Genomic DNA, 72,089 nt, shown 5'->3' with positions numbered 1-72,089 from the left:
AACATTCCTTTTTATACTTTCCTGAATTAGCTGAAAACTAAGGGATCACTCAAGTAAAATTTAATAAAGTTTAGCAAGCTACATACATACATACATATGTATACACACATACACACACATATATAGGAATGTACATGAATATATATAGGAATAAGTTATAGCTACACTTTAGAACATGTTAAAATCAGTTTCAAATTTCATAGTACTTTTTCTAGATCATCTACAATAGTTTTTCCCCTAGACAAAGCAACTGAGCTGAATTCTTATTTCCTCAACCAAATCTATTCATGCATTGCAAGGATAAATCAAGTGCATTTCTTTTGCACATATGTGTGTATTGGAAAGTATATGAATGATCAGAAAGGTGGATGTAGGAAATGATGACTCCTACCTCAATGCATCATCTCAGGAATGGTTATTGCCTCCGAGATATAACCGGTGTTGTTGGTTACATTATTTGTGCAAGTGTTTACTTCGGCTTTTACTTATAAAACAACAAAGACCCAGTAAATGTTTCACGACGGCACGGATTACTTATGCTCAGAAGACGCCAGAACTAAGATTCATATTGCTTTCCCTTTTCTTTTTTAAACTTCCTGCTACCCAGTCTTGAGAGAAAATTAATTTTGGGGAGATAGTGATGGGGTACACACAGAAGACTTTGAAAAAAATCCAAATTAATTACAACACATTTATATTACCCTAAGCTCTTTTCATTTTCTCTAGTCTCTCTCTTTCCTTTCCCCCTTTTTTTATGATCTTTACTTTTCTTTTTAATTTTCTTATTTTGCCTGACTTCCTAAATAAACAAGACTTGTAACCCAGCAGGTGACTTTTACAAATGATCCATCAAACTAGGCAAACAGATCCCAGGAATTTACATAAAACGTGATGAGAAGAGAGGAGAACCTGACATGTAAACCATGATGGTAGCAAAAATACTATTCCCATTTCACATAAAACAAAGCTTTTAATTGGTTGCTGGTAATATCATTACCACTCACCTGATGTTTAAGTGGTTGGTTTTCTCAGGAATAAAGAGCCTCTGAAATTACTAGTGGATTTGAGGCAGGTCTACTTTTAGAAATAACAAACAAAAATAACCTAAGATCTGCTCTTAGAGTTCTGAAGAAAGATTAAAAATACCCAAGTTTAGTAAAGTGAGAACCAGCTCTGTTTTTCTTATAAGTACTCTTCAAATTAAGAATTTCCCCCCTAATTTAAGAAAATAATTGCCTTTGAAAGAAACTATTCAATGACTTCCATGAAAGCAACTGGCATTTTATAGGTCACAAAACATAAGCTCTTATTCTACTAACTAAAACAAATCAGGTATATGAGAATCTATTTCTGTTATTCTTCTCTAAAATGAAATTCTTTCGTGTCTTTTTTTTTTGGCAAAGATTTAATATACATCTTAAAAATAAAAAAACAATGTTACAAGAAAACCATACAAACAAATTCATGAAAACTCATCTTATTTACTATTAAAAGCAGTGTTGTCCCCCCAAAACTTGAGTATTCAGAGAGTATTATGAGATGAGTAAGCAATCTGCCCTGTGTGAGAAAAATGAGTCAGCAATTCCCCTGGGAGCAAACGGTTTCCTCTTGGTATCTGAACATTTTTTTTGGAATATTCCATTAACATCACATGTAAAGAATTTTTCTCTGACATGGGCTATCACAGTGCATTACAGCAACACATTGCTATACTGAGATGACTTAATAAGTACATTCTTTTCTCTGATTCTTCAGGATTATCACAAATACACTTGCAGAGTTGATCTCACCCATACCTCATTCCCAAAAGAGCAGCGGAATTATTCCTTGTTTCCAGGGAAATCCAAATTAAAGCAAAAGAAACGACTAACTAGACCTGGTGGTAAAATTAGGTTGACAAGTATCTCTCGGTATTTATTCAAAAGGTTCCAATACTACCTTGTCAATTATCAGGAAGATAATTTTATTATTCTCTATATGACCTATGCTTTACACAATACTAGCCACACAATCAATGCTTGAGAATGTTTGGTGAATAAATTAATAATATGCAAGATTCAGCCATCACTTTTTTTTCCATTCAGATATCAGCCTGACATACTCTCGGGGTTAATGGAAAGGTAGAATGAACCTGCACTTAGGAGATACACAAGCTCCTTTGCAGTCTCTTCTAGCCTAATACAGGAGTGGGAGCCAGAGATGACTCAATGGGATTAACCCACCATCTCCCGGATGTTGGCCATTGCTTCAGGCCTTTCCTACACTGTGGTTTATATTCTGACAATAGCACTGCTTTATTATCCCCATTTTAAAGATGCGAAAATAGGCTGAGAACTTCTTGATCTCAAAGTCCTTCTTAAGGAGAACTGGGTTTAGATGAGAATGTAAACAAAAGTTACAACAAATAATAAATTAGCATCATTTGATGATGGCTAAGAAGCCACCACATACTGGGCAATAATTATGTAAATCTTATTCCTCTGTTTAATAATACACACTCACACATACAATAGTTTAGGCAATCTTAGAATTCTGTTTCTGTAGGTCCCAATTCATACCTTCAATTACATTTTTAAGTACTTAGCTTTATTTAAAAAAAATACACTTCCTAGTTTATTACTAACTGCATTTGAAAGAATGTATGCAAGATTTATTTAGGGTGAAGCCCATGAAAGCTTCTTTTACACTTTTAAGTGTTTCTTTTTTTTTTTAACTCATGTTAAATTAAAACAGAAAGTAAACCAGGGTAATAAAACTGTGTACAATAACATTCAAATGGTATGTGTGCAATAAGATAGTGTTTTTAAGATTTGTGTATATTTTATTTAATCACTAAATTAAGTTTCAAATTTTGGGGGGTGAATATTTTTAAGAGTTATAATGAACTAAGAATAAAATTCTTATATTTAAAAGCAGTATACAACATTATCAGAAAATCAGACCACTATTCATAAGAGAAAGATAGCTGGAGTTTACACAACAGGAAATGTGTGGCTTACATTTTTATTTCTAAATCCACAACATCATTAGCAATTAAAAAGAAATAGCAATGCAATTCTATTTTTTTTAAATCAGCATGGTTATTTAATTTTTTTAGAATATATGCCAGTAGAAGAATAAATGTAATCAACCAGTTTTGTAAAACAATTTATAAGTACATATCAAAGAAAATTTAAATATGCTTCTAGGGTTCTACTCGGATGAATAATGCAAATACAAGCAAATATTTATATATGAAAATATTATTTTATCCTCTGGCTTAGCAAGTACAAACTTTATTCATTGATCAAGGAATGGAGATGGGTAAGTTTATGCTCAAAAGACACTTTCTCCCCCAGTAAGAGGATATAGGGTCCTTTGTGAATGAGGAGTTATACATCACAGGCATAGAGAGAAGTTTATGTTCAAGACATTCTTTAAATAAGAAACAGGGGACTCCCTGGTTGCACAAGGGGTTAGGTCACAGCTTTATCAAGTTATCACCAGTACTACAGTCTGAGTTTGATCCATGACCAGAGAGCTGACCCACATGACCCAGCAGACCTCTCCTGTCTCTCCTGCTGCTCCCCTCAGCAGTTTATTTCAGTAGATCTGCCTGTTCTGCTCCCCACTCTATCTGTAGTAAATCCTCTAACCCCCCTCATGTCTGTTCTAGACCCCTGGTCTTGTATGCATAAATAAAAATGTATCTTAAAGTAAGTGAGTGAATAAATGAAAAAATAAATATTAAAAAATAAAAACAGGGCCTAAACATCCTAAAACAAGAAGCATCCTAAAACAAGAAGATGTTGGAAAATAAGTTCTTGTGAATAATAATGGGACAAAAGATTACATTACAGTTTTCTCAAGTGTAGAAAGTGGTATCTCAAGATACAAATAGCATTGATAATAGTCCCTATCTCTGTTTACTAGAACTGTTCTTCTATTTATTTTGCTATAATTTTCTATATTTTACAAATTTACTTTTACAGCTAGAAAAAATATATAAGAAGAAAGAGAATAAAAGCAAAATTTTATAATCATATAGTCTTGAATAAGATGCAGAAAGAGCAATCTGTTCCTGGTATATCTGGGGTCAAAAATCCAACCCAAGTCAGATTCTGGTTTTGCTGGCCACAAGGTCTTTATGATATACCACCATCACATAGTGACTGTGCCAGCAGATGCACTATTCAGATGCATTAGTCCCAAATCCAGGACAAGGGAGACAGTGACCCAGCCTTCTCTTAACTCCCCAGAATCAGACTCCAGTGTGTGGTTGGTGCTATTACCACATCTGAAAAAGAACAATAAGTAACTAAAGTCTGTCCAGAGGGTAGCTACAATGATAAAAGATCTAGATACTCAACTACTCTGCTTAAAATTGCCCCCTCATTTCTTATTATTGTCAGAATAGAGTCCAAATCCTGTAAGGCCCAGCCCCATCCTGTAAAGCCCAGCCTCATCTTGTAAGATTCTCCCCTTTGCTCATGTAATTGCTAGTGACGTGTTTCAGTCCCTCTGGCATATTTGTTCCTCTCCACTTCAGAACTTCATCAAGTTCTGCCTCACCAGTCAAGAATGCCTCTACCATCATTCCACCCTCTACCCCACCTTATCTACTCCATACACATATTTTCTTGCTTGGTCAATTCCTCCATTTCTTCAGGCCTCAGATTAAAATTTTTCTCCCTAGACTGTATCTCTAAATACCCACCTAGGAAACAGATTCTGATCATACACTTTTGTTTTGTCCTATAGCTATCTTTGGTTAATTATTTTGTATCTGTAATTCTTGCTAGATAATAAATACGATGAGGACAGTATTATGTGTCTTAAGTATATTAGTTTAGTGGGGGTACTAAAACAAAATATTATAGATTGGGTAGCTTATAAAGAAAAAAAATTTATTTCTTACGGCTATGGAGACTGGAAAGTCCAAGATCAGGGTACAGGTAAAGTTGGTATCTGATGAGAGCTCTCTTCCAGCTTCATAGGTGACCCCCCTTCTCACCAGGGTTTCACATAGTGAAGGGGAAAGGAGTTCTATGGGGTCTCTTCTCTAAGATCACCAATCCTTATAACTTCATCACTTACCAAAAGTCCCACCTCCCAACACAATCAATATTGGAGGTTAGGATTTCAACATATGAAAGTTGTTGTATACTCAATGTACAGTATTATGGTATCCCAGAATGTAGTACAGTGAGTGGCCTATATTTTGGACTATCTGTTGAATGAAAGAATGAATGAACAAATGAATGAATGCATCCATCTGCAAATTTTTTTGTTATTCTCCATTTTCATCATAATTTCTCCTGATGCTTAGAAAATGGTATTCTTAATCTGAATACAAGTAGGAAAAGAGAAAAAAATGACAGCTTCCTATCACACACTCTGTGCTGCTCCATTCGTTAGAACTAACATTAGTCATATAACTTTCCTTCTAAAGTTATAAGGAAGAGTTTTTAAATTAAATTAAAAAATTAAACTAGCATTCAATGTGGTAATGAACTCCCATTTGTGAAATATATACTTCTGTAAGTTGGAACTATTGTAAAAGATATTCTTCTATTGGGTAGTTGGATTTAATGATCTTCGGATCACTTCAAAGTATATGATTCTATGACATAGCCTTCTCTGACTTCAGAGCACTATATAAAGGAGAGATTTAAGACAAAACAGGGCAGGGAGCTAAACAAAGAAAAGCTGGGCAAAGAAAAGGAAATGTAACACTGTCTCAAAATGTTTGATCTCAATCATTTCCAACCTTCTCTGAGGATGGGGTTGGCAGGCCTCCCAGAGAAGCCAAAACAAAGCAACCTAACAGGGCATCACAAAAGGAAAGACCTAAGCTGGAAGATGTGAAGATGCCTGCATTTAGATTCACTGAGGAAAGAGAGAAGGGGCGTGAAAGGAGGGTTTTCTCTTGGGGTCCTTTTCAAATCACTTAGAAAATAAACATTCTCTACAGAGAGAGGGCAGTTCTCGGAACTCAGAAGACTGGGTGTTAATGAACATGGCTAAAGGAATGGATTAAAATGTCAGTGCAAATCCTTTGTATCTTCCCTATCTTCAACCCAAACTTATGTCATCATTCTGGAATGAGCTTAACAAATCCAGTTTTTATCACCTTTGTATTCACAGTTCAGAAATTGTCCAATGGCATTGTGATTCTTTGATAAAAGGAATCAGTATTGCTATGAGTGAAATATAACTTTCCTTTGGTTTGAAGGAAAGAACCATACAATGTCTCTGTTTGAAACTGAACAATGAAAATTAACTATACTGTGTAGTTTTGCCTTGCTGAGTGGTGATTTTTTCCTACTACAGTATGAAGAGTTCCTCAGGAGACAGATTTCTGACTGCTAAAGATATTTAATGCCTGTTGTGGATGCTCACTATGATTCAGGCAAGGTGCTGAATGATTTGTACACATTTTCCCTTGAATCCAAAAAACAGTTCAGAAGTAAAAACAATTAGAGGTCCCTATATGTGAAAACTGTGTTTTCTATTACTGTAAGAATTAGAAAAGTATATAACAGCATATAAATTAGGAAGCATATTATTATGTTTTTTAAAAAAGATTTATTTTATGTATTTATGCTTACAAGAACTAGGGTGTAGGCCAGAGGTGCAGGAGGTGAAGTATTCACCAGAAACAGAGTGGGGAGCAGAACATGTGGGTCTATTGAAATACACTACTGAAAGGAGCAAAAGGCATGATAGGTATTATGTTTATTTTGACTGTATTATAAAAAAATTCAAATGTAAGACAAAGCAGAGAGGATTTTATGACAGTCCTAATCTCACCTTAATCTCAATCATGTGACCTTAATAAGTGCCTTCATTTTACCATATTTCTTTCATCTATTACTCTTTGCTCAGTTACTTGAAAGTAACATTCAGGTATCATGGCTTGTTAATCTTTAACAAGTGTGCATTGCTAAAAGTTAAAGCTATTTTCTTGTATATTATTATCACTCCTAAGAAATTAACAATTTCTTGAACCCAACTCATCATCCGACTTCTCATATTATCCTAATTTTACCATTGACTTTCATAATAAAGTTCAGCATGATAATAATGAGGGGGATAGAAAAAAAACTTGCTTCTATGGTCCAATAAATATATTTAGAATGCGTTTGGAAATAGAAGTACTTCTTTGGGGTGCCCAGGGTGTACCCCAAACATCTGAGAACTCAGCCTAAGTCAACAATACTATTCTCAGACTCATCTAGAACTGAAATTACCAAAAAAAAAAAAAAAATGAAAGCATACATATTAGGAGCATGGACTCTGGAAACAGATGATACAAATTCATTACCTATTAGCTAGACAACCTTGGACAAGTTCATCTCTCTGTGTGGTCTTTCTTTTCACTTATGTAAAATAGAAATATTAACAGTATCTTCCCCGTAGAATTGTCAGAAGAATTAAAGGAAAATAATATAAGAATTACATAACTGAACATCACCATCACTGCAATTGTCAATAAATGTTAGCCATTGCTGATATCATTAATATCATCACAGTAGTTATCCTAATGAAGGACTGCAGGTCACAATCTGCCCCTGCAGTTGATCAGAATACAAGAATGACAGGAATTGAGAAGTAGGGTAAAGATTGAATGCCAGTGACTTTGTATAACTTTTTTTCCAAATTCCCTTTTTATGTTGTCATATGATCCTTTCCATGAAAATCTATTTTATTTTACTTATTCATTTATTTACTCAAAATATTATTTTAAGTTCACCTACTTAAGGTTGGTAAAAACAACCACCAAAACATAAAACAGCCTACCACATGGTAGGCACTATGATCAGCATTGAGGATAGTGAAAGGAATAACATCTCTGCCCCAAGAAGTGCAGGAGCTAACAAATCTAGAGAAATCTTCTCACGAATGGCCAACTTGCCATAATATACTGCCTGTGTGCTACCTTCTGGACAGCCACTTGCCTGATCTGTCATTGATTTATAGGTGTCACAGAGAGACAACAAGTTATGAGCATCTATGCTATTGCTCGGGATTAGAGGAGCTACATTGTACAATTGAGTATATTCAGTTACCTATTTAAAAAATATTTCTATTCATTTCACTTATATTTATGACTGTCATCAAATAATTTTTGACAGGTTATATTATGAGGAAAACCAAGCTCAGTGTGGTAGACTATTAAGCTGAAATGAAGGAGTAATAAAGATTTCTAAATTAGAACAGGTTCATGCCTGGCAGTCAAAAAGTAAGGGAAGTATTCCAATTATAGATATTGTCTCCAATTCTGCAGAATTCCTGCAAGAATCAATTGCTGTTTTTCCTTCCCAATACCTATTTCTAAACTTTCCTTGGTTGTGCAATTATAAAAGCACTTTGCCAAATTGGTCTACTGTCTATATTTTCAGCAAATGCAAAATTGAAAGCAATTCAAGATAATTCAAAAAAAAAAGGGGAGGGGGAAATAGAGACATTTCACCTGTTGTGTCAGCATCAAAGAAGACTCCCCGGCAATATGCAAGCCAGTTCTTCTGACAAAACTGGTCCCCTCAATTCCCAAATGCAGAGATTTAAATCTGCAGTCCATCTTCCCCCTTTTCCAGGTTATGAAGTTGGTTCAATTTACCTATACTAGACACTCTTTTTTTTTTTTAATATTTGAGAGTTACATATGAAACATATTGATTGACAATGTATATAAAAAATCATAGCCAGTCATTTTTTGGAGATACAAGCCTCAATAGAATGGATGATTCAGAGTCATTAAGCAGAGATCCAACTTTTATTATCACTTGTGACAGATACGTCTGGGGACACAGCCAACTGGAAAGCTAACCTGCTCCTGCCCAGTTTTATTTGATTATTCATGCCACCAGAGGTACCAACAACAAAAGAGAAAACAAGTGTAGACCCTACGGGCCTGACAGTGGAGCAGACAGAGGTGCAGGCAACAGGAGGCAAACCATGTACAAGTAGCTGTCCTTTAACCATGGGGCTAAAAAGTCCACACTGAGAAAGGTGAGTAAAAGAGGAAGTCTTGATTTGCTGATTTGAGACCTTGAGCCCAGTTATTCTGAAACCTGCTCCAACCTCTTTCCATGCAACTTGCCTACATGAAAAATACGTTCTTCCTTTTCCCTTAAGCTACCTTTAAAAGATTCTGTAAATTGCAGTCAAATAATTCTGATTTATAAAACCCACCTTGTGACAGGCACAGGGCTAGATCGAGAATTCTGAAGTGAGTCCATTCTAGGCAGGGAAACCCCCACTCAGCTCTCTGCTCCACTGCCACCCAATTAGAAAGGCAGCATTGGCATGTTACCTCAGGTACGTGGACAGGTTACGCTACTGAGTTACAAGTCTGATTCTAGTACTAGATGGATCAACTTGGATAGCTACTTGGCCCCTACAAACTTTCATTACCCTATCTGTAAAAGAGGGATATTAATGGAACCAGCATCAGAGTATCAAGTGAGGCTTTAATGACACTTACCTGTAAAGTGCTCAGCACACAACAAGAACTCATAGTATTATCAGTGACCACCAGTGATCCTTCCTAATATTCTTTGCAAAAACTTTCTATAATTCTCCAACACGCTCTGCCAGTTTTATTATTCTCCTTAGATTTGTCACATTGAACATCATATATTTGTACTATCTGCTGTTACTCCTCCTTAAGTATAATATGAGCTTTTGTTGGCGTTATACCTTGAACACCTAAAAAATGTAGCTGAGCTACATAGTAAGGACCCAACAGCCATTTTGTCAATGTTCTATAGCTAATTATATCTGAGCTGAACAGTAATCTAGTTCAGAGTTTTCTGACTATAAGTTAAGTACTTTATACTACAATAACCTGAGATCTCCAAGGCTGTGTATTATTAATATGTAAACTGCATCATTTTACTTATGAAAATACTGCAACTAGAAATTGTATAGGACAAAAATAAGAACACAAAACCTGGAGACAGGGGTTTTCTTAATTATTAGCTATGTGACTATAGGCAACTCATTGCATCCTACTGGACTTTATTTCCTCAACTGTAAGATAAGAAGATTAAATAAAGTTATTCTTATGATTCCTCAGTTCATTTTTTTCTGATTCTATTGCAAAGAATTAAGAAAACCAAGTTCATTAGCAAATACATTTGTACCACAGTATATATATTTCCAAGCAAAACTTTTCCTTCTACAGCAAATAAAGAGGAAATGGCTAAAAAAAAAAATGATAAAGGGAAGTTTGTAACAGCTAGCAATCTAATTATGCTGTAAGCTACATTGATTTTTTTCTCTGTGAAGTCACCCTCTAAAATCTAAGTTATTTCTGAGAAATCAATTTTTTCATATTTACCTATGATGGCAGCTACCAAATAGCACATTATTTGTATTATCACTTGTGACAGAAGTGTCTGGAGACAAAGCCAAGCAGAAAGCTAACTATCCTTCCCGAGCTTATTTGTTCACTCCACTAGACTATTGCAACTCTTAAGATCTGTAACAGAAAGCACTGTTAGCCACTGTCTACCTGGGGTGAGTGTGCCTATCCAGGAGAGAGGCCGTGGAGGGACCCTGCTTACATTTCTACCTCTTGACTCACATCTAGTACAGGGCAAGCTTCTTATCAGATGCATGAGAAATTAATTACTAGTTGATAATTTACATCTCAGGGATTCCTTTTGGCCTCTCTAAGTCAGGCTCCCTTCCCTATTCTCTATTCTGTTTCCCATGACAATTCATTCCATTTCCTTCTTCTTAGCATTTCCATGCAGAACACTAAGTAACGTTGGCTCCTGCAGTCCTAAGGACTCTGTTTTATGTTCATAGGGAATAACCTCACCTATAATGATACCAGCATTGTGTGCTAGTCTTGCCTTTTTAATCCTGGCTTTCTGAAGAAAAGCATCTGAAGTTCCAGAGGTTGGAGAAAGGGGTGGTTTGAATATTGGTGGTGGTGAAGAGGCTAATACTTGTAGAGAAGGACAAGAAAGCCCAGTGGACTACGGTAAAGGATTATCACAGCTTTGGTGGTGGGCATCTTGTGGTAATGTACATCTATATAGGTCTGAACCTAAACTAAATTGCATATAGTGTTGCAAACCAAAGTTACTTCTGTAAAAATAGTCACAAATAAAAATAACTAAAAGTGGGGAAATAATAAAGCGGTAAACACTGAACAACATATGTTAACACAATACTATTTAAACAAAATTGTTTTTAAATCCCATTTCCCTACCTATTGCTCATATTTTCTTCCATTATCTTACTTTGTCATTGAAAAGCTAGGCAGCTCTCTCATTTTCTCATTTCATCTCAGCAAAAGGACTATTTCTCAAAAAAAAAAAAAAAAAGGGAGAATATATGCACATCATATAATGTGGAGTGATATTTTTATTATATATAATAGAAGTTACAACTGAAGAGCAGAAAAGAAAATGCGAAACATCCTAATCTTGAGAACTGTTAGAATCTGGGATGATTTCTAAATATTTAAATGCTCAAGAAAATAGAAGCAAATGATACTCTACATAGAGAAATCCCATTTGGTAAGGGTTTGGCATGAGATAGCCTGCTTGGCTCCTTCCATCTCCAATTTTCTATGATTATATGATTAGAGCTCTTTAACACTGAGATTGTACTGTAAATGTATCTTAAAATATTTTAGTTAAAATAAGCTGACAAGATAAAGTGTGAGATATTTCTGAGAAGGCGCTTAGCTTAGAAAGCCAGAGATTGTATACCAGTAGAGAAAAAGAATGATGTCATATTAATTTAGTAGGCTATACTTTTACAAAATGCCAAGAACAGCAATATCTTAACAAGTAAGGAATGTTTTAGAGGTGGTAACTAATATCAAGTCTGTGATTTAATCTACTCTGAATAAAGCTTAACATATGCATTCCATGATATTGGAGGAAAAGTCTTTAAAAATTAGTATACACTACATATTGATAATTTTCATCTTTTTATTGTTCAGATGCCCTTAAATGAGAAAATTAGAATTAAAATTTGATTGGGCAAATTTCATTAGAAAAATTCTCCACCTTTTTCTTTGTTGTTGTTTTTTAACTCCAATAATGTTTATTGAATTAAAGTTGGTTTACATCATTGCATTTTCCTTAGGGGTTATAGGTTCAAACTTCTACCATGTGCACCCCTGTGTCTCTTTACAAGTTTTAACTATAGCCAAGACACAAAATTATCCCTTTTGAAAATGTGTATAATTTAATTAATGTATATTCAGTTTTCTCCTTAAATTCTTTTGGAAGTATGATGGGCATTTACATACACTAGTGGATACTTGCAGTCTAGTGCTTTGCCATTCTTGGTGGTGTCTCTGTATTCTTACAGCTAGAAATTGCCACCAACTATCTCTAGGTTTCATTCTGGCCCAGTTTACATTTATGGATCCAATTAAGTCACATTTGAATCTACCTCATTTTTCTGGCTTCCCTGCTGAATATTTTAAGTGTTCTAAAGTTTACAGCTTTATATATATATAAAGTATATTTTCCATCTTACAAATGACAGTAAAAACCAACACACCACCAATAGTATTCAGTTAACGTCCATTTATTTACCATTCTGTTACTTAGAACTCATTCATAGGTACTCATGACCCAGCAAAATAAATGGTCAAAATGATACTTGTAGAGCTTTTAGTATTTGAGATAATGAATTATGATAAATATAAATAAATCATGTGATTTCTTTAAAAATGGGTGAATTTTAGATACATGATCATTATTATTATCACACGTCTATACTCATTCCTGACTGTGTCCACAAATAACTTTTTGTTCTTTCTCAAATTTCATAAGAACAAGTTCATACCTGTTATTGCTTCTCTGATTGTTCCCTTCCTTTATCTCCTTAGATCTATCTTATTAATGTTCATACATATCATAACTTTGCACACACACAAATGCACACATGTGCATTTTTATCTAGATTTTTCCACTTCCATAAAGGTTTTCATTTTTCCTATCTATCCTGCTTTTATTTCTTTTTTTTTGTTTCTGTTTTCTATTCTGTTTAAGGAAATAGTCTAAAGTGACTTGCAGAGAGAAAAAGATAAAAAACACTCTGTTGGAGGGAAAAAGAAAAAGTATCCCTGCCCTGCAAGGGGTTACATTACTTTTTAATGTAAGAGTTATTATTTCCATTATGTATTATGTAGTTATTACATGTATAAATTTAAAACTAGCTCTTAAGAAAGAGTAAAAGCAGGTGTATGTGGTGGAATCTTATGTTGAGGATATACATATCTCTTTTTGGGAGTGTATTATTTTGGATGAAATAGCCTAGATTGCTTTGAATTCAAATGAGACAATAACCACTTATTCTCATTTTAGAGGTACTACATACAACAAACCATACTTGTCTTCCAAAGAAGTTTGTTGCAAACATAGTAGGACCTATTTCAACTTGAAAATCAATTCAGGCAAACAATGTCTAGTAATAATTATACAATGAATTGTTTACATGTATTCACATGTCAATTTTTTCTTGTGGTGTTTTGTTCAATTAGTGGTCATTTTAATGGTACTGAATATTGACTTGTTACTTTAAGGAAACAATATTAATTTGTTAGCAACAGTGGATGTATATTAGTTCCTTGAATTTGGAGTCATTAGCACTCAAATACTAACTTTGCCACTTCCCTTGTGTTATCTTAGTCAACCACCTAACCTCATTAGTCCCAATTTCCCCATTAAGGTGGGGTTGTGATTCTCTCACATAGCATTGCTGTGATGGTTGCTTGTTAATGGATCTTGACTAGTGCCTTGAAGAAGAAATGCAGTGACTAGCTTTCCCTTTTCAAATCAGCTAGAGAGATCATGGAATAAATGTTCGATGTCCTTTTCAGATAATAAAAACAGTCATTTAAGAGATAATGTTTTATGTAATCAATAAATATTTTCGTAACTTCAGAGCAATGTGGATACAATTAATTGATTTAAACTAGAATTAGAAAAACACACATTATTTTTCCTATTTAAATTGAAGACATGTTCAAGAAATATCTTTCCACAATTTCCATAGCTGTATAAATTGAATATTCAGTGGAAAGTTGCAAAGGAAAGATTTTATAACGAATAATTTCAAAAATGTCTCCAAACACAAAGAGAACCTATGATATACTAGCACTGCTGCTTATCCTTTTAAGCAGTTTTTACCTCACACTCTCAAATGTAGCCTCCTTTTCTCTTATTTTTTCTCCATTGTCCAAAACCTAACTATAAATGGGGGTTGATGTTTAAGTTTGATAAGTAAAACTAGTCACGTCTTCATTTTAATTTTTTTTTGCCTCCATTTTTTTATGTTAGATAAGTTAAGGAGTTTGATAATAAAGTGAAAACCTATTTCAGCAAAATGCCTGGCACATAGTAGGCACTCAGGACAGTGACTGAATAAAGGGCTGACATATATCTGGCACACACCAGTATGACCTGGTTTGTAAACATTGATACAGTTCTACTCTCCTATGGTCCTTCAGGTAGCCCCCCTAAGTCTCCATTCTTCTATCTGAAGACATCCTCCTCCCCCCCCCCCTTTACTCAGCAGATAATGGGTTAAAGACAGAAAAGGGCCTTTCTCCACAGAACTCTCTTCATAATCCTGACTACCTTCAGCTTTGGCTGGCCAGTGCCCCAGTCATCCTAATTGTCATTGATTTTTTTAGAAGATTGTTTTATTTATTTTATGCATTCATAAGAGTTGGGCTGTAGGCCAGAAGTGCCAGGGTTGGGAAGTGAGAGGATTCATTAGAAACAGAGTAGAGAGCAGAACAGGCAGATCTACTGAAATGCACTGCTGAGGGGAGCAGCAGGTAAGACAGGAGAGCTCTGCTGTGCCATGTGAGTTAGCTGCAGTGACTGCTGATAGCTTCATAGTACTGAGCCTTAATCCCCTGTGCCACTAAGGAGGCCCTGTGATTATTTTTAATATTATCTTTGATTAAATCAATAGCCTATGTGTTGATTTAGCAATAGATAACAATCTCATGCAACAAAAGGTGGAGAAAGTACAGTGTTCTCAAGAGCACAGACAAGTATAAAGGAGCGATTAAAACAGGGAAAGGTAGAAAAGGTGTAGAAGTGGAAAAGAAGCAGGAGGAAAAAACTAGTTAAGAAGATCAGCACCTGCAGGTATTTCTTTCCCACAAATACCTTTCTCAAGCGCATTCCAACAATTCAAACTGTCTTCCCAGGATGGTTAGTGAAAGCGCTTTGAAAAGTATACAGTACATGTCTAGAACCAGGGCTGTAATTACTGTGTTTGTTACGCTGACACCATTGTCTGACAAAATATTGTGCCAAACATTTCCCTGCTTTTGCCCTTCGTGCTGGCTTACTCAGAGTAAAATAACATTAGTCAGATTCATGTCCAACAGGTGAAATCCTTTTACAATGCATTCTAAGGGGTTGTCTAAATTGTTTCATTGTGCTGGGGTGGGATTCAATTGTATTAAATATTATTGAAAATTTGGTACTTGTGGATCTTTTCATAACACGGAAATCTTTGTTGCCCTGTGTTTTGTTGAAAGGGCATTACACACTGTAATTTAGGAAGCATTAAGGAACCATTACTGGATGTGTGAATTGCTCTTGTTTGGATTACAGTGAAGTTTTGCAGACTGTGCTCTGCTGAAAAGTGGGTTCCGTGGTAAAAAAAAAAAAAAATTTGGAAAATACAACAGTTGGAATATTAAGGGCTCTGAGAAGTTTTGTATTATTTTAAATTGCTTAACTTTTAAAACCCAAGTTTCTTCAAACTTATTTGACTCTTTCACTCTACTTATTTCATGGAACACCTATTGTGGGATGCCAAGTTGGAGAAATGCAGATGCTGGCCATTCCTTCCTGAATTTAGAGAGAAACTGCCATATGTTTGGAAATGGGCCAGGCTGGCAAGCAAAGACAAATAAGGCATAGTACTTGTCCCTGAGAGGCTAACAGAGAAGTTGCAATGCAAATGATACTAGAGTTGTTTTGTTTTATTTTTAAATTGTGGGAAAACAGGAGACAAAGCCTCTGAGCAGGAAAGAAGGGAGGTAGAACTGTGTCTTAGCAAGATGCCCTGGGGATAAAGTTCCACTGAATATAAAGAGTATATTCAATCAAGTGTCAGGTATTGGTGATAATACCTGTAGAAGGGAAAAAGGCCTTTTTACACAACCTCTTTTAAAACCATTTAAGATATATCCTGCACATAAGTGCCTTCTACATCAGCATAGAGGGTGCATCAACATGTCTCCTTTAAGAAAGCTCTCGTGGACGGTGAGTGGTGGCCATCAAGATAATCTGCATTCCTTTTTAGCCTCACAATGTTATTATTAAATTGTGAACATGCTTGTGTGTTCATGATTTGGGTCTCAGTTGGACATGTGCTAAGATGCTAGGTCTCTTCCTATAACTGGACGTGGATTTAAAGAATGTGCCAGGTTTCCCTGACTGTGAACTTGTTTTTTCTTGTATCCAACATGCTTACTGGCATGACCTTTATTAACTAGTCATTCATTGCATGGGGAGTGGGAATGGATTGGAATCCTTGATGTAGTTCCAAATATTGCTGGCTTTTTCAGCCTTAAAACTGACGGCCCAAAGACATCTGAAGGGCTTTGATGTATTTCATATAGTATGTAACACATGAGCTGAACAGCAGCACCACTAGGAGTGGGAGAGAAATGGAACTAGTGTTCTTCTCTCTCTCAAATTATATACATTATTTTCTAATTTTTACAATGGCTATATGAGATAGATACTACTATGCTTCACTGCTTTTACTGCCATGCCAACTGAAGAACAGAGTTGTTGGTAATTTATCCAAGAATAACTTTGTCAAGAGGCAAAGTCAGAAGTAAACCAGGAGAGCCACTTCATTCCAAAGCTGAAATACATTTTTCACTGCACCCACCACAACGCCAGAATAAGGAATGACTAAACATATTTTGTACCATTCTAAAATAATTCTAAATGAATGTGCCAGCTTGATGACAAGCATTCTATACTTTAGACAGTATATTCTAGAGCTTTCCTTTCCTGATGGAAGCAGTTCACTATTACTTAACTGGTTCAAAACAGAGTCCATCATTCTTTGCTTTTCCCACTTTATTCCTTGAGGGATCAGTTCAATTCCTTTTGTATAAGGAAAGTCTGGATACAATTTGGGTGGTACTTGGGAATCTCACTAACTACCCTATCACTATTTTCTTTTACATATATATTTATTGAAATTGCATTACATTGTAACATTATGATTCATGTGTATGTGTCATTATCAATCAGTATCTGTATTTACTACTTTAAGTTCACCACTAAAAGTCTGGGCATGCACACATACATAGATACCCACCCATCCCCAAACACACACAGTAACGGGCCTCCAGAATCTTTAAAGTTATTAAAAGTATTCTAGTACTTTAGAAGTAGCTCTCAGAATAAGGGTTAATCAAAAGGCAAGTAGTTGATTCTAAGTTTTTTTTTTAAGGGCACCAACAACACACTGCAGATAATTATCAAAATTTAAATTAAAATAGGCAATGTTTTCAATGGATATTAAAAAAATTTTTGACATCTGAGTAATGACACTATGACATGGCATTTAAAGGGAAGTAAACGCCTATGGTTTTCAAATAGGGGCTGAAGAACTTTGGAGAATTTGATAAACACTAAGAACTCTTTTTGGAATAATATATACAGCCACATTATATTCAATGAGTTTGTGAGTCCCTTAAATTCACCTTACCCACAGACTGCTCTAAGAAGCTTTGATGTGGTCCCAAGGAACTTGAAAAAAAAAATTAAAAACTGTTCAGAATGAAGAAGGGCAAAGACCATATGATTTCTCAAGGTTCCCTTGTCTCTACTTATCTGTGGTTCTCAAAACCCAGTTTTTTTTTTTTTTTTTTTTGTTTTTTAAAGATTTATTTATTTATTCATACAGAACTGGGGTACAGGCCAGAGTTGCAGAGGGTGAGAGGATTCACCAGAGACGGAGTAGGGAGCAGAACAGGCAGATCATGGAAGTACACTGCTGAGGGGAGCAGTGGGCGGGTCAGGAGAGGTCTGCCACGCCATGTGGTCACCTCCGGGGCAGGTGGGAATCAAACTCATGCGGAATTTGCTTTAGCTTCTCAGTGATGTGCTTTAACCCGCTGCGCCAGGGAGGGCCCTCAAAACCCAGTTTTTAAATGTTGCTCTAAAATCCTTGCCCTCAAAAACTTGCTTCCTCTCTGAGGCTTTCAAAAACATACCAGGAGTATTAGTGGCCCAAAGAGTTCTGCCTTTCTCCAAGGCAACCAAAACCACAGGATAGGTAATATTTCTAACAGCGCTGACCTGTCTAGAGCGGTGATTCTCAAAAGTTAACATGCACACATGATCTAGGGAGCTACCTAAAATGTAGCTTCCGACTCAGTAGATATGGCACCCAAGATTCTGCACTGTTTGCAACTCCCAGGCAGTGTTGATACTATTAGTCTGGGAGCACTTTACCAGGAGGAAGACCCCAGGAGTGGGTCCCGCCCGGTTTACATTACAAAGCACTGTAGTCTTTCTCTCAACGACCTACTTCATCTCACCATTTAGCTAAAGGTGTGTTTGGTAAATGAGAATAAACTAACTTTTTCCTTTAGAATAAGACAGACAATAATCAGAATTTTATACCAAATAGGACTCTATTTCAGTGGTACTTAACATTTGCATATATTGCTCTATGTTCTTAGGTAGATTACCAAAGGTGCACAGGAATTATGTATATCTGTATATTAGAGCACATGTAAGATCATCCCTTGAAATTCTTCCCTTCACTTACTTTCAAGAGAGAACGAAGAAATGGAATCTGATTAGCAGGTACTAAAATTTACCCCATCAAGACCAAAGAATCAACACCAAGTCCCTGTAGATGTATCCTTATTCACGTTTATGTTGGCACTGAGAACTGCTGTTCTCCCTTATAATTCCTATGATTCTTTAAAATATGAGTAACTCACAGATGAAAAGGCCACCAATCAAGTTAATTTCTGACCCAAAGTTAGCCACTTGTGATTTTTTTTTTTTTTTTAGTAACTGGCATTGTGTACTATATTTAATTAAGATATGTTAATAGCAGTTCTTAAAATGGAGGTGGAGTGGACAACACTGAAAAAGAAATCTGGAAACTGATTTAGCATTTAATAACAATATATATACCTAATGACAACTATAGAATTTAAGAATATGTCATTTCATGTTAAGGGAATGAAAATCATGGCTTCCTACTGAAGGCGTTATAAACAATATATAGGAACAAAATTGAATATAACTCTTTTTTTTATATTCAGCTTATTTCAGTAATACATCTTACTCACTATCTTTACATCTTGGAAGTTAGGTGGAAATTTTATGTATTTAACTAAATTAAAAAAAAAAACACCAACATGCAAAATAATATTCCAAACTCAGTGGAATAAAAAGTAATCTTATATAACATTGTCAGTTTGTTCATTTTGCATATGGTATTTGAAAAAAGCATGATGTTGTGTCTTTTAGAAATATTTATTTTTATACTTCTATATGTAGCAAAATGATAACTTCCTACCTTTCCCAACAGTTGGAACTTTATTATTCAGAAAGTAGAAGGCATGAAGTTGTGGCCACCACAATGTCTATAAAGAAAGAAAACTGAAATGTTAAAGGCTGTTAGTACATAGGACAAACAAATAACTGTAAAATCATTTCACTGCTTTATCTGTTATTTTATATTTTCTTTTTTGTTTCAATTTTTATTCTTAATTATGAAACATTTCAAAATGTCAAATATTCTTTTATTTACTATCTAGTTTCAAAATTTTGCATAGATAGCAGCTCTGCTGTCTTTTCAGCAAGATTTTTTTCACTAAAAAGAAAATAGTAAAAATATTTGTCATTTTTTAAAGGTAAATCATGTAGACTGAAATTATCTGCTAACTTCCATATAAAAGTTCATCAGAACTTTAAAGGATGACAGAAAGACCTCTAAGAAATTCTTTCGCATGCCTCTTGTGCTACTTCAATGTTCAAAAATAATGCTGACAAAAATAACCAGAATTTGGATTTGCTTATGAAGGAAAATCTTTTTAAATAAATAAATTAAAAATGGAATAGAAAGCACATTTTGTAGGCTTTCTGTTAATGGTTTCATAGATACAATATTTATTTTCAAAAAAGGTATTTTAGTTCTACTTTCCTTTGTCCTGTAACCATTTTGTGTGTGTGAATTAGATCTAGATATGTCTCTACACATATGTACCTATATGTAAATTTCAAATAATGATTCTCTTCCACTCTTCTCTGAAAGCCCTTGGCTGTAGTGGGTGTATAAAGATGTAATAAATAATGAAAGAGTTTTAAGGTAGGTAAGTTATTAATAACTGAAATAGTAAGTTAGTCTTTATAAGTAATATATTTAAAGATGATTTAGCTGCCAAGAGAAAATTTGACTGGTTGGTTTACTTTTAGTTACAGCTACAAAGTAAACAGTAATTCATCTTTCTTCAGAGGTAAAGACTGAGGAGGAAATTCTCAAATTTAGACAGGGCAGTTGTTGCTCTGGAGCAAATGTGAACAAAGTGTGGGGAAGGACCCCAGATAGCTCCTGTGACAGCTCTAACTGCGGCACATGTGGCTTTTGGGGTGGGCACTTTGCTCTGTTCACAGTGGCTTCACTATAACATATGTATATTTTTCTTGGGGCAAGCAACTTTTTTTGTCTCAAACTCAAATCTAAAATATTTTTCTTTCTTTGAATTTAAAAAAATTTTAGGTTGATATTAGAAGTGAATTAATTATTCTTTCCTTGCCTCTTTACTAGTCATGAGGTATATAGTTCTATTTCTCTTGCTGTATGTGTAGATATATATATACTTTTTTCTAGGTGCAGTATATAATTTTATTTAAGCAATTATATGATCTTTTCCGTAATATTATTGTGGACTTCTGTATAAAGTCTATAAACTTATTCTGCAGATGAAATATTATGCTTATTCACTATGTTTTGTCGTTTGGACATAATGCCTAATGGAACTCAATTATAATGAAATCTCTTTTTTTTTCTCATAGATTTATTATGTTTAAAATAGTTTTCTGGCTTGATGACCATGTTTCCTATGAGAGCTATAGTTTTTTCATTCAAATGATTTTTTAAATTTTATTTCTATAATCAGTTTTCACAAATTGTCTATATTTATTTTTAAATACATTTAAAAGTGCTTAGCTCTACGGTTCATAGTCTTTTATATCTCAAGGCATGGTCTTCATATTTGTCAAACATTTGCTTTTTCCATTATAGTATAACTATAGATTTTGAAAATCCATTTTTCAAAGGTATCAGAATTATTTCAGTAGAAGTTTGTCAAATTTTGTTACTTATTTCCTGACCAGGATAATCAAGATGGCTTGAGATTTCTGACTTGTTTGTATCATTCATGAATTCAAACTGAGTTAGGCTGAAGTTTTAATATGTTTTTGTTTTTTTTTTTTTTTTTTGATTCCTAGCTGTTATTTGCTTCATTCTACTAACCATTAAACACTACTGATCTCTCAACTCAGAACATAAGCCAAGTGTATGCCATGAGAAATGGTACAAATTTATTCAACCAATTTTACACAGAAGTTTCTAAACTTAAATTTTTCAAATAGTACTTGAACTCATGTCCATGAAAATGCATTTGATTATTATATTTGACTTATCTTTTCTGGAGTTGGTTAAGAAAAGGAGATTTTAAGAGGTACCAACTCATGAGAGAACATCTGCTGAATGTTTTTCATTGTGTTGAATAAATTTACACATGAAGATACAGCCCATCAGCAATAAAATACCACTAGGAACCTTGCGTGAGGCTACCCCCACCTGTGGAAGTTTCGTTTGTGGGTTGGTCTTTGCCAAAGTTTGATTACATTCACACAAAGAAATACAATTTTCTGCTCCTACATCCCAGGAGCCAGGTGCCATGCAGGCCTTTCAGAGGATATATATTTAAGTAAGACAGAAATTCCGGCGAGGTACAACCACCTTGTACCACTTAGTATTTACTTAAAAATTGCCAGAGATGACAACTTACTGTACCGCGCCTGACTTCAAAGATTTTAAATCTAAGTGGAAAAATTTAGAAAGCATAAATCTTGACTATAGCTCCACGTAGTATAATAAAAGTGACGTGTTTAAAGAAGGCCCACTGCATTTCATAAAACATTGTCAAAGTTAGGACAGCAGAGTAGTTCCGTGAGCCCCGGGCCAAAACTGGACAAAATCAACTCAGGGAGCAGGTGGGCATGTGAAAAACTTCCTGGTGGTGATGGCTTCTGAGATAGGCCTGGAATCGCCAAAGCACCCAGAGTTGCGAGTACATAAGAGGCCACTCCACATGGAAGGACACCCCCGCACCCCTCCCCTCCTTTGCCAAATGCCAATTGCACCACCCGGCCCAAGCTACCCGCCACGTCTTCAGAACACCCCTACAAATGCTGGGGTGCGACCTAGCAGACGCTTCCATGGTGCAACGTCTTCCTAAGTTTGGATTCCGCGAGTGCACCCAATTGCTCTGGCTCACTCAGGTGGGCACCCTCTCGTTTCCTTAGTTCTGACTCACACTAGCAAAAAGCTGCAGCAGCCGTGGCGACTGTACTCAGAATTACCTCCACCAAATTCCCGCGCTCTCGAGCGGCGCTGCAGTGGAGAGACTCGGGTCCCGCCCCGGCCTGAGGGAGAAGGCGCAGCGCCGCAACTCTTGCTCCCAGGCCTGGACGCCTCCGCCCTGCCCCTCCTTCCCTCGGCGGCGGCAGCCCGGCCCGGGTGGGGGTGCGGGGGAGAAGCGGGGGGCGGGAACTGGGCGGAGCCACGGCCCTGGCCGCCCGGCGGCTGCAGGTGTGGATGGGGTGGAGGTGCGGGGCAGTCCACTCCCGACCGTGCCTGCCTGAATCGGGTCTCTGGGGCCGAGACGGCCTCCGCGGAGAAGCTCCGCTGGCGGCTTCGACCTGCGCATAACTTGGGGCGCGGCCCGGGGCGCGCAGGTTTCACGTCCGTAGCCTGGAGGAGAAAGACGCGCGTCCCCGACCTCAGCGCCCGCGCGGACCCGGGCTGCGAGCGGGCAGCGAGAGAGAGGCCAGGGCTGGGGAGGGTGGGCGGGATGTGACCCCTACCTGGGCTCCGGGGAGAAGCCGGGCGGCGCCTCCGCTCTCCGATCGGGACCCGCAGGTAAGCTGGGAGGGCGCGGGAAGTGGAGCGGGGGCGCGTCCTCGCCGAGTTGAGAAGGGGGATTGGGGCCTGGGCACACGTCTGAGTCGGAGGGCAGCCAGCCGCGCGGGCATCGAAAGGATGCCGCGGCGAGGCCGGCGCATCCCGGGCACCGGGCACGGCGGGCCCTGGTTCTGCACTGTCCCTCCTCCTCCTCCTCCTCCTCTAGCCCAAATCGCAGGTTGTTTCCCTGGCACGAGCTCCAAAGACACTCGTCCTCTCTGCCGCTAATCCGCGGAGAAGGAACTGTGTATCCGGGAGCGAGAGGGGGAGAGCTTCCAATCAGAGACGTTAGAGGCGAGCCCGTTTAGTATTTAAAATTACTGTCACTTTACAACTTACTCTGCTTTCCCCTCTTAGAGTGAAGTTAGGCGTGTGCTTAAATCCTCATCTAGTAGGACTCGAGTTTTTTTTTTTTTTTTTTTCCGTCATATACAGGTAGGGTGTGATGCTTTGAGGAGAGCTTGGATTTTCCAACAGAACTTCCAGCAGCTTCCGATTCTACAATGAGATAATGGCAGTCGAGAAAAATAGCAGAGAAATGGTCACTTAGCGCCGCTTTGGCAGGGCAGAGTTAAGGAAAACTTAAGCATAAGTGACCCTTTGAATCGACTTCATGCGGCACCAGTTTTGTCCCTGCACGGTGCTGTTGGGACTAAGAATGACCGCTCAGGACCTACCCCTGGGCACAAGGCCGTGGCCCAGGGACCCTCTGCTTTTTGGAAGTGGCCCTTTCAGTTACTTGCACCGAAATCGTGGCTGTTTTGAAGGGAAATTAGAAAATCTTATTTTATTTGCACTATTTCTTATTCTCTCACCATTAAAATGCTTCTCTCGTGGACAGAAGTTTAAACAATAGTCGACGTTATTTTTTGTTTTAAAGAAATTTTGTTAAAATTAGTTAAAAAAATGACAGCCAAGTTTACGTTAAGTTATTATGGAGTTTTGTGTTTGATTAGGGGAGGGACTGGTGATTTTAAATTATCTTTCAGGTTTAATCCTGATTATTTTTCCTTGTTTTTTAGATATGATTACTTAAATGAAGGCCTTCACCTTGACTTTAAAGCACAAATGTTTGGGTTAATTCCACCCATAAGAACTATAGCCCACTCTCTCTTTTTTTCTTGTGATACACCCTTTATGGGTGACTTCCTTTATCTTTGGATGTAAAAAACATAAATTGAATTTTAGGCACTCAAATGAAAACTTTTATATGTGTTTATCTTCATAGAATGATTAGACTAAATGGAATTACTAGTTTGCAAGATTTATTTTTTGTTTATTCCCTTAACACTTTTTTGTGCATGTAGATATTGCTTACATGATTGGTAAATGTGGAGAAGTCAGAAGGCTTGTTTAAAAAGAATAGAGTTATTCTCTGGGTGAAATATTTATAGTTTCACAGAGTCATACATTCTGAAACGTGTGTCAGAACCAAAGCTCTTGACTGATGACAGAGGCTGTTAGCTATTTTTTTAAGTTTAAGAAGGTATAAAATGCTAAAGATTTCAGTGGCTTTCTTTAAAGTGCATGTGAATTGAAAAATGAGGAATATCATTTTTTGCACAATGTAATAACTACATAGTTCTTTTGCACAATGTAATAACTACATAGTAATAACTACATAGCTAGAGGGTGCTTGTGGAAATAAAATTAAAGACATAAAGTTAGTATTGTATGTTTAGAATTTTAAGGAAAATGCACACTTACAAATACCAAATCCTCAAGTGAACTGCATTAAACTGGATGAAATAAAATTGTTCTGAATATTTTTTCATTTTTGCTTAAAAATATTCTTAGTTTGTCTTAAAATTGGAGTTATAGTTATATTTTGTTGGTAGCTATATTTTAAATCATTACTTTCTCAATTGGTTTATAAGAAGTTTTTTGCTTAAGACACAGTGACAATAGGTGTCATTAATTTTTTATTTAATTGCTACAATTTTTTATCTTGTATATTTGGGCAGTTTTAATATATAAATGCCATGGGGGGGGTCTCTTGACAAGTTTAAACTGTTTTTAAAAAGCTAGAGTTCCCAATTATTAGCAATTCAGTAATGAAATGTAGATTTGGGATATGACTTTTGAAGTCATTTTACAGTACTTAGAATGTTATGGTTCTTACAGAACAGTGTTTTTTGATAGCTCTTTTCCTATCCTTGAAATTCTAAAGTAAATTAACAAAAGAATCAACAATAATACTTTAACAGTTTCCTGATGAATTTAATGGACTGTTTCCATAGGAGTAATCTCCCAGGTATTTCAACAATTTTTATAGAAGAAAGTTTATTTTCTCTTAAAACATATTTTTGCAATATAGAAAAGAGAACTTGTTGAACCTAGAGTAGTCAGTCTTAAAAACAATGAAATCTGATCTTGTATTGTAAAATATATTTGCACTGAGGACTTTTAAGTGTGTGCTTCTTAAAAATATGTACATGTATAGAAAGTAAATCAATTATTTCATAGATACAGTGTAAGAAGCTAATAAGCTTGCTGTGTTCAGGGTTTTGAGATTTTCCTTCTCTATATCTTATGTGAGGAAAATAGTCCAGGAAATAAAATAACTTTGAGGAGGGTTAAGATGAAGTGAGAAAATTCTAAGATGATTATGGTGTACATATGTGTATTTTACATCAGAGGAAGGATGATAATGAAAAGTTTAGAATCAAAATTTGTTCTGTCCACATTGATCTGGACCCCTAACATATTTTATGCCATTCTCAACTTATTAGACAGACAGTTTTGGGGTATGTTAAAATACAGGAGACCCCAGAAAAGTTAAATTTCATTTGAAAATCTTCAATCCTGGCTTTGTCACATGTACAGTCTATGCTATAGTATCTAATACTGTCTGACATTTAAGACCAATTTATAAATGAATGTCTTATAAAAGTTAATTAAATGAGTAATTTCCATTTTAAGAGAAATGTGCCTTTTGAAGGGACCATTTTTAACATTACAAAAAGCACCAATCTTTTGTGTAAAATAGGAACGGTTATATTAATTACAAATTATACTTTTAGCAAAGAGCAAATGCAATTTTTATTGGCCTGGGGGGCATTTATGCTAAGTAGTTTGTGGCCCAGTTTCCATTTCTGTAACTGGCAAAGGATCAGTTACTGAGAAATGAAAGACTGAGGAGAAAATTAATAAAACAAGTTATACAGATTGATCATAGTTCTACCCAGTGAGCCTATATCCAAGTGCATTCAGAATTAGAAGAGAAATTCTGAGGGTCTAATTCCCAACAGCCCTTTTATTCTGATTCTTGTGAGTTAGCGGTACTGAGAAAGAGAGTAGTTGTCTTTACCATTTGCAAAGCTGACTTCATGATACACAACAAATCAAACCCACGAAATCTTTTAGTCTTGTCCAATTCAGCTCTACTTCCTTGCCAGGGGCATAACAGCTGAAGTTAAAAGACTTATACCCAAATGGGAAAATTAGTGCCATTTGTGTATAGGCAGTAGCCTTATTCAAAATGCTTTCAACCTAATTGAGAAAAAAAGACAGAATATGATTTGATTATAAACCCTCCAGAGTGGGTAGCATGTAGGAGACTGGCTCAAGAATACACTCAGGTTTTTCACTTATTTTGAATTACTTATAGTGGTGTGTGTGTGTGTGTGCGTATGTGTGTGAGAGAGAGAGAGAGAGAGACAGGGAAGGAGAGGGGAGAGAGAGATCTACTTAAGCCTCCACAATTTGGAAAAGGCAAAAAATACAATAAAATGATTAATTTTAAAATGGTATAGTATTGGCCACATCAAAGTTCTTCCATTGTTGCTGAGGTATTTCTCTGTTGGATTTTCTTCCTTGTATTATAAATCTAAGTTTTTAGACTTAGGTTCTAAGAAGAGCAGCAGAAAAGGAAAAGAACTACACCTAAACAACTGTACCTTCTGACAATAGTCATCTTAAATTATCTCTGTCAAAGTTCAGGTAGACTTTGGCTTCATTAATGAATTGGGTATGTATAAAATTAGATAAAGAAATCAGCTCAGTAAGGCCTACACCAGTGGTATATGTGATTTTCTGAGCTTACATCACAAGTTATGATCAGCAAGGCCAAGATTATTATACATTTGAAGTAAAATCTTTTGGAATCTGAGGGTTGAATGTAAGCAAAGGATTTATTCCCCAAAAGCCAAGCAGATAAGGTCTTACTAAATTAACCAGAGGTGTTTAAATTGTAGTGTATGCTTAAGCGGAAATTCAAGACGTTAAGTCACCAATGAATAACCCTTTGGGGTTCTAATAGTTTTTTTCCATGTTAAGGTCTAACCTCTTACCTATTATTTCAATTCCTTAACTTAATTTTTTAAAGACTCACTTAAGAAACAATAGACAGAAAAAAGAAGAAAAGAAATAAAGAAAAAGAAACAATAGACACAAGCAAGGAAAGTGTGAGTTCTCCATGGTAAAATCTATATATAGTTAGTGAAACCTTTTAAATTTGAATTTAACTGCTTTTTAACCTGAATGGGCTTTAAGGCCACTAACTGGTACTATTGTCACTTGACTTTTCCTTTTCATATTCTGTGCCATGACTCAAAACTTAACTTCCTCTTTATAGGTAAGGCAAAAAGTGTGCTTTTTCTCGGTAAGAATAGGTAATCTATTAAAATCTAACTTTAATAGACTTACAGCACTGTAGCCTCTGTGTCAGCACCCCTATAGTAATGAAGTTCTATTACTTATTTTTGTTTGGGGACTGGAGATTAGTATCATTTAAAAAAATCAAAAATGAAAAGTTAATTGCCTTTTTAAATGTGTATCTACATACTAACTGACTGACGGTAATGGAAACAAATGAAATTACTTTAAATTGTAATTTGAAGTGAAAAAATTACAAAGTTGTATCAGGACTGGTGTATGGTATCATTCTAATTACTTCTAATAATCAAACAATTGGAATTTTATCATTGTTTTTTGACATCTGGAAATAAATTTCTTCTTTCATATGAAAGAGGAAAATATGACATCGTAATCTTATTAAGTATTAAATCAAATTAGCCAGAGATATTTTCTTGCATTGACTTGTGGTTTTTCAACAGAAGTTCTAAAAATAGTTTTATAAACAAACGAAGAATAGAGGAGAAGTTATTGAAAAGAAGTATAGTATAAAAAATTGAATTGGAGGGAAAGAGCTCAATTTTAAGTATAATTTTTGTGCTAGGTGCTTATAGTTTTTCAAATTCTGGAGAAATGTCATTAAATCAAAGGTAATGACAAAGTTAATCAAAATCTTTAAGAAGATTCAGTTTCCTTTTAAAAGAATTGTGTCTAGTAATTAGTCAAAGCTAATGTTCTATATTATTTCCATTTTAAAATTAACGTTGCCCAAAAAAAACAAAGAAATTTAAAAATAATCAGAAATCATTTAGAGTAATTCAAAAAACAGATGTTTGAAAAGTTAAATTTTCCTTTTAATGGTCAAGTTTGTTATACTAATGGTTGGTAGAATGTCTATGCAAAATTTATTAGAGTTGGAATGCTAAGGCAACTCCTTATTTCAAAATAATAGATAAATTTCTCTATGTGTTAGGAAGCTCTATTAGCTAACCTAAAAACATAATTTATACTGGGAATATTAAAATTTAAGTAGAACAGCATAACTTTCCCTCCTACTTTTATCTCAGAACACACATTCAAATTATTATATAGATATAACACAAAACTGATTTCAAAAATTGCTGGGATATCAACTTTATTTAGTTCTTTTTTCAGAAGCAAATATCAAAATAAAATATGTCCAACTTTTCTAATTGCCGGCAAAATAATAATAGTGACTATCACAGTGCTCTCGTGATCTTTTTCCATGGGCCATGCCTTGCTCCAAGTGACTTATCTCTCCACACCCTCCGGTTGTCTGCATAGCAGCACTGCAGTCTGGAGCGGGCTTGTCCCAGTTTCTCAGATGAGAAACCTGGGCTGGCCTGTACCCCAGCTCTGTATGCATAAATGATAAATCTTAAAAAAGAGAGAGAGAAACCTGGGAACCTGAGCTGGCGAGATTAAAGGAGCCCGATAGCTAGTGAATAAATGGTGTGACTCCAGGATTCAAATCCCTGTTCTTCCTATTCCTACGTCTCTGTCTTGATTGCCTTGCTGTATTTCACAGTAACTAAGCAGGATACTTGTGGAATTTTACTAAAAAAAAAAAAAAAGAAAGAAAAGCTTTGTAGGGTTATTTGTATAACATTTCGAATGTCTTTGATTATTGCACTTTTTTTCTTTCTTGGATTTTTAAAACAAGCTCAATGTCTTTCTTGTTCGTGCCAGGTAATGTTTGTGACAAAAGAGATATGTAATGTCTTTAAAGTATCACTAAGCCTGTTATTTCAGATAAATGGTAAGTTTTTTCCTGAAGATTATTCCCAAAGAATCACATAGATAATAATTTGGGTTTTTATTACCATAGCCCTGGAATTGAAATACCATGCAACCTTTGGGATACCTGAACCATGATAGGTGTTCAGTGAATGAGGCCAGGAGGGAATGGATCATATGATAGCCTTTCTTTGCCTATGAAATTTGTAATGCAAGCCCTCCCTGGTGGCAGAGTTGGTTAAAGCGCAGCTCTACAAAGCAATCCGCACCAACAACACTAGTTCGATCCCCAGCCATAGAGGTGACCCACATGGCACAGCAGACCTCTCCTGTCTCCTCTGCTGCTCCCCTCAGCAGTACATCTGCCTGTTCTGCTTTCTACTCTGTCTCTGGTGAATCCTCTCACCCCCGCATCTCTGGCCTGTACCCCAGTTCTCGTATGTGTAAATAAATAAATCTTTAACAACAAAAAAAGAAAGTTGTAATGCTCATTTGTGAGTTGACATGTGGCTAGCTTACCACTAATTGGGCAACCTTGGGAAAGTTACTATACTTTCTTAAGCCTTGTTTTCCACTTTTGTGAAGTAGGAATGATTTTATCTTCCTTAGTTGTTGTGCAGGTTAGATAAATGACAATTCCCTTCTCTTTATCATCACACCTGACCTTTGTCATGGGAAATCAAACCAGTTAGAGTTGTGGAGACTGAGGAAAAAATTGTCAATGCTAGCCATAAAGAAGACATGAGTTGAGACCAGAGTTTATGGAACTGAATCCACTCAGAAGAATAAGTCAAGGAATATGTTGAAATGGTATGTGTGTGTGAGATCCCTGAGCGACAATAATAGACAAAGGGGTCTATGTTCTAGTGTTGAGCCATCTTGTGGACACTTCTCCTGGGCTGTTCATGTAAATTGAAGGTACACTTGGGGCTACCTAAGCACCTCTCAGGAGTGGTGCCCCTTAAAGCTCTGCCTGTGAAATTTCCATTCCTCCTATCACTGTACCTCTTCTTGGGGACATCAAGGAACCTAGTGGGAGGATAAGAAATTCTTTTTCTCTCTTACACTTCTTCCCTCCCCTTCCACTTCCCTATTTCATCTCCAAATGAACACTCTGGAACCTAAATATTCCCTTAGCACTGTCCTCCCTTCCCCCTGACCACATCTACTCTCTGCTATGATGACTAGGAAGTGGGAACTAGTTCATTTTATTTTTTAGAGTTTAAAGACTGTAGTCATGAGCAGGATATTGCAAAGGTTTCCCTTTTGGGAACTGATATTTCGCTATGTCTGAAATTACTCACAGGGACATAGTAAAAGAGCAAAAGCCAAGGCCTAGAGTAGACTGAGGCAGCTTGCAAGTTCAATAAAACAAGGATTAAAGTGCAGAGAGACAAAAGGAACTGTAATAGCAAAAGGAATTATCAAAATGAATTCAAAGGAATATGCAAAAATGTTATAGGCAGGGCCCTCCTTGGTGGCTCAGTGAGTTAAGGCTCGGCACTGTGAAGCTGTCTGCAGTCACTGCAATGCAGTTTGACCCCCACCTACAGAGGTGACCCACATGGCGTGGCAGACCTCTCCTGTCTTGCCCGCTGCTCCCCTCAGCAGTGTATCTTGGTACATCTGCCTGTCCTGCTCCCTACTCTCTCTTGGGTGGGTCCTCTCTCCTGTACCCCAGTTCTTGTATGCATAAATAAATAAGTCTTTTTTTAAAAAATTTACAAAATGATGTAAAAATAAACTTTTGTAATAAATAAATAAATAAATAATGGGTGGTCCTCTCTCCTCTACCCCAGTTCTTGTATGCATAAATAAATAAGTCTTTTTTAAAAATGTTACAGGCAAAACAGATTTATATAACAAGAAAGTAAAAATGTAAGGAACATATTTCATAGCAGGAAAAAACTTTTAAATAGTAAAAGCAGTGACAACTTTAGTTGTTTTTTTAAATCAGCATTCCTCTTTTTGAGACCCATTGGGGCAGAGTAGTTATATTCTAGGAAAGCAAAACTTTTATGAAAATATGGAAAAAGGGATTAATAAGAATGATATAAAACAACATTCCAGGATACCACAAATCAAAATGCAAACATTTTGAAAGAACTGTCCTAAAGTAGTTTGAAAATAGGAAGTCATGCTCTCTTTTAGGGTCTGAAATGGAAAACAGGAACTAAGATTGAAAATCACCAGAAATGTAAAGCATGTAAACAAAGAAGTCCAAATAGACAGGTTTGTCATTAAGAACATTTTTTAATTGGTAGAATAAAAAAGCTAATAAAATAAAAACATCATAGACACATACACAAAAAAAAATTTTAGAAATAATAGCAAATGCTCATTCTGTTTAAGTCAGAGGAACCTGATATAGTTGCTCCAACCAGAACATTCTAGAAAATGACATTCACTTCAGTGCATTGTGTATGAAAGTGAGTGACTGGAAAGTGCTTGTTAGTTGCCAGGACCTGCTCAGCCTAAGCAGTGCATGATTAAGTAGATGTCTGTGGCTGGAAGAGGCTTAACATTCACTTTTGTTGTCTTTCTTCCACCTCAATGTTACAGCTACCTCAAAGGACTTCCAAACTGGTGTGCACTTGTTCTTGGAAGCTCTGTATTGGAGTTTCACTTCAACACTTAACTTCCAGCTGAGACTGGGACAGGTCTAAGAACTTCCTACCTTACTTTCCTCATTTATCAAATGTGGTTAATGTTAATTCAGTACCTTCCTCACAAAAATGTTGTGAGAATCCAGTGACCTCATGGGGCAGAAGTATTTTTTAAGTGTACCTGGACATCTACAATGTAACATAGATTGGTCTTTTGGAAATTATTTCTACTGAAAAGAAAACAAACCATGTGATAAATTTATTTTTTGCTTTTTTTTTCAATCCTCACAGAATTTGAGCCTTTAGGACATCGACTAAATTTAGGGTTCCCTAACTTAGTAGTTGTAGATCAATGTAGGAGGTTATGAGCTTAAAGACAAAAAATTTTTTGGGACTGATCTCTAATTGGAATTTAGCATTTTCTTCAATTTTGAATGGAAACAATTTGCAGTAGTGTTTTAAAAGGGCTCTCAAACTGGGACTTTGTCACCAGTAGAAATCACAGATGCCTTCATATCACATTGTGGTCATTGCTGGCATCTAGCAATATTGTCACCCAGTTTTGGCATGTGACAATTATTATACATATGTTAAAAATCACATACATTACTATATCAACCTGTGCTGTGGTACTTAGATTTAGGTATTTCAGTATAACTGGTTTTCTTTATAATCTGATAAATACAATTTTAGTGTCTCATCTGGGAAAGGATTCATGAATATTTTTAAAAAGGGTGTTTTGGAAGTTATTACTCTGAGTGGGGTCCTCTGGGTTTCACCCAGATACTGGCATTAAGTAGATTACCCTCTTGTATACTGGTTATTCAGGTAACACAGCTGATAGTGCATTCCAGAGTAAGAAATTCCAGCTAATGCAAAGGAAAATAGCTTCAAATTGTAATACAGTAAAACATGACCTGGACAATACAGGAGGGACAAACCTCTCCCCCAGTGCCATCTCTGTCATGCGTGGTAGGTTCAGGCCAGGCTATGCCAGTGTGCTCAGAGTGGTGACAGTCACAGTAAATGACAAGCCACATACTTGCCAGCTTAGTTACCTTCCTGATACCTATAGGTGATGCCCGAAGAACCAGTAATAGGAATATTCATCTGGAAACCTGCAAACAATAGATAATTACATATCATTTTATGTTCAATTTTGTGCTTTTGCCACTGTGCATTAACTTACAAGAAAATAGTGACTAAGATGACTTGGTTCTCATGAGTCTTTGTTTGAAAATCTGCATGTCAAGTATCTATGCATCTTTCTACCCAAATAGAGTTTAGTTCTTGTGGTGGCATCTTGTCTTCTTCTCTTGCTGATTTTATTTAGTACCTCACAAAAAAATTGAGCAGACTAGACTGGTGTGCACTTGACTATTTGAGACTTCTCTGTATTGCTTTCTCCTTTGTTAGCCCCACTTTCTTTATAAAAATTGGACTTCAGGGCCCTCCGTGGCAGCTCAGTGGGTAAGGATGCAGCACTGCAAGCTGGTTGCAGCCGCTTCTGTGCAAGTTCGATCCCCAGCCCCAGAGGTGACCCACATGGTGCAGCAGACCTCTCCTGACCCGCCCACTGCTCCCTTCAGCAGTGCACTTCGTCGATCTGTCTGTCCTGCTCCCCACTCTGTCTCTGGTGAATGCTCTCAACGCCTCTACACCTCTGGCTTGTACCCCAGTTCTGTATGAAATAAATAAATCTTAAAAAAAAAGTCTCATGCTGTAAATCAGGGTATCTCGGTCTCACACTGTTGACATTCTGGCCATCTACTTGTAGTCCATGGGTCCTGTGCATTATAGAATATTTAACAGCATACTTGACTGTTAGCCAATTGTGTCAACCAAAGATATCTGGACATTGCCAAATATCCTCTAAATTATTCGTGGTTGAAAACCATTGTTGTAAACTTAGAGCAAAAATACCCTCTCACACAACCTTCTTAATACTTGCACAGTGACTCATGATGATGATTGGGCAAATTATGCATTGTAGGTTCTGTGACAACATCAAGCTGTGAATACATATGGGGAAGTGGGTATGAGTTACACTTGGTCCATGCTTCTCTCTTCCATTCCATTTCTTTACACTACCCTGTTTCTAGTGAGAGCACAAAAGTCAATATTGTCAATTCTGCCTGCAGTTTTGTGTAACTGCCCTCCACACACCCACAATTTATATATTGTTTCCATTTTATACTTTCCTTTGGACTTGAACCCCCCCCACACACACACACACACATACACGAGAGTCTTGTTTTTCCTCTGTAATAGAAGACTTAACACATCTGAGTTACTTTACAGTAAGAGCTTATGTCAGAGCCAAGATTAACAGCTGCCAAGAAAAACATACCCAGCAATGAATAACTCACAAAGATTTGGCGAAGAAAAACTAAAGTTTTATGATGAAGCATATTCCTACAGTATTGGGTTTTATTTTTCCAGTGTGATAACCTATTAAATTCGCACACTTCAAACAGATTCAAGGCTTCTGGCCATTGTCTCTTTGTAATTTAATATGCCATTTTCAGGAGCAGCTGAGCTATAATAAAAAGAGCAGTGAAATGCCTACTTTAAATCCTAGATCTGCCAAACATTTACGAACTGTATGACCTCACCTCTTTTTTCTGAATCTTTGGTTCTCCCCCAATAAAATGGGGTAATGATATGAAACTGATCTTACTGTTGAAAGGTTAAGGAGAGAAAATATCTGCACCAATACCCAACCTAGGCCCTGGCATGTTAGTTTCCCTCTTTCATTCCAGGACCATTTTATCAAGGAACTCCACTGTAGTTTTCAACTTCATAATCCTAGTCAGTAATTCCTTAAGTGTCAACCAATTATCCTTGAAAGGAACAGAGATAGCATCAAGCACAAACAATTCTTATTACAAAGTGGGGTGTGGAAAGGAAAGGAGTGACAATACCCAAAATCACTGAATCTTGAAAGTTTTATATTTAAGGACAGCAAGCTAAGGGAGGGATGAAGAGAACACACCTAACTTTCCCTCTAATCTTTGTGGTCAACTTTTCAATGGATATTTGAGCATCTGCTGTGTGCCAGGAGAGCTAGCAATTGAGACCAAAGACAGCAAATAACAAAAATGGCTATCCTACCCCTTGGAATTTAGAGAGAAATCGTGTCTTGTCCCTATTCCAGCTCTGATTGATATTTGCTGCCTAGAACACTAGTTTGAAAAGAGTCCTGAAGCTTGGCTATACCCACTGGAAATCATGCTGTGTTCTGTTAGTATTATCTAACTTGGAACAAGAGATAAAAACAGTGGTAGCATGAAATTTGATAATCCACTGTTGGAGGGATTTCCAAAGTGTGTGTTTGACTCATTAGTGTATCAGGAAATCAGTTTCGTGAATAACCATACTAGGTATTTAAAAAAGGAAATCAGGAAATGACAAAGTGCATTGCACAAAGTATTGATAAGTATTGTGTTGTAACAATACTTTTTTGTCTTAGTTATATATTGTGTAACTGGTTATGATATAAAATGAATTTCCTACCATGTGTCCCAGAAAAATGTGAATTTAGTGTTACATGAATTTCTCTCCATGTCCATACTGCTTTTTTTCCCCTGAAATTACATGATTTTTGATCATTTGTGCCTGCTTTATCAAAAACAAGAACAACTCAGATATTCTAGGAGTTGTTCTTTATACATTGAATTTACTTTCACTAGAGTTGTCTCATTTTGTCTAAGATGTCTAGTAATTTCAATTATAGTTCTTGTGGGAGGAAAATAATAGCCACAAAAATAGTTAGAAACACAAGCAGATAAACGAAACTGGCTTTTCCATGTGGACCATCTCTCTTTCAAGTCATGTGACCTGGAGAAGCTACTAAAGCCTTGGATTTTGTGACCACCACACCTCATATTTATTTCTAGACAGGTGCACATACACACACACAGAAAAGATACTGTTTAGAATTCTTTACTTACTAATTAAAGCCACATAGATATATGCTCTCCTACTGCAGGGTCAGATCATCCTATTACCTGGTAGGAATTTTTGAAACAGCATTGAAGTGAAATGTGGGAAGTAAAAGCTGTGCTCCATAGCACATGATGGAAATATGTACACTTAGAATGAATAAGAGCTCATTCATTCTAAGGCACATTCCAATCCTGGATCCAGCCTCTGCTGGTTCTTTTTAATTCGAAAGGTATCGGGAAAGAAATAAAACTGATAAGAAATAAAGGGCTAAAACGAAGGGAGATATTTGGCAAACAGGAGGAAAAGCGGATTGGGAATAAGAGGGTAAGAAGAATCTGAAAAGACCACATGTTAGTTGCCTCTATTCCAATGCTGATTTCAGGTACAAAAATGGTCACTTTGAAGTCCCACAGTGATGTTTTATAATTAGGAAAACTCTGCTTCCTGTCTTACCTGCTGTTCCTTAGAGAAGATTAGATAGTTTTATCTTAAATTTGGAGCAAGACTGAAGTGGGCCTGAATTCCTTTTGTACCACTTCTCAGCTCTCTGGCCCTGCACAAATCATCTGGAACCCCAGTTCTCTTACATATGAAATGGATACCATGACATATTTCACAGGATGAATATCAAGACTATATGTGAAATGCCTCGTATGTGGTAAGTGGCCAAAAGAAGTTCTCCCCATGTGCCTACCCGGTCAGAGAAGATTGGACTTTGCTATTTAAAATTAAGCAATTTCCACATGAACACAAATGGAAACATTATGGACAAGATCAAAGTATGAGAACATAAAGCAAAACTTTCCAAAAGGAACTTTTAATTGCAAAGTAATTAAATCTCTCACCCGGGTACCTGTGGCTGCCTGCTTTATATCTTCATGCCAGGAACAAAGAGGAAAGAGCTCACCAAGGTCATTCCTTCCACTACCTGGATTTCTTCACTGCCTTGCATACCACATGCCGGCGAGCAAACTTATAGCATGCACCTTAATGTAGATTTTTATTTCTTGTAGGCTTAGCAATCTCGTAGAAAATTATTATTTCTGTGAATTGGTTTTAAAAAGTCAATTGAAAGATTCCATCCAAGATTTCACCTCCTAGACTTCTATGCCTCTTACTTCCATTGAATTATAATATAAAATATCTCTGTTTATATTTTTTCCAGATTGTTATCTTGAGAACTTTTCAGCTTCTGATTGGCTTGGGTGATAACTTTTTATTTTTGAAGATTTATTTATTTGTGCATACAGAACTGGAATACAGGCCAGAGGTGCAGAGGCAATGAGAGGATTTACCAGAGATAGAGTGGGGAGCAGAACAGGAAGACTGACGAAGTACACTGCTGGAGGGAATCAGTGAGTAGGTCAGGAGAAGTCTGCCACGCCATGTGGGTCATCTCCAAGGTGGGGATTGAACTCATGCTGAAGTGGCTTTAGCTTCTTAGTGCTGTGCTTTAACCCGCTGCGCCACCAGGGAGGGCCAGGGTGATAACTTTTACCTTTGACTAAAATTAGCAAAAACAGCTCTGACTCTTCCAATCTCCTCTTCTTCAAAGCCCATCGTTTGTATATCTCAATTGCTGAACGATGGGCTTCCTTTTGAAAATGTAATCCACAGATTGCCAAGTGACAGCCCATACATCATGTGAGCACAACGAGATGGCATCTGTGCTGGAACAGGCCCCTATTATGCATTCACCATATGAAAATTCACAGAAATACTCACTCCATGAATGGGTACTTTAACGAGCAAGAAGATGGGCTTGGTGTGGTCATACTTTCTGCTCACACCTCAAAGCATTTTTCAACAATTCCATCTATCTCACCTTCTGGGAATCTGAGCACACATATAACCCAATCCACAGTTTGAACACAGTAACTTTTAAGTTCTGGTGATGAAGCAGTATTTTAAACTGTTGATTTTTTAAATTTTTGTTAAAATATAGGAATAATCCTCAAAAATAAAAAAATAATTAAATAAAAAGTGAACATTCATTTGACTTCATGGAGACCAACACAGACCTTGCTTGTCCAGGCAAAATATGCCACACCATGATTCCTCTCACTCACCCAAGGATTTTCCTGCCCTCTGTCCATGAATGACTTTGTGTGTGTTTTCTTTTCTGCTGGCTCCTCTGTAGATTGGCATTAATGTGTTCAACCAGTCGTAGCTGTTCTGGACTTTTTATATGAAAATGTGCTGCTTGGTTAGTTACGAGTTTGAGACATCAGAATACTGACATCCGGGAAAGGTTTTGAAATTGCCACCCTGGATATTGAAGAACACTTTATCACAGTTAAATTCTAGTAGCTACTGATTGAGAAGAATACAAATGTTATTTCAGTAGCAGGGAAGACAGCTACATTATCATATTCTTGGACTTGGGGATATTTTTATTCTTTTCAAATCTGCAGTGTTCTAACTTCTTGAAATTTGTGAATTGTTTTAACTTTATTTTTTTAAGAATCACTAATGATCTTTAATACATATAACAGGAAATTCTTACAAATTTACTGGCAAAATACTGCAATTGTGCTTTTTAAATATTTTTCATTTTTCACTCATTTATCAAGTTCTTTTCTGAATTGTACTATTAATATTATTTCAGAGCATTACAAGCAATGTGCTTGTCATTGAATTTTTGAACCTGTGGTTGTAAATTAAGGAGATGCCTACCAGATGTAAGCAAAGGTTAAATAATGCTAATATGCAAAAACCAGGATTACTTTTCAGAGTCCTAAGAATAAAAGATGTTTTAACTAACTTTAAAACTAATGGCCATCTGGCCCTCCCTGGTAGCGCAGAGGGTTAAAGCACAGCATTAAGAAGCTAAAGCCGGCCCTCCCTGGTGGCACAGCAGGTTAAAGCACAGCACTGAGAAGCTGAAGCCACTTCCGCATGAGTTGGATTCCCACCTGCCCCGGAGGTGACCACATGGTGTGGCAGACCTCTCCGGACCCGCCCGCTGCTCCTGTCAGCAGTGTACTTCGTAGATCTGCCTGTTCTGCTCCCCACTCTGTCTCTGGTGGAGCCTCTCGCCGCCCCTGAGCCTCTGGCCTGTACCCCAGTTCTGTATGGATAAATAAATAAAAATCTTTAAAAAAAAAAAAAAAAAGAAGCTAAAGCCACTTCTGCTTGAGTTAGATCCCCACCTGCCCCGAAGGTGACCACATGGTGTGGCAGACCTCTCCTGACCCGCCCTCTGCTCCCCTCAGCAGTGTACTTCGAGGATCTGCCTGTTCTGCTCCCCACTCTGTCTCTGATGAATCCTATCATCCTCCACATCTCTGGCCTGTACCCCAGTTCTGTATGAATAAATAAATAAATCTTTAAAAAAAAAAAAACTAATGGCCATCCTTTAAATTCTTGTTTAAAAATTGACACTCGTCAAAGTGGAAAAAATTTAAACAATTCAATTTGTACTATTACCAGTAAACATTTTATGCTAATCAAGTCAGTAAGTTGGAAAGTTGTCAAGGATTTGACAAACTGAACATGGCCATTTTTTCCAGAAACCAAGTCTCCTAAGTTGTTGTCTGGAAACAAGAGCTTTCCGACATGCTATGTCTCACAGAGCTTCTCATTCCCCGTGCAAGAACCCTTGACCTCCTCGACAATCACCCAAGTAATCACTTAATAAATATAAAATATACATGCTGTATATGGAAGGTCACACGGCCTGGGGAGGAGGGACATCTAGCCTCAGCCTCACCACAGTTTATAATTTCCTACAAGAAAATCATTAGGCTCACCTAGTCCTCAGAATTATATTCTTACTACTAGATGTACTCAGAGTGTGTCTTTTGAGAGATGATCTTTTTAAAAGGCTTTTAAATTGTTAAGAAGTTAATTATATAATTGACCAAATTTTCAGTCAATCTGAATCATGGTGTATGACGATTCCCTATATGGAATAAGTAGGCTGATTTCCAAGGCTTGGTTATTGGGGCTGGTGAGACGCAAGGCTGAGGCTTAGTGGAGGGCACAATCCAGGCCTCCTAGTTTGGTGAGAACACTGGCCACACCGCCCTTGACAATCAGTCTCAGGACCTAAGTTGGTCAGTTTCTTTATAGTGCTTTTTCATGCAGTGCTTCCTCTATGCTCAGACTAATGTTTTAAATATGCTAAAAATTGTGGCGCACAATTTGGTGTGAAATGTGCATTTTTTGTTGTTGACTCTGCATTTATTTGAAAGAAAATACACACTATATTCTTTTGTCTGCACTGCCTCTTAGCTTTGGTGGATATTGTAGCATGGATTAACATAATAATAATAATAATAATAATAAAGATGCACAAGAGATTATAGATTGGTAGCTCCCTGTGATTTTTATTTTAAAAAATAATTATTACTCTTGACACAATTTATCTTCAAAGTGCCTGGCAAATGTTAATTAACTTTTTAAAACTTTAAAGGAATTCAAGTCAGCTTGCTTTTTCATAGGGAATATCCTATTGAAGCCGGGTGGTATAGGATTGAACTATAATTGAGCTATAATGGAATTATTAAAAGATTCTTAATAGGATGCCTGGGCTTCAAAGAATTGAGATTTGAGTGGTGTAAAGCAACATTCATCTAAGAAAGTAATTTAGTTTGTGCTGAAGGCACATAAATTGGTCAAATAAATATATACCCAAATAAAGTAAGAAATGAACTGGGTTTAACTTGGTTTCTGCACTATTCAGGAAGCTGTAAAATGACACTTGACCTGATATCAGTATTAAACACTTATAGAGCTTAAGCCCTGTAGGCACATTATTAAATAATTTTTTTGTACTTGAGAGGGAGCAAAAAATTAACAAGCCTAAAATTAACTCATTCCAATAAAAATAAGTGACTTAAAGTAGTTAGCATTGAAAGCTATTTTCAAAACAATGAATACAATTATATATCAATGGTTATTACAAATTCTACTAGATCCAGAGTTCTGATCATACTATAATTTTAAAGTATATTAAACTAAAACTTTATGTTAAACTACTTAAACTTTTCTTTCATTGAATAGCTCACATTTAAGATGATTATTCCAATATGGCAAACATTAGTTTCCAATTACATACTCTTGAAACTGCTTACATTTATGACATGTTCCATTCCTACCAGCACCCCCTACGCAAACTCTACAGCAAGCAGGTAGTCAAGAAAATTAATATTTTACTTTTGTGGTGAGGAGGGAATTCTCCCATAGGTAAATTCAAAACCTTAGATGCCAGAAATTTACATACTCCTTTCATTGTAGTGAGAACAACTGATAGGAGACAGCATTTTTAAAAACTGCATGTAAACATAAAAATTATATAGACAAAATAATTAGCTACCCGTGAAGTTGCAATTTGGGGATGTTTAAAGAGGCTCTAGAGAGCCTCAGTTTTCTCATTTGTAATTTGGTCTCACTTTAAAAAGAAAAAATAACTAATTCAATCCTTCTCACATAGTATGTTTTCCTTAAATGCCTACTCCCTGCCCTCAGAGTTAAGAACCTTGCAAATTTCTATTTTGGGAGAAAAAGCAGAGCTAATTCTGTTTAGTTCCTGGCTATTTCATGCCTGAGATCATTTGCATGGACTGTTTCTCGCCTACAAAAGTTTCATCCTGCCTTATCTGGTTTTTAAACTTTTGTTTAGTCTTCAAAAATCTTGCTCACTCACTGGCTCATCTGTGAAGTTCTCCCATGACCTCTTTCCAAAAATAATTAATCCACCATCCTCTCTGTGTTTGAATCTCTAGATACTTGCCTTGTCTGTATCATAGTGATGTATTAAGTTTACATCTTTCCACCTTCTACACTTGCTAGCTCATCAATGCTGACCTAGCTTAGATTCACCTGTTCTTTATTGCCTGGTATATAAAAAGATAAGTAACAAGTCTTTGTTGTGAAAATACTCACCAAAATCATTAAAAAGCCTTTTAAGATTCAGTTGCAGATTCTCTTTTGCATTTTAGAAGGCGGTATTACCTTATTTTTTACATAAATTTAAATCAATTTCTTTGCAGAAATTTTGGAAAATACATTTTTACAGAGAAAACTAAATTATTATTTCATTATTCATAGAAAAACATGATTAATAGGATACATTTACTCAATCTTTTTATCCAAAGATACAAATACACATATCCCTAAATATTTAAACAAAATTGGGATCTAATTGAACAAAGGATCTAATTGATTTGACAGGCTATGCTACTTTGTGACTTATTTGTTTTATGCTAAGTAGTTTGTAACATATATAGTAAATATTCTTCTAAGACAGGGATCTACTGTAATTTATTATTGAAGATATGAAAATTTTCAGTTCCTTTGTTTATTTGCTATGGTAAATCTCAGTCAACAGTCATTTTTTTTTAAGTTTAGTTTATTATTTATGTAGAGAACTGGGAAGTAGGCCAGAAGTGCTGCGGGTGGGAGAGGATTCACCAGAGACAGAGTGGGGAGCAGAACAGGGGGACATACTGAAATACACTGCTGAGGGGAGCAGCTGGGGAGATAGGGGGGGTCTGCTGGGGCTTTTGTGGGTCAGCTCCCTGGTCAGAGATCAAACTCAGGCCACAGGGTGATAACACTGATACTTAATTCCTACACCGCTAGAGAGGTCCCTGAATAGCCATGCTACACAATTCTTCCAGTTTGGCTACACTTGGTGTAATATTCCTTCACTTTTTGGAAGACCTCATCGTCTCAGCCTTCCTGAGTCCTCTCCCTCTTGATGAATCACTAGCTGAAGGGTACCACCTGGCAAAGTGGAAGGCCTCGGACATAGGTGGCATCTTATTCTGACTATAATATCTGTTCAAATAGTGAATGAAATCTGTGAATCTTTACCTATCTCATTTCCTTAAGGATCTAAAATTGTTAGTAGCCTGTCAGGGAATAGTTTGCTCAAATTAGAATAATCCATCTCAGATTTAACAAAGGATCTAATTGAAGTGGCAGAGCAGAATGAAAGCAAGGTTAGTAAGAACAGAGAGTTTGCATCCTGGACACGAAGGAAGGGGTGGGTGTGGTTACTGGAGTACCCAAGGAGAGGCCACCTTGTGACTGCTGTCCAAAGTTAGTTAACCCAACAGAGAGCAAATCCATGGACTATTGCAGTTCCTCTCTTCCTCACCTCAGGTCTTCTATCTAGGTGATTCAGAAATGGCCCATCAGGAAGTCAGAAGTCTGGCTAGTTTGCTTATATAGTCTATTCCAGGTGAGTTCCAAGGATGGAGAGCAGGGTAGAGAGTTAATTTTGAGGGGCAAACCCAGAAGACACTTTGTACATGTATAGCCTCTTTATGATGAAACTGTATCTCCTGAAAAATTATGTTTTAGGGCCTCAACTGTAGGCTATAAACCTGAGTGTGAGTTGATTGAGTTTACTTTCTAGATCATCTGAATTGACTCATGAGAGAGCAAGCCAGGGCAATGGTGGGAGGAACTTACATTCTCCTAACTATCAACTCCATCCTTTTGTTAGTATCTACAGATAGAGCCTTCTTCAGTTATCAGTTTATCATGGAGCTTTCCCCTTTGTTTTCTCTGTTCAACATATTTGTGTTCACCAGCTTGTTGACAAGGTTACCATCCATCTATCTGAAAGCTGCAATTGTAATGTTTCAAAAACACACCAAGCCTTAGGCTTCTAGAGATTCTGATTTATTAGAGGCCCTGATACCAGTAGTTTCTTAACCTTCAAAGAATGCCTGTGGACACAAGAACCAAGAAGCCTGTTCTGCTAGAGAAACAGCAGCTTGAGAATTTCCAGAAAGGAAGAGGGTTTGCTTAGCTCTAACCCCAGAGAGATCTTTGTATACAGCAGATTCACCTTATTTCTCTGATCACTGATCCTAAATTTTGGAGGAAGTGAAAAATACACTGCTTATTTGGAATAAGGTCAAATTTGCTGTTATGGAAACTGGGGATTAAATTGCTCATAATTTTGCAGCTTTGAAGACATTTTGTAAATCAGATATAAACTGCGTAGTAAAACTTTAGTGAAAACAATGTATCTGTGCTACAAAATATAATTGGAGGCAAGGGTTTTATTTCCTCAAGCCTCATCCAGTGATATCACAACATATACTTTATTTATATGGTGATGATTTTTTTTGGCATACATGGTTGTTATACTGAACATGTAAGTTTACTGGGGGAATGTGCATTTTAAGCAGCAGTGGTCATATTTTTAATGTTTCCTACAGGAGGGTGACAGAACTATCAGAATTTACTGAGTAAATTTAGGATTTTGAAGCATGATTTCAAGAGAATAATACTTACGAAAATATCTGTTTCTCCCTTATAATAAATATGGTGAAAGTCTAAGTGTAAAACTACTAAGTTATATGAAGATAATTTCCTTTTTTTGTTATCTAATGTTAGGTGAAGAGCAATGAGCTGTATTTTTTTGGTTTACCTTTTCCTGTTACCACCATACTTCTGAAAGTTGATGTCCTCGACTGTATTCTAACCATCTGATTGTGTTTCAAATGTAGTATGGCCTTTCTGCTTCTTCCAAATAGTCCAACTTGATGCTTTGTTTTGGGTTTTTAAAAAGCTCTCAACTTTGCAGGAGGAGACACCTTGCAATACAATAAATGGAGCAGTTAGTATTTTCCTTGGTATCTCAAACATAATAGAACCCAAACTAAAATTACCTTATTAAAACATTCTCCATTATTTTAAGTAATTTTCTCTTAAAGTTTAATGCAAATCATATCTCTAGAAAAGAGAAGAGAAAACAAATTGAAATTAATAAGGAATACAGTCTGTCAATATTTCCGTCTTCAAAATATGACATGTATTTGCATTCGAATACCAGGTACTGATTAAATCCACTAATGGTTATCATTAATGAAATTATTTTAATTTTGTGCCTCTTGAATTTCAGAGTGAACACTCTCAGACTAACATGAGTCATCAAGACAAAAAACTTTTAGTTAAATATCATTCCTGGCAATGTAAGAAGAAATACAAACAATTAAGAATATATTTGTAATAATGTACAAATCCCAAGAGCAGGGACTTCCTGCCATCTAGTGTATAAATGTTTTGCACTTGTGGTTAGTACAGATCTCCAGGTGCAGGTAATGAGGGGAACACCAAAGGCTGGGTGATGATTTGAGAGCCTTGTTGCCCACCGAGGCCCATGCTATGGGGACTCTTCTCCTCTGCACCCAATTTGGGCTTCTGTCTTTGGTTCTCACCTCTGGTTTTCTGTCTCCCTATTTCCTCTCTTCTGTTTCTTGCATTATTGGAGCAGCTCATGGGTATTTACTGGAAAAATGATTTACTTAGGCTGTATTTCCAGAGCACCTTGAGTTGTTTAGAGAAAACATCTAAAACTAAACACAGTTGTTCTCATTGCTATTTAGCAGGTGTTAATATCTCTCCTTTTTCATTGAGTGTTAAAATTAGTGGTTAGTCCTTGATGGGGAGCTTGAAGGCCTAGTAAAGGGTAGCCTATCTTGGAACAATACAAAGGAAATGCAAAACAGAAGAACATCACTTCATGAGTGGGTTCAAATTATGATGCATCAATTCTTCCTATTTTCTGGAAAGAGAATGAAATGGGGATGGTGATGATTACTTTGCAGTAAATCCTCTTGGGAGAATTAGAAATAACCCAATACCATATATAAAATCTTAGACTAAGCCTTCATGATGGACAAATGACAGCCATTGTTCTTGTCACTACCTTTTTCTCCTTATGTTGCAGGACAACCCCAATGTGAATTGGGGTGCCTGACTGTGTGGCCTCACCTGTGCACTTAAAGGGACCTATAATAAAATTCAGCTGCAGGCACACACAAAAAGGTCAATGGGTTTATTTACAAAAGAAAGGAAAACATATAACTCAGGGGAAAAGAGAGCAATAAGTTTGCTAATGCATCCTACATCCTACCAGTTCCACTGACCTGGTAGCACGCAGAGAGCCAGCAAAAAGCCAAGGCACAAGCCATGAGCCAAGAGGCCAAAAGACCCCCAAAGGTCCATATGTCTGGTTTTATATCAAATGGCTGCTTCACTCAGATCCCAGCAATCTTCCCTTTGGTGATGATGGGACTTGTAGTTATAGTGTCTGGGGTGGGGGTGAAGTCCACAAAACCTGTATCTGTAGAGTTCGTTCAGGACATCCTTTCTCCCTAAGAGACTATCCATCTCTCTACCCTTCACCCCAGTTCCTTGTAGCCAGTTCCCTATGGCTGTCAGTTTACCATGACATAGGCAGGCCGTATCCCTTCCTGAAGCCCCTTGTGGAATCTAGCATTTCTTGGAACCTTAGATCTGAAAATTGCTGTGTCATCAGTGTCTCAGGCTTTAGCATTTTTTAGAGATTTATTTACTTATGCATACAGAACTGGGATACAGGCCAGAGGAGCAGGGGCAGTAAGAGGATTCACCAGAGACAGAGTGGGGAGCAGGATAAGCAGATGTAGGAGCAGTGGGTGAGACAGAAGAGGTCTGCCACACCATGTGGGTCACCTCCCTGGCTGGGGATCTAACTGGTGCTGAGGTGGCTGCAACTGACTAGCTTCAGAGTGCTATGCTTTAACCCATTGCACCATGAGGGAGGGCCAGGCTTTAGCTTTTAATGAGGACAGAGACCTCAGCAAACGCACACAGAGACTGAGCCCAGTTTGCCAGTATGCCTTCAGCAGCACCACCAGAATTACTTGTAAAGGGAAATGGAAAAAAAAAAAAAAAAGCAACAACTCCGCTTGTCATTCCTCAGTCTATTTTCTTGTTAGTATAGGGCTTTTTTTTTTTTTATCATCATCATCAGTGTTGTCATTTTAGTCTGCTCAAGCTACCATAACAAAATACCATACACAGAGTAACTTAAACAACAGAAAATTACTTTCTCACAATTCTAGAAGCTAGAAGGCCAAGATCAAAGTTCCAAGTCATTTCATTTTTGGTACAAGGTCTTTTCCAAGCATGTTGATGGCTGATGGCTGCTTCTCATTATCTTCACAAGACCTTTCCTTGGTACATGCACATGAGGGTGATAGGAAAGAGAGAGAAAGGAGTAAAATGCTCACTCTCTGGTGTCTCATCCTATGAGCACTAATCCTGTTAGATCAAGGTCTCATTCTTGTGACCTCATTTCATCGTACTGTTTTAGAGATCCTATCTGCACATACAATCATCCTAGGATAACATTAGGAATTCAACATATGAAGGAAGGCAGCATTCCTCATGATTTATTTGATGGTAATATTTATTCAATACCATTCAACAAGAATAGAAACCATAAAAAGAAGTCACATATGCTGGTTTCTTTGTGAGCCTTGGGATAAAATAAAAAATTCTGTGTCCTCAGAGAACTCAGAGTTATCTAAGAGGGACTCTATCAGGTATGTGGTGGAAGTGGAAGGCACCAGCAGAGTCTTGAATGCTGGTTTTCTAGATATGAAGGGGTCTATCCAAAGGGTGCATGTACTTATGGAAGGACACTTGATAAGGGCTGGAGACAGTATTCCAAGAAAATGCCACTTGTGAGTAATAGAAATATATGGAAGTCCTTGGGTTAGTGATTACTTGGGTGATAGTCGATTCCCAGGGAACCATGGATAGCCTGACAAAAATGTTTTGCCTTTTCATTATGTTTAGGAAATATCCTAAAGCTTATTGGCAAATGGGAAAAAATAGTTTTGTTATGAACCAACATGGTGAATCCCTCCTTTGATTCCCTTTTAGATGGATCCTTTTGGAATCATGAAGGAGAATGATCATTTAGAGAAATATTGCAAGGACAGAAGTGGAAACAACTGTGACTTGGTGGGGATATATTTGGCCTGCTAGGAATATGCTAAGCAGCTGGATCTAGTTTCAGAGGAAGAGTATTTTGCCAGTAGAAAGTCAGCTGACAAGGTACACATGAGTAAGGGGGTAAAGGTATAATACAGACTTTGGAGGAAAACATTTTGAATTCTATCTCATATTTTCTAGCAGTGTGATCATAAAGTAATCATCCAAATTTTCTGGTGTTTATTTTCCTTATGCATAAAATAACTTTGAGATAATTTTCCTTCTAGTTAGGAGTTAATAAAAGTATAGATATTAAACTGCTTTATACTTAATATATTCTTAATTCAATTTCCCTTTGGTTTGGTCTTTGGAGGATCAACAATATAAATTTAGTGGGAAATTCAACCATTATAAAGATTTTATTTGTTTACATAAGCATGGTGCCAGATCTTAAATGCTTAAATGGGGTAGATGGGGTAGTGATGAATGGGGTCTTCTTTTGCTGACTGATCTTTGGGAGGGGACCTATATGTGTGTATGTGTGTGTGTGTGTATATATGTGTATATATATATATATAAATAACCAATTATATATATATTACTGATATTATATATATATGTATATATATTACTGATAAGTCACGCAGTTTCTCCTGTGGCTCATATGGCCCCACATTCTCTCCATTTTCACCTGTGAAAAGATGATTCCCCCACTGTCAGAATAGTTTGGTCTCTGTAGAAATGTCAGTGGGTTTGCCTGATTCTATCTGCAGTCTCCTACAACCTGGTTCCTTCAAGGGCAGCAACCCACTTTCTTTTTTAGCATGCAGCGAGGAAGGGAGACGGCACTCTGTGCCTGAAATCCAGAGAAATTAGGATGACTCCTACCCAAGTCGTGACCTTTTTTAAACAGTAACCATTTTAGTAAAGGACATATTTTGAGAACTTAATTAAGTACTAAAATTTTTAGAAAGCGACCGGTACACAAACAAAGCCAATGCTTTTACACTGACATAGTCTGCAATGGAGTGGCTCTAACAATCTTCAAAAGAATAATTGAATCTACCCTTCAACAATTGGATTTCTTCTAAATAACTACATTAAATGAAATTCTGGGAACATGGAATTTCAGATGAGTGTAAGGAAGCAAAGTAAAAGCTCATATGTTGTGTGTCTGAAATGTTCTGAAGTCTAATTCATTGTTTTGGCTCATGGAAATGAAACAAGGAAGAATTCATCCTGAGTCTCCAAGACTGATTTTAAATGTAACACCTACATTGTCCTCCTTAAGCATGAATGCTTTAAAGGTTTAATACAGTTCAAGCCATTTTCACAAAAGGACTAGGTTTTGCCCTCTATCAAAGAGCCAGCTCAGCCTTTCTTCAGATCACTTCAGCCTCATACAGCGAATGAACCCTCACAGCACAGCAGGGTAGGAGTCGGCGTACAAGGGACATCAATCTTCAAGTAAATTGATGCCATAGATTCTTTAAATTGAAGTTCCAGATGGTGGTTTTAGACTAGGATTAACTCAAGATTTCTTTAATCAGCAGCCTACATTTTTTAAATATTTGTCCCCTTCCAGGGTTTCTATCTTCATGAAAAGTCACCTCTGCCCATTCTGGAACATAGACCAGAAAACTGTTACTTCTATACTGTTTACTGTATTTTCTTAAACTGTCTTGTCCTCAAAAAGATTTTTCTGTTCTATCTCCAAATTGACGTTGTGTCCATGTGCTTTTCCTTCTAATCCAAGCTGATTCCATATCTTCCTGGTGGCTTCTAGGTGATCTCTGTCCTTCCGTTCTGGCCCTGCCAGGCCATTCACCAATAAAGAGCAGACAGGGGGATCTTGTCATGTTACTGCCCCTGGAGGCTTCCCACTGATCTTGGTAAAATGCACAAATCCTTACTATTGTCTCATTCAACAAATACTGATTAACCTTTCTGCTAAATGCCTTTCATCACATTCATCCTGGAGATGCAGAAGTAAATGAGGCTCACTTTCCACTCTGAGGAGTTTACTGTAGTCTATCAAATCAGTGCGTGGTGATTTATTCATAAGGAGCCACTGAAATCCTATAATTTACCAACACATACTAAAATGAAGCTAGGTGTTAATTGATTTTATTGTCCTTCGGCTAAATGAGTGACTTAAACAAACATGGCTGGCTGCTTTAATAAAATAATTTTGTCCGGTCAACTAAATCTAGAACATTAGTATAATGATTAACAGTCTTAGTCATTATAATCATTATGCTTATGTCAGTTATTTTCCTGTAATAATACTACATGGCCAACAACCAAAAACCCCAAAGGAGTTCAACAATACGTATTTATTTGCTTGAACATTGGGCTCGTCAATTAAGCAATTCTGTTCATTTTAGCTGGAGTTGCTTGCATGTGGGGTTGGCTGATCTAGAATGGCTGGGGGTAGGATAATGAGTCAGAGACAGCCCTGAATTCAGTGTGTCATATTTTCCAGTAGAGTAGCCTGGCTGTGTTCCCATTGTGGTGGCCAAAGCTCTAGAGATGGCAGGCAAGTCTATCCTCAGGTACATTTTTTGCATCATAGCTTCCAAATATAATAAGTCGACTAAGTAAATTTTACCTAGCTAACTCCAGAACTGATCTGGGTTCTGCAAAGTGACGTGTCTAGTATGTAACTTTTGGAGAATTGAAACCATCATTTTAATTCCTGGCAATGTTGTGTTTCCCCTTCATAACTTGGTCATGGGCTTTACTAAATTTAGTGGAACTACATTATACATTAAGGATTCACTCCTCCCCCGTTCTTTACTTGAGAAACCCAGAATGGACAGACACTCTTTTCAGCACACTGCTTAGCATGTAGTAGATGCCCATTAAATGTTACACTAGCAGAATTTTTAGTAGATTAGTGACCTTGGGCACATCACTTAAGGTAAACTTTCTCAGCCTCAATTTAATCATTTGTAAGTAGGAGATTATAATGCCCGCCAAAACCACATTTCTAAGGGAAAAGTAGGAGCAGGGGTATGTAAAATACGTGCTGTTTTCTGGAAAATAAAAAAGGAATTGCCTTTTCCTCCCCTCCCCATTTTCTTTTCTCACAGGGATTATATGAATTTAAAAACTGTAAATGGTTTCATCTTGGCCTATTTTAGGCAAGAAAATGTAGAATAAAGATCCCTCTATTAAAATTATATTTCTTATCTTCTAGCTAAAATCTAATTTCATATCATCTTCATACAAATGTTAGGGCCCTTTGAAGGCTTAAGCCTACTTAATTATTTACAGATTGTCTTAAATTCCTATAATGAAGGGATCATTGTTTTTTCTTGCTTGTTCTTTCATAAAACTTATGTAAAGAGGAAAAGGACTTTAGAATTCATGGGGTTACCCTACCGTTTCCCCATTTGGAGGAAATGGAGCTCTTTGAGGGACAGCAAACCTAGTGGACACCATGTGTATGAGGGAGCAGGCCCTGGAGGGGCTGAAGGGAGTGTGAGGTCTTCGAGCAGGAAAGATAGGGGCTGGTGGGAAAGGAAGGGAATGAAAATGTAGCCCTCCTTGCCAGTTCCTCTCTACCTAAGTGGTTGCAGCGCAGGGCTGGTTTTTGATGCCTGATACAGATCTTCGGTTGAGGTTTATTAGTGTTCCTAAACAAAAATACATATAAAAGTCGCATTTAGATTTAGTTTTAATGACTAGCTTAATTATATTACTTTATTTCTCTGTAGTCACACATGAAATGATAACTAAATATTTAAGTATAAAAATATGGCTATAAATAAAGATATATAATTTTACTGCTGATTCTTGCAAGCCCCCCCCCCCAGATGTAGAGCAGATGCACATCTGGCTTCTATCAGTTAGGGAGTAGCTTTAAGCACATCCTGTCAAATTGTCTGTTCCCAAAAGCAATACCAACACATTCAGTGAATGTTATTTTTTCCCCACAGTTATGGCCTTGATTGGACCACAAATTTTTCCATAATACTGTACTTGAAAAATAGGACATTCTAGCTTTTTATACATAATCAGCCCCCTACCTCCAGCATTTTTTTAGAAAACTTTTTTTTTTTTTTAATGATGCGTTAGGTAGACTGTATTCTTGCTCTGGAAAAATACGTCAAATATTAATTACACCATCCTTCAGTTGCTGTGATTGAGTTGTTCTCATTCTTTAGGTTTGTACTAATCAGGGCTAGTATAACCGACTCCTGTCCCCTACATGTCTGGGACATGCTGGATTTGCTGCCAGGATAGTTTTAAATCAATTATTCACAAAATGAAATCTGATTATTCATTTTAAATGAATTTAAAGTTAATTAAGATAATTTGAAAATTCTAGACTTTGAACTTTGTTAATTACACTACTTAAGGTTTGAGTTGTTTAAAAATTCTTAAATTCTTCTAGGAAAAAAAAGTATGATTAGGCCTTGTATTCTATCCAGAACATTTTATTGACAGTATTTTTCAAATACTTAATTGCAGGAGGTATTACTCAAGTACCCATAATATTTTCTCTGTTTTTCAGTTATAAATTGTGGTTAGGCTGTATTTTTGCAAGACATTTGTTTGAGGTGTATATGGTGAAGGGGTTCCTTTTAGCAGTGAGCCCTTTTAGGCCCTGATTCACTGGCCACATTAGAGAATTTGAAGAAAGAACTCACATATCAACACAATAATTTCTTTCATAGGAGAAAAATGTGGTCTTCTAAACTTTTAAATTATAAATTGAGAAAATATTTGATGACTTACAAAGTTTGTTTCTTTTAAAAAAAGAAAAGACTTATTTATGTATACAGGAACTGGAGTACAGGCCAGAAGTACATGAGGGGGTGGTAATGAGAGGATTCACCAGAGACAGAGTGGGGAGCAGAACAGGCAGATCTACTGACATACACGGCTAAAGGGAGTAGTGGGAGGGTCAGGAGAGGCCTGCTATTCCAGGTGGGCATTTCCCTGGCTGGGGATTGAACTCATGCTGCAGTGGCTGCGGCTAGCTTCCTCGTGCTGTGATTTAACCCCTTTTGCCACCAGGGAAGCCCACTTTCTTCCTTTTTAAAATATGCATGTCACTACCCAAAACATTTGTTTATTTGTTAAATGTTTTTATCTCCAACATTAGAATTTAAGCTCCTTTAAGGTTAGGGCCATGAGTTATTATGTTGACCTATATTTTCCCTTTAAGTGATTTTCATATAAAATAGCCCATCCAATGTCTCCAGTATCCACAACATCTGGCTGGTAAATCAAAACTACATTCAGTTTCCCTTTTGTACATGCAATTACTGTTTTCAAATGTGTAGTATGACCACCTAAATTTATGCAACACAACGTCTGCCTCTAGTTATGAATATTAAGACTAGTCTCTAAAATGAAGTTCTGGGAGAAATTTTATTTAATTAAATCTTCTTGATTCAATTTGGTATTTTGTTATCTCATATGTGTTTTATTTGCTATTAATTTTGATCCAATGTTCTGTGTTTGATGAGTCAACAATTCCTAAATACCTATACATTAATAAGTAAATACCTCTTTCTCTAGTAATCTCACTCCAAGACCAGATTTTACAAGCTCTCAATAGATCCCTCATATAAGATAGATACCAAATTTTTGCATTATTGTGTGTAAATATCCTTAGCTCCAGATTAGGAAATACAACTGTTGTTCCTGGCACTGCAATTGCTATTGGTCATGTTTAAATGAGTATACTTCTTATCTATATCTTGGTAGCACTGTGTAATTAAGTATTTTAGTTGTGTAAGTATATCTGACATTCGCTTTTTTGGTGAGAACATTTATTAATATTTTATTAGAATCAGGTAAAGAAGAAGACTAATAATTCATAATCCTATCATCCAATTATTTTACAAAGCTAAACCACTATTTAAAAGAATAAATCACTCAGGTAACAAATCACTTCAAGAAGAAATAATATATTTGTATACCTGCATACTTTCTCACACAATATTTCTCATATACCGAATCATGTCTTTTGAAAGGAAGACAAAATATATAATATACATATAATAATCAGTCATGCTATTAGACTTTCATGTTGTTTCCAGTTCTTTGATTATTAGGAATCGTGTTATAATGAACATCCTTGAACATATAACTTAGTGGTGCCTTTATAAATGTACTAATGGAATAAGTTCCTAGCTGGGAATTGTTGGCTCAAAAGAACACTATCATTAAGAGCATGTGAAGCAATGAGCAACACGATGCAGGGCAACAACTTGTTATTGTTTAGTACACCTGGGTGACAGAAATTGGCCAATAGAGTCATTAAAGTAACGATAAAACTCTTCTGAGAGTCACCGGGATGTCCAATTAATTGCAAATATGATGGTGATAGCCTGTAATTAACTGTCATCAATGTTAGCCTTTACTAACTTAATTTTTTTTTGTCAGAATTTTCCTCCTGTAGTATCACAAACAGTCAGTAAACATTTTCAGGGTTCATTTTAGATCAAGGATCATTGAAAAAAAGGAATTAACCACATCTTCCTGTGCTTAACTACCTCTTCAAATAGGATGCGCTAAGAAAACTCTGTTACAGTGTTCAAAAACGAGCTTACATTTTTCAGTTAATGAGTGTGTTTTTCCTCCTACAGGTCAAAAGGAAGATCTGGGGAAAGCAGAACCCCGAAGAAGCATGGTATTGTTCATGTATCTTGGAACTGGAGAGGAGGCAAGATGCTGGCATAGCTGTTGAACTGAGAACCTGCTATGCCAACATATTGCCATCTCTCTTGTCTGACTGCAGCCATGTGACCTGCATGCCGCACCTCCCTAGACTGCTGCAGACACCTGCCTTTCCTTGGATGTAGGTGTTCCACCAGGTGGCCCTGCCCACCTCCCTGACCTCTCCTGTCATGCTCAGAATCACTCCATTTTAGTCATACAGACACTTCTGGCTATTCCTTGAATCACCCAGGCAGGCCCTTCTGACCATTTGGGTCTCAGTGAAAACATCATCACCTCAGAGAATACTCCTGTGGCCACACTTTCTAAAGGAGCGACATATTGCTGTCACCCTTCTCCCACTCCGCCCACCCCCAACCATATCCTGCTTCATTTTTTTTTTTTTTTTTCAAAACATTGGTCACTATCTGAAGCAAATTTTTACCTGTTTGATGTCTTTGTCTCCTCATTAGAATGTAAGCTCCGTGAGGGTTAGGGGCCTTATTGATCTTATTCAACCACATATCCCCATAAGCAGAGTAGACCCTCAATCTGTGCTTTTGAGACTCCACCTGTACTTTTATCATGCAAGAGACATGCCAAATAATTATATTTTTCTCATTACAAATGACTTTCTTGAAACCCTGACTCATGAGTAACAATAAAGGAATACATAGAGAATGCTTTGATCTGGGTCTACAATCAACTTCCTTAAATAGTCATCATGTATACTGGGTTCAAACTTCCTACTAGTCAGCATACCATCAAGGGAAAAGCATGGGCTTCAAAATAAAACCCATATTCACATCTCACCATTGGTATTGCCTCTTTGTGTGTTCTTGGACAAATCAATTAGCTTTTGAACCATGATTTTCTAAGTTACAAAATAAGGATAATAATATTAACCCCTCAGATTTTTTTTTAAAGATTTATTTATTTATGCATACAGAACTGGGATTTTGGCCAGAGGTGCAAGGGTGATGAGAGGATTCACCAGAGACAGAGTGAGGAGCAGAACAGGCAGATCAACAAAGTACACTGCTAAGGGGAGCAGCAGGCGGGTCAGGAAAGGTCTGCTGCGCCATGGGTCACCTCCCTGGCCATGCTGAAGCAGTCAAGCTAGCTTCACAGTGCTGTGCTTTAACACACTGCACTACCAGGGAGGGCCCTCCTCAGAATTTTTTAATGACATTTTAATATGTTTGTTTTTTTTAATTGAGGTAACATTATGCTCCCCCAGCCATTATCATCATCAAAGTGTACCCAGTCACCCATAAATCTACAAAGTAGCCCACTGTGCTTTCTTCTCCTCCCCTAGGGCTCCTTCCGATGCTGCAATTCTATGGTTTCTCTATGTTTTACAGATAAGTGACACCAGCTACTATTTATCTTTCTCCTCCTGACTAATTTCACTGGCATTATCCCTTCAAACTCCATCCATGTCTCTGCCAGAACCCCCAGAATTCTTGAGACTAAAAATTAAGACACTTTAGACAGAGGATTCTTCTCTGTCAAATGTTGGTGTCTATCAAATTCCAGCTAGCTATAATAGTAGACAACAAACAGGTTTTCACAATTTTAATATCAATAAAAATAAGTTAATCTTTCTCTAGGTGGAACAAGTGCAAGTGCTGTGTAACACATGGAATTCTCTGATCCTCAAATAAATGTTGGGAAGTCAATGGACAAGTATCTCAAATTCTTGACCTCTCCCTCCTCCTCCTTCCTTTATTTCTGGAGTTATTTATTGCATGTAGATCTCCTTTGTTTATTTTTAGCTTTTATTTGCATTTATTTTATGCTGAGTTTATTCCTGAGCTATACATATTTATCTCTTGTGTTCTTCTGGGATGTCTTTTTCTTCTATGCAAACTTCTTTTGTTTAACAACAGTAAGTTCTTCTACAATAAGTATCATACAAGTGTGGTAGGGAGTGCTCATGCTTGGGTTAATCCAACCACGAGCTCTAAATTCTGTGCTGTATCTTAGGGACCATGTTCAACTGAATGTGCACTGACCAGAGAGTCTATATCTCAAACTTTCTGTTCAAGATTACCCTACATTTTTAAGCATGTGCAATAAAAATTAGCCACTCTTTTTGGCTTGACAACTCTGCATCCAGCTCCACTATCAGCCTGGGGATACTCACCAACTCCACTCTGTAATGATGATATGGTAGACATTATTAATGTGGAGTGACATCCTTCAGAAACATCATGGCTTTTTGAATAAGCACACTATTGTTAGCTGGGCCAGTTTCATGAGTGGTTTTAAAATAAACAGAAAGAAGGCCTCCCTGGTTGCACATGGAGTGAAAGTGCAGCACTATGAAGCTAGCCACAGCCACTGCAGCATGAGTTTTATCCCCGGCCAGGGAAGTGACCTACATGGCACAGCAGATCTCTCCTGACTGCTCCTTCAGCAGTGTATTTCAGTAGATCCTCCTGTTCTGCTCCCCACTGTGTCTCTGGTGAATCCTTTCACCCCCAACACCTCCAGCCTGTACCCCAGTTCTGTATATACAAATAAATAAATCTTTTTTTTTTTTTTTTAAAGAGGGCCCTCCCTGGTGGTTCAGGTTGTTAAAGCACAGTAGTAAGAAGCTAAAGCCACTTCAACATAAGTTCGACCCTCAGCCCGGAGTTGATCCACATGGTGCGGCAGACCTCTCCTGACCCATCCACTGCTCCCCTCAACTGTGTACTTCATGATCTGCCAGTTCTGCTCCCTACTCTGTCTCTGGTGAAGCCTCTCACCACCCCTGCACCTCTGGCCTATACCCCAGCTCTATATCCATAAATAAATAAATCTTAAAAAAAAAATCTACACTTGCATTTTAATGAAAATTGAGATCTAGGTCACCTTATTCATTCTCTTCCTTGCTAGTTAGTATGACATACAGAATAGATAGGTCAGAATATACAGCATATATAAACATTGATACTATTTAATACTTTTTATTGGTTCTAGCTTTAGTCTAAAAACTTGCTGTGAGCATGTTTGAACTTTGTTATTCTTCTTCTGGATTCCATTTGCCCTCCTCTTCATCTGTTGACAAAGATATACACAGCCTCTTGTCTTCAGTACAATAACAAGCTTTATCCACACATGGAAATGAACACTGAACTCACTCAGATCCATCATCTTACTGTGCTTACTGTAATTTGCTAGAACCCTGAAGCTTTTTTTGTCCCAAGTAATTATGGGAGAAGAAGAAAAAACTGAGGATGCAGGAACATCAAAGAGAGAGGATAAGAAATTATTATTTTATAATATAAAAGAAATCTTTAGGCCAGTGGTTATCAAACTTCAGTGTTGCATTGTCACCTAGAGAGTTAGTTAAAACCTGCAGATACCTAGACATTCTGATTTAATAGGTCTTGATTGATACTCGAGAATCTCCATTTTTAACAAACATCTGCTTTTGATGCAGTTTGACAAACATCAAACATTCATTTTAATAACATTTGTCTTACTGAGGTCCTAAGTCAGAGGACAGATTTTTTTAAAGTTTTATTCAATTCCCAATATGGAACTTGGGCATGGTGGTGAAAGTAGCTGGCTTTCCTACTACATCTGTGCTTATGGAAAACTGGAACATATTTCATAATTGTGCTTTATATTCTGAGGTTTCTTACATAAACAGTCCATATAACTACACATGGGAGCACCCTGACTGCTGATGTGCTTCCGAAGTTTTTTTTAACTTCAATTATTTTTTTCCTCCACTGGTTCACATTACAATTTCCAAGATGTTTTATTTTCTTTTATGATTGACTTGATACTGGCCCAGATCCTTTATCTCTAAATAGACATTCTTCCTTAAGATTTCTGTCAAATTGTAAATGATATGTGAGCTCCCTGAGGCTAGAGAAGAGGTCTCATTATGCAGAAGGAGGATTTTCCATATTTACAGGACTCCCACAGTGGTAAAACTTTCTGTAAACTAGAGGATCACAACTTAATTGATCTATTTCTTAAGTTTAGATCTTTATGAATTTTTTTAAAATTGGGACATCTTTGCCTTTGTGAGACAGTATGGTGTGGTAAAAAAAAACTTAAGAATGAAATGCAGGGCCATCCCTGGTGGCCCAATGGGTTAAAGTGCAGCACTATAAAGCTCGCCACAGCCACTGCAGCTCAAGTTTGACCTCCCACCAGGGAGCTGACCCACATGGTGCAACAGACCTCTCCTTTCTCCCCAACTGCTCCCCTCAGCAGTGTATTTCAGAAGATCTGCCTGTTCTGCTCCCCACTCTATCTCTACTGAAACCTTTCACCCCCTGCACATCTGGTTTGTACCACAGTTCTTGTATGCATGAATAAATATTTTTTTAAAAAATGAAATGCAAAAGACCCAGACTCTAATCCTGGTCCAATCATATTCTGCTCTATGCAAAACTGTGCACAGATCATTTAATCTATTACTTACTTTTAAGTTGGAGAGCCTACAAGACTATTATAAAAGGGAAAAACAAGACACAACTATGAAAATAAAGCATGTAAGCAAACTGGAAGGCAATCTAAAATGATAATACTTGGAGATTTTTAGTAGTAAATTTATTTTTTAATTTTCCAATGCTTTACTTCTTTGTGTTGTTACTGAGTAAACATGAAAGAAACATAGAGTTGGGGGTTAAAGGCCAAATTTTATTCTCATCCAGACTGGTTTATTTATTTGCTAACTTAGTCCAGTCAAAAGAATAGAAATGTGCTAGTTTAATCCTGAGGAAAGGTCTAGCTCCTCATTTGCTGTTTAAAAGGCTAGAAATCACATGCCTTTAAATAATGATGAAAATGAGGATTTTCTGCCTCATATATCTGGTTTCTATCTCATTATCTTATGAGATTCCAATTACATAAAGAATAGGAAAGGATTTTTAAAATGCTGATGCCCTCAGATGTTGTTTATAAATTCCTTCCAAACCTCCTTTCCTCTCTTCATCCCTACAAGTTGCTTTTAAAATGATGAAATTTTAATAAATGTTGTATTCTAAACACCTATAAAATTTTAATTACTAGGATTCTAGTTTGTTGCCATTTCTAGCAACTAACAAGACAAGAGAGTGTACGCTGGGTTCGTTTTCTTTCAGACACACTCATCTAGGAATGTAGGCGGAATGGGGTACCCAAAGCACCCCTGCCAGTGGGGTCTCTATTTCATCAACACGTCTTAAAACCATTTGTTGGGGCCTCCCTGTTGGCCTAGGGGTTAAACCTCAGCGCTATCACCACATGGCCTGGGTTCCATCACCAGCCAGGACCCACATATGGTGCAGCAGACCTCTCCTGTCTCACCCACTACTCCCCTCAGCAGTGTGTTTCAGTGAAGTGTCTATCCTGTTCCCCACTCTGTGGAGAATCCTTTCATTCCCTGCACCTCTAGTCTACACCCCAGTTCTTCTACACAAAAATAAAATCTTTTTTTAAAATATCATGTTTACACCAAAGTACTACTTTTATTTTCACTGAAATTCATGAGGCTTTTGTTCCCATGAAAATATTTTATCTAATGTATATCATACAAATACACATTGGTGGTTTCCATTTTAAAGTACATATGTTTTAGTGACCTAAAAATTTGTTTAAATAATATGCTAATGTATTTATGGTAAGTGGACATGACAAAATTATGAAATTTCTGCCCAAACAGCCAAACTTTGGGAAACAGGAGTTTGGGTAAACAAGACTCTGCTGAGCAGTGAAAAAAAAGGGGGAAGGTTTAAAGACAAGTTAGATGTTCCCTAAAGGTTCTTCAGTGCATGCTTCTGAGTGAGAGACAGAGGTATTATTCTTGAGTGAACAAAATTTTAGTTGTAAGCAGTGACTAAGGGACTTTGCTCAACCAAAAAGAAATGATCACTTGATTAGTTACTGTTAAAAATTATGAATATTTCCCAGATGTCAAGAAATTACATCTCATGCCTGTGACAGCAAAGTCCCATTGATAAATGAAAAGTTCAGTATAAGTTGATAACAAATTTGAGCAAGTGTTTGAGGAGATATGTTTGCCCTTTTTTAGAGATGAGAGTCCTCAGTGCCAAACTGCTAGTTTCCGTTGCCAGCAGGCACAGGATAGATGCCACAAGAAGCAGCTACCCTCCCTCACTTAACCCACACAAGTCTCCTCCCAGAAAACACCATTGGGAGTATTTACCTCACAGTATTTACATAAGAAATGCACATTAAAAAATATCAACAAAGGTAATATGTTAAATATTAAATTTGCAATAATGTATCTTAAATTTTAAAAAGTGTACTGAGAATGATCAAGTATGCCTGAGGAGAGAGTGCAGAGTTGGCATTATGGGAAGATGACTTGGCCCCCAGGAGTGCACCACCTTCATGATGTGCATATTCAATACTTCACAGAAAAATGAATGATTTGACTTGCTGATTATAAATTAATTACCTGACCACTAAGTTTATGAAAGAGACCCCATGGACCAGGAATGATCTTTGCCCATGTTTTCTTGCCTGCCTTCCCTCTTGCAAACTTTTCCTGACTTTTTAGATGATAAGGAACCCATTTTTTGGACTTTGGAGACTAGTCATAAAAAATTAGATTAAGCCTATGGCTGAATTGTGGGGAAAGCAAAAGAGAGAAACAGAGAGGAGGTTATGGTGTGAAAAAGAGATCAAGATCTAACTATTTGAAAAGAAGATCATCACTTGAGAATAGAAATAAGTAAAAATGAAAGAAGCCTATGTAGCTAGTGGCAAGACCACAGGCTGAAAAACTAGGAGATTATCCACCTTTTTTTTCTTTATTTATGCATACATAACTGAGGTACAGGCTAAAGGTGCAGGTGGTGAGAGGATTCACCAGAGACAGAGTGGGGAACAGAACAGGCAGATCAATAAAGTACACTGCTGAGGAGAGTATCAGACAGGTCAGAAGAGGTTTGCTGCGCCATGTAGATCACCTCCGGGATGGGGATCTAACTGTTAGTGAAGCAGCTGAGGCCAATTTGCAATGCTGCATCCCAACCCTGCACCAGGGATTAATTTATTAAAATGATTGGCGTTTTTAGATGAACAGTTCCCTAAATTATTCAATCTAAATAATGTGGTGTTTGTCATTTTTGAGAATTTACTCAACTTCTATCATAGAAGCTTAGATATTTTTCCATAATTTATTTATGGAAAATAAATAAATTATAGTCCCCGGGCATAGCACCATGGACTATGCCCGGGGACTATGGGTGATTCATTGGCGGGTGCCCTGAACCCGATGCAAGGGTGATCTGAATGTTATCTCAATAATGGAAACAAATGATAACAATTTTAAAAAATCACCTCTATGGGGATGCTCTTCTCTCCACCTTCATTTTATTTATCTATATTTACTGTTCATTGCATCCTGACTCCCCTCTAATAGACGACCTCATTTTCATCATCAATTCACTTTTCTATTCTTACTATTTTTCTTCTCAGAGTTTGTATTTAAATGGGTCACTTAATAGTATCTCCCCACCACACAAAAGTAGTGATAAAGGACTGATCACAAAAATATACAGAGAACTGACGAAACTCAACAAAAATAAACAACCCCATCAAAAAATGGACAGAAGAGCTAAAAAGACACTTTTCCAAAGAGGAAATGCAGGTGGCCAACAAGCATATGAAATGTTCAACATCACTTGTAATAAGGGAGATGCAAATTAAAACCACAATGAGATACCACCTCACCCCAGTGAGAATGGCACATATTTAAACAACTAGCAACAACAAATGTTGGCAAGGATGTGGAGAAAAAGGAACTCTCCTGCACTGCTGGTGGGAATGCAAGCTAGTACAACCACTATGGAAAACTGTTTGGAGTTTCCTCAAACTGCTAAACATGGAGCTTCCCTACAACCCAGCAATCCCACTCCTAGGTATCTACCCAAAAGACACAAAAACACTGATTGAAAAAGATACCTGCACCCCCATGTTTTATTGCTGCTTTGTTTACAATTAGAAAAACATGGAAGCAGCCCAAATGCCCCAAAGTAGATGACTGCATTAAAGAGATGTGGTACATATATACAATGGAATATTACTCAGCAACCAAAAAAGAGAAACACATGTCTTTTGCAGCAACTTGAATGGAGCTGGAAAAGATCATGCTTAGTGAGATAAGCCAGAAACAGCAAGAAAAATACCGGATGGTTTCACTCATAGCAGGAGTATAATGGACCAGGTGAGAAAATAACAAGAATAATGAACAACCATATACCAGAGACATTTCGTGGAGGTGGAGTGCGGAATGGGATCAAAAAAGGGGGGGTGGTCGTGGGGAGTGGGGAGGGAAGTGCATGGGATTATGGTGATGACACACAGGTGACTTGGTGATGGGAAACCCGCGGGGATTACAATTGAGATGGAAAAAAAATGTACAAAATGATGTAAAAATAAACTGTTATAAAATAAAAAAAATAAATAGTATCTCCCCGCCTTTGCTGTCTTAACTTCATGACCTCCTACTATTTATTAATTTAGCAGACTTGGGACCCTCCCTGGTGGTGCAACAGGTTAAAGCACAGCACTATGAAGCTACCCGCAGCCACTGCAGCATGAGTTCAATCCCAGGCCAGGGAGGTGACCCACCAGGCACAGCAGACCTCTCCTGTCTCACCCACTGCTCCCCTCAGCAGTGTATTTCAGTAGATCTGACTGTTTTGCTTCCTGTTCTGTCTCTGGTGAATCATCTCACCTCCTGCACCCCAGTTCTAGTGTGTATAAATAAATAAATCTTTTTTTTTTAATTTAGCAGATTCTCCATGTATCCCAATTCTAATTCCCAAATGTGTAGATATGACAGGCCTCAGCTCTTCTTTTGGACCAAACCATCCTAGGGTTCTCTCACAGGCAGTTCTTGGGCCGGGTACCACCTCCTGTCTAATCACAACTAGACTGCAAAACCTGGCTGCCTCCACTATAGGAACCACAGACAGGAGCTCCTTTCTGTAAGGGGTGTAGGTGGTGTCTCCCCATACTCACCAAATGCCAACAATGACACTTTAGAATTGCTTTCCTACTGTCCTGTGCCCTGTTCAGACTTCCATACATATTAATTTTATTGATTAAAAAAATCATAAGCTCACTATTTGCTTTTCCTTTTTATTATTCTTGTTTTTATAAATGTGGATCATCCTTTAAACCATGTATTTATAAGATTTTTCTCACACACTTGAAAGATCTAAGTATTCTATGTTCCAGAAAGTCTTAAACTTAAACAGAGGTGTCTTGCTGCTCTTTTTTCCCCTCATTTTTTCATAATAGAGGTCACATAAATTCCCAGTTTTTCTCACTTATACCATCTCTTATTATATTGCCTACAAGAATTTTTGGATAAACTGTTTGGGCCTCATTCCAAGTTCTACTTTATGCCATTTCTTTTCATACCCCACATATGAATTTGAGATTCAGTGCTTTGTTCAGTAAATGGGCTAGAGAGTCATGAAAAAAGTAAAGGACTTTCTAGATGAAAGGAATAGCATCTAATATCTTATGAAATTTCAAAGATCTTTCAATTTTGATTTAGTACTTAAGTTATATCAAATAGCTTGGTAAATGAATTATCTCCTTAACCTAAATAGTCCTGGCTTCTCTAACTTAATTCCATCTTACACTTTTCTTTATGTGCTCCTATAAATACCCTTTCATGGTTGTGGCCAGAATCAATATTAAACATTTCTTTATTTTGGTCTTCTTTAATTTCTTCAACATTAGTGTTTAAGAGATTTTTTTTTAAATAATAATCCAACAGTGTGCTGATAAGCCTTCCACAGCATCTCCTTTGCCTTTTCCTAATAGGTGTAGTTCCTATTAGTATGTTTCTTAAGAGATAGCAAAATTACAAGAGAATTGAAAAGCTAAGAGCACATTCTTTCTTGCTAGAAAGCCAAGAGAGTGATATATTTTAAGATTTATTTATTTATACATACAGAACTGGGGTACAGGCCAGAGGTGTAGGGGTGGCGAGAAAATTCACCAGAGACAGAGTGGGGAGCAGAACAGGCCAATTGATGAAGTACACTGCTAAAGGGAGTAGCAGGTGGGTCAGGAGAGGTCTGCCACGCCATGTGGGTCACCTCCGGGTCAGGGATCGAACTCACGCTGAAGTGGCTTTAGCCGCCTAGTGCTATGCTTTAACCTGCTGTGCCACCAGGGAGGGGCCAGAAAAGTGATAATTTAAACAAGCCAACCAACAAACAAAAAAAAACCAACAACAATACAACATTCAAGACCAACCTTTAAATGAAGAAAATGAGAAGCATCTAGATTTCAATGCTATCATTGATAGACAGTAAATATTTGTTTAAATGACTGATAGTCCTCATTGTTGAGATTTAGAAAATTTATGGTTATTTCAGGTCTTCACTATCTAGATTTAAAGGTGTAGCAAATGCTTAAAAATCAATTTCCTTTTGGAGGAATAAATTAACGGCAGCACTATCTTTCAGAAACACACACACACAGTAACTGTATAACTGTTACTGAAACTTCGTCCTTTGAAAAGATTGCCAAGGATAACTTCATTGCCTTATATGCAATGCCCTTCTTTTCCATGATCCACATCCAGTGTCCTTAATTTTGTTTGGGACCTAGAAGCACACCTGGATTCCTTCTTTTTATTTATTTTAGCTTAAATTTACATATCTGCCAATAGATCAATGGTCTTTGTCTATTGTTTCCTAACATCTTTGAGGGAAAGGACATCTAAGAGTCATCATATTATTAAAAGAACACTATGAATTGTTGCTATGACAACTGTAATTATATATTATGGGTAAATCAGATATTATCTTAAGAAATAAAGATAAATTATGGCCCACCAATAATGGTTCCAGGCCAATTTATGAGGAAAATACCTACAGTTTTGAAAGCTCTATCCATTAACTCATCTGTACCTAAATTAAGAAATGTTTGCTATTAGTTGATCTTAGTAATAGGTATTCAAGATTCAACTTGCAAAATCTTTGCTCCATTGAATCTGAGCCTGACTGGTCTTATTTACCTCTAGATAACTACAAAGTGGCAGGTCAGTCCAATGTAAAATTTCAAGGCTTGCAGAAAATTTATCACTGCTTTTGTCATTTAAAAAAAATGATTGTGGGCCCTCCCAGGTGGTGCAGCAGGTTGGAGCACTGCACTGGTAAAGTTAAGCAGAGCTGTGGCGGCTTCAGTGCAGGTTAGAACCCCAGTCCCAGAGGTGACCCACATGGCATGGCAGACCTCTCCTGCTCACCCGCTGCTCCCCTCAGCAGTGTACTTTGTTGATCTGCTGCTCTGCTCCCCACTCTGTTACTGGTGAATCCTCTCGTGGCCCCTGCACCTCTGTCTGTAACCCCATTTCTGTATGTACAAATAAATAAATCTTTAAAAAAATGGTTGTGTCCGGCCCTCCTTGGTGGCGCAGCAGGTTAAAGCACAGCACAAAGAAGCTTAAGCCACTTCCGCATGAGTTCAAGCCCTGTCTGCCCGGGAGGAGACCACATGGCGAGGCAGACCTCTCCTGACCTGCCCGCTGCTCCCCTCAGCAGTGTACTTTGCGGATCTGTCTGTTCTGCTCCCCACTCTGTCTCTGGTGAAGCCTCTCACCCTCCGCATCTCTGGCCTGTACCGCAGTTCTGTATGAATAAATAAATAAATCTTTTTTAAAAAATGGTTGTGTCCATAATTACATCTTGATAAATCACAAAATGCTACTGCGTATATTTTAAGGCCTTCCGCAACCTTTCACCCTCCCTTCTATCACGCACTTTTGCTCTTCACATCAGTAAATAACCAGTAATTTTCTGGTTATAGCTGAATAGACATGCATTAGAAATGGAAAGATTCAATTTTTCTAAAATCTCAAAGTATGTACTATTTTGTTTGGGTTCATACTGTCTTTAAAAAAAAAATCACTGTCCTTAAAGTATCTAGGTAACATACTGTGGAAGAATATGGTCAAGAGTTGTGAATCAAAATTTCAAAATTTTAAATCCATATGATGAATATAAAATCTATCTCCTTGGTCTCTAAACTTCCAACAAATAAACTCAAGTCTTGCTATATTATAATACTTTGTATTTGTTCCCAATCCTAAATAGCAGCTGACTGTTATTTCATAGTTTCTGTTGACCCCCCTTTCTATAAGTTTTCTTTAAAATGTTATTTTTTGATGTGTACATAAATGTGATGCATGCTGATGGTTAAAAGAAAAACAGTTCCAGAGGGCCTTAAAACCGATGCAACTAAACCATCTTGAAAGTATCAGAACACAACCAGCCAGGGAGTCCATTTATTTCAGAGTGATCTTAATCTTGTTCTGACCTTCAGGATGGATGAGATGAGGAGGAAAGGTTTAGTTTAAAGTCCCAAGGCAAATGAATGGTTTCATTATATGACCTAACTCTATCTGCGGCACAGTCACAGTGACAAAGAAAACATTTGTTCCTGTGTCTAAAGATTTTTTTATAAACCTTTATTCCTACCCCAAAGAGAACTGTCACCACACAGGATGTTATCAACAACCTTGTCATCATTCCAGCCCACTCCACCCATGCCCCAATTGCTACCTGCTGGGTGTGGGTTACGATTCCCAAGTCATCTTCTCTTAAATTTCATGAGGGGCCACACTGGGCAGCTGCTTTGCATCTTTAGAATGCCCTCCCTCATCTCTCATTCACACGTGACCCAAGGCTGCACAGATTGGGTTTCCCAGCTTCCTAGGTTAGTCCGAGTGAAGTTGGACACTGAAAGAGGGGGGTCAAACAAGGGTGCCCTCAGGAAGCTGATCTTGACGATAAGCTGACCCAACGTTAATGAGTGTAATTAAGCCCAGAAATATTGAAAATAAATTGAAGTTAATCCAGTCAAAACTTCTCTCCTTTTGTGCTCTGAGCCTAGGTTTCCGCACCCTGTAATGAACTTTACAGATTTCCTACAGTACCTTTAATGCAATTTTTAAAGCAGCAATATCTCATCTTTGTTTGCAAGTTTATTTAGAAGAGTACCTTGTTTATTCGAGCAGATCATTTCTATCTGAGGTTGCAAGAGTATTTTTACCTGGAATTCAGGAGAACTTGGTTTCCTGGCATGGCATGGCTGTTCCAATATCTCCCACCTCACCGGTCTTTTGATAATAGTTACACCAGTCTGAGCAGTTCCTGGAACCATGTTAGGTAATAGACTTCGTACCAGTCATCTTCCGATGCTGGCCCTAGACAGTGCCAAATGTCATCAGGCAGTCAGATGGGGACACTCAACAAACTCATTAATCTCTAGACCAGGTCACACTCCAGTCTTCATATCTGCTTTCAGGTTGTTACACAAGGTAGCAGTATTGATTTTAGACAAATGTGTCACTTGATAATTGCTTAGAGCCCTGAAAAATGTGAACCAGATTAAGAAGTCAAAGGACAAAGCTTCTAGCTTTTTAATATTTTATCGTCTTCTGTTTTTTTTTTTCTTTTTTCTTTTTTATACTGCCAAGAAGTGATGCCAAATGAGGTCTTCTGAAGACTCAGTGAATAATGAATCCCAAGTATGACAAAGCCCACAAAGCTACTATGACTTCTCTGAAAGTTGTCTCTTTTAATCCCTCCAGTGTCTTTCTTTTCTTCAGGAAGGGAAAGAAATGACACATCTATGAGTCCCAGTGGTCTGGAATCTTAATCCTATCCTTATATGAGAAGAATTTCATAGTATCAAATCAAATAAATATGAATTGAAGGAGAAAAAAAAAGTCCAATGGGCAGGAAACAAATATCACATTACCAATACTAAACAATGTATATACATTACCTTATTTTTAATCCTTATATTTATTCTGAAAGGTTAATATTAGCATGCCTATTTTACAAAAATGGAGGCTTATTAAGGCTAATCAGCTCTCTAAGTGCTGTAATTCCAGTCTGCTGGGTTTCAAAGCCAATACTACCTCACTGTAAAACACAAACTCTTTCAAATACAAAATTTTATTCCAAGAGAAAAAGAAAACATTCATTACAGTGTGAAGTCGACAGGTTTTCTAAAATATATATTTTTTCCCAAAATATATAGTTTGTCAGACCTTTTGCTATGATTGTCCATCTATAATTCTTGTTGACTTTTATAGCTTAAAAAAGTCCTACCAATTAAGACTGTGTACACTGTTCTGGGAAAAATATGTTCCTCACATCATCTGGCCAATTAACATAAAAGTGGCTAGAAGCTTGATACAAAAGCATTCTAGCACCCAAGATACACACGCACACACACACACACAACATAGCTTTGCTTAAGCCTGATTCAGGCCTTTCAATCAGTGTTATGAACTTAGTTTATTGATCCCAGATTACAATATCAGTGCTCTCCCCTAATAGCTATTGAAAAAGAATTAATGTGCCAAACAGGATGATAAATTCCTTCTCACATGTTATCTCAATCATTGCTTTTGCTGTGCATCGGGTCATTCTGTCCTGATTTTACAGATGAGGCCATAAATTCGAGCATTCAGAGAGTTGCAAATTCACCAATGTAAATGACAAAGCTGGAATTTGAGCTTCTATCTTCTGAACTCTAAAACCATTCTTGGATTCTCCCTGGTGGCACAATGCATTAAAGTGCAGCACTCTGAAACTATCAGCAGTCACTGCAGCTGAGTTCGATTCCCTGCCAAGGAGGTGACCCACATGTTGTGGCAGACCTCTCCTGACTTGCCTGCTGCTCCCTTCAGCAGTGCATTACAATACAACTGCCTGTTCTGCTCCCCACTCTGTCTCTGGTGAAATCTCTCACACACACACCTCTGGCCTGTACCCTAGTTCTTGTATGCAGAAATAAATAAATCTTAAAAAAAAAAAAAAGTCACTATTGACTTCACATCATGAACTCTACTTACCCATTTGAGTACTTCTTGTGCCTATGCACGCCTCTACATGGACACTGGTGGGCCACCCTTATTTCTTAAAAACTGGGTTTCTGCCCTCCCTGATGGTGCAGTGGGTTAAAGCACAGCACAAAAAAGCTAAAGCCACTTCAGCATGAGTTCGATCCCCACCCCAAAGTGATCCACGTGGCATGGCAGACCTCTCCTGACCCACCCGCTTCTCCCCTCAGCAGCGTACTTCATCAATCTGTCTGTTCTGCTCCCCACTCTGTCTTTGGTGAATCTCTCACTGCTCCTGAACTGCTGGCCTGTACCCCAGTTCCATTTGCATTCTACTGATCTAGGCACTTCCCTATATGTATCCTCTTCTTAAATACAGATCTTCTCAGAATTGATCATAAGCTACTTGTACTTCTCACTTCATATATGGAAGTTCTACCACCTGGGCATCAATTGATGGTAAAAGATGCTCTTAATTCATCTTATTCTGATCTGATCTACTTTTAGTTTTTGTTATGCTATATGATTTGCTTATACTTTGTTGTTTCTCTCTTTTCACCTTACCTAATACAATTAAAACCCATTCCAAGAATCTTTATTTCTAGCTCACTAAATAGACTAAAACAGAGATAGTAAACAATCAAAAATGTGTTGACTGAATACATTTCACAAGGACCAGTATAGGTTGTCAAAATACCTCTTAGAGTATGCACCCAATTAATTCTTCTTTCTCTGGATTAATTGACATTTACCAAAAAGTCACTGATGGAAGATAGATTTCATCTTATTTCCAGCTGTGATTGATAATAGGGGTCTGCTTAGAGAGACATTAAAAGCACTTACCTAGGGCCCTTCCTGGTGGGCCAAGAGTTAAAGTGCAGCACTGCAAGGGAGCTGCAGCTGCTTCAGTGTGAGTTCAATCCCCAGCCCCGGAGGTGATTCACATGGTGCAGCAGACCTCTCTTGATCCACCCACTGCTCCCCTCAGTGGTATATTCCATCAGTCTGTCTGTTCTGCTCCCCACTATCTCTGGTGAATCGTCTTACTGCCACTGCACCTCTGGCTTGTATCCCAGGTCTGTATACATAAATATATAAAGCTTAAAAAAAAAAAAAGCACTTATTGGAGGAAAAATGCAGTATTCTCTCAGTACTGTCACATGTAATACAAATATTATAATAATATCACTTGTTAAGCATGGACCACATGCCATAAACTATGACATGTACACTAACAGGAATACCTCAATTAGCTCCCTGAGATAGCATGAATACCTTTATCTTTATACTGAAAAACAGACATAGAGACATTACTTGATTGCCCAAGATAACACAGAAAACCTAAGAGTTGGGATAGAAACCTAATCTAGACACTTTAATATCTATGGATTTAAACAACACGCTCTTCTCATGAAGAGGAGTGGTGACTTTTTCCCCCTATATGTTTCCCTTTTTTTTTTTTTTAAGATTTATTTATTTATGCATACAAGAGCTGAGGTACAGGCCAGACTAGAAGGGGGTAAGAAAATTCACCAGAGACAAAGTGGGGAGCAGAATGGGTAAAATGACCTAAATCCACTGCTGAGAGGAGCAGTGGACAGGACAGGAAAGGTCTGTCACACCACGTGGGTCATCACCCTGGCCAGGGATTGAACTCATGCTTCAGTGGGTGCAAATAGCTTCATAGAGCTGTGCTGTAACCTATTGCACCACCAGGGAGGGCCTTGTTTGCCATTATTGAGTTAAAATATAAAAATGAAAAGAAAGAACAATATAGGTGCTGATAGTATGCAGAAAGGACACTTTGACTACAACCCATTATCAAATCATAAAGTGGGTAGTTTAATTTTTAATACTATACAAGCACTTAACTTTCCTTTTGAAATAATCACAAAAGTTGCCAATATAGGAGAACATGTCTTGTTTTATAACTATTTCAAAGTAAGTGTCAATCTGTTGCACTATTCTCAAATATTTGAATGAGTATTATTTATCATCAGGGACATTTATCCCAAGAAACCACAGCATCATCATTAAAGCTGAGAAATCAACATTGTTATATTTAATACCACTAAATACTCAATCTTCACACTGATATTTACCTGGTTACACCAACAAAAGTGTTAACAAATGGACACTCTTCAGAATCATGCTATGTATTAGATGGCATATTCATTAATTTTACTGAGTTTCCAGCAATTCCCCAAAAACAGTTCAGTTTTTCCTACCTGGGCACTGGCTCCCACAGAGTTTTCGTTGCCAAAATACTCTTTGTGTCGTCTCTCTCTCTCTATCAAATTTGGGGGACAGTGGGTTTTCCTATGTCTTTTCCAAACTATAGATCCAAATAGAGCTTTTGACTCTTTGTTCAGCTTTTTTTGTTAGAAAAGAAGGGTGATTTCCAAGCACCTAATGTGTAAGATGGGAAACTGGAAGCCCCTTTAGTCTCTTACTCAGGAACAATTCCTTGGTCTTACTCGACTGAAATATTACAGGGTGGTGGTTTTGTAGAACATTCCTCAATCTGAGTTTAAGCAATGTTTCCTTGTGATTAGATTCAAGTTGCCTACATTTGGCAGGAAAAGCACAGCAGGGATCGTGTGCTTGTTGAGTCATGCTCTATCTGGTGGTACTTGGTTTCCATATGTGCCACTATGGAGGACCCCTTTGGTCCCTCAGGTTAGGTTGTGACTGCCAGGCTTTTCCACTCTGTC

Source organism: Condylura cristata, unplaced genomic scaffold, assembly GCF_000260355.1.
Source record: "Condylura cristata isolate star-nosed mole 26May11 unplaced genomic scaffold, ConCri1.0 scaffold00006, whole genome shotgun sequence".
Classification (NCBI taxonomy): domain Eukaryota; kingdom Metazoa; phylum Chordata; class Mammalia; order Eulipotyphla; family Talpidae; genus Condylura; species Condylura cristata.
Note: the sequence above shows the minus strand (reverse complement) of the source record.